Source organism: Mytilus edulis, chromosome 13, assembly GCF_963676685.1.
Source record: "Mytilus edulis chromosome 13, xbMytEdul2.2, whole genome shotgun sequence".
Lineage (NCBI taxonomy): Eukaryota > Metazoa > Mollusca > Bivalvia > Mytilida > Mytilidae > Mytilus > Mytilus edulis.
The window spans coordinates 22,177,602-22,242,968 of NC_092356.1; the positions used below are offsets into that span (position 1 = coordinate 22,177,602).

The window sequence follows — 65,367 nt, forward strand, 5'->3', positions numbered from 1 at the left end:
AAACGCACCTCTCCCCTTGAATCCACCAACGACAACTGTCACTACGCAAGACGCTGGAATATCACGACGGATGGTGCATGTAATCATCAGAAGCTCGAGACGGTGGGTTTGTAGTGCTCAGTTGCAATCAAATGACAAAGAATGATAAATGTTTGTGTCTAGGATTTTTCTTGATACAAAATCATTTTCACCTTTTTCTTATATATATAGCAATATATGTTTCGTGACAGAGTTTTAAACGTTTTAGTGGCACCAGAGACATATAATACTAGTATATGTCTCTGGTGGCACTAATATAAAAAAAACTCATCATTAATCAGCCAATAAATAAATAAATTAGTCCGAATTTCAACAGCAATTTGCCGGCAAACCATTTTATTTGTGCTTTTGTGTTTTATTTCATAATTGCATGTTTCAGTTTGTGTTTTTACTTGTAAGATACTTTAAAGAACTTTTGTACTGCACATTAAAAGCTCATAAAGTTTCTAAAATTAGCACAAAGCAACAGAAGCACTATAGTAAATATAACAAAATAAATTTGCCATGCTAAAAATAAAGCAACAAACCAAAAAAAAATTAACAGAAATTAATTGGTTTTGCAGGCAAAGCATTGTCAGGAGCTGCCAGACCAATAATTTTTAAAGTTCCGGAATTGATGTAAAGATGATTGCTTACGAACCTCATCTGGCAGGTCATTCCAAAGCCTAGCGCCCGCATATCTGTAAAATTGTAGGCCATATGTAGTTGTTCTTACATGTGTTAGATCTGCTGTATTCTGGTATCTGAAAGAGTAAGTGTTTCCCTTTAAGTATATCAAATCATAGAGATGTATACAGGACAATCTTTATTAATAATTTTGAAAACTTCAATCCCCAAATGATCGCATTCTTCTTCATGTTCTTATTTTTAAAGATTGTCATTTTGATTTGCAGAGTAGATCTTCATAACTTGCTGAATGGTCTTCATAGATAAATCTTGGTGCTCTCTCTTGAATTTTCTCTATCTTTTTTGTATTTACCTCCCAACAAAAGTGCCAAACTAGTGGGCAGTACCCACTAAACACATAACGTTCGTTGAAGGTTATGGATTGGTTCCTGTAAGGTTATTTCGGACCTTAACGTTACACGAACGTTGTGAGAACGTTAAAATGAAACGTTACAATTCAACGTTCTAGGAACGTTTTGTTTTAACGTTGTGTGGAAGTTTCACTTTGGTTATGTTACAAACAAAATGTTGTAGAAACGTTGAATATTAGTTACTTTTTAACGTTACATTTATAACAGTCTTAAAACGTTCGAACAATGTTCCTCATTTTTAGAAAATTTAATCTTTCCTAAAAAAACAATTAAAATTAATAGCAAAAAATGCAAGTAATATGTTTACATATTAAGCAAACCTTTATTTTGTTTAAAAGAGTCAATGCTGATAGTTTTTGAAACTTAACATAAACCAATACTATAATATTTTTTTTTATTAAAGATTGCCTGATTAAAAGTTTAAATTCTTTATTCTCATTATTTTATCATAACTTTTTTTATCAACTTTATTTTGTGAAACATAATTAGCAATCTAAACAGAATGATATTTGATACAGCCATTCTGTTAATCAAGCATATTTCGATAAGGTTGACCAGGGCTGCGTTTAATATCGTAGCGGCTACGTACATGTAGTGCTATGTAGATTTTGACTATTGAACGTGTAGCTATAGACTAGCTGTTACATAATTATTGATAGCAGCTACGTAGCCAGAACACTCTTGTGAATACAAACCATTTTATATTTCAGAACAAGGAAAATAACTGTATGAAAATGATGTAGTGAAATTAAAGAACAAGGAAAATAACTGTATGAACATGATGTAGTGAAATTACAGAACTAGGAAAATAAATGTATGAACATTATGAAATGAAATTACAGAATTAGGAAAATAACTATATGAACATATGATGAAGTGAAATTATAGAACTAGGAAAATAACTGTATGAACATGATGTAAAATTACAGAGCTAGGAAAATAACTGTATGAACATGATCATAAATGTATTTTATTTCGTTTGAAATAGGGTTTTTCCCGTTTGCTATTTGTAGTTAATATTTACAGATGGGAACTAGTATATAAACTAGTTTGGATACTGGTTTTGTAACAGTATGTACTATTTATAAGTTTGATGTTAGGTGCAGGAGGCACGAGGAAAGTTTTGGCGGTTTTTATGGGTGGGGTTTAAAGGTACTATATAAAGTTTGGGATTTAAATGTATTAGTATCGAAGGTGCTCGCAGTTACGTCGGATTGAAGTTGGTCACATAGGATGGACGTCAAGTTGGTTACCTATTCCCTATTCCCTATTCGTTACCTATTCCCTATTCCCTATTCGTTACCTATTCGTTACCTATTCCCTATTCCCTATTCGTTACCTATTCGTTACCTATTCCCTATTCCCTATTCGTTACCTATTCGTTACCTATTCCCTATTCAGTTCAGTTCAGTTTCTTGTATATTCCTCCATTAAATGTGGAGCACTACCCAAAGGGTATAGTTAAGAATAAGTTAAGAATAAGTTATTCCCTATTCGTTACCTATTCGTTACCTATTCCCTATTCCCTATTCGTTACCTATTCGTTACCTATTCCCTATTCCCTATTCGTTACCTATTCGTTACTTATTCGATTTTTAATATCCTTCCCCCTTTTTAATTAAGTCTCCCAAACGAAGTTTGGAGACTTATTGTTTTTGCTCAGTTCTTATTATGGCACCCTCAACGGAGTTGGGGTGACATACTGTTATTCTACGTTTCTTTTTATGTCACCCTGACGGAGGTCGGGTGACATATTGTTATTGTACGATTCTTTTTATGGCACCCTCAACGGAGTTGGGGTGACATATTGTTATTCTACGTTTCTTTTTTTTCTTATTATGGCACCCTCAACGGAGTTGGGGTGACATACTGTTATTCTACGTTTCTTTTTATGGCACCCTCAACGGAGTTGGGGTGACATATTGTTATTCTACGTTTCTTTTTTTTCTTATTTTTCTTATTCTTCTTCCACACATTTTGTCCGTCGTGTTTCTCGGAATCCTATGGACCAATGTTGGTGGAACTTTACTATAATGAGGACCCCCATGTAAAGTTGTGCACCTTGGTATGGAATGGTAAAAGATGGCCGCCGTTTCCATGGAAACAGCAAAAATTCGAAAAAAATCAAAGTGTTCCAAACTGGAAGAAACTCCACAGGAATGGTAACTGACATGTGCTGATTTCAAATTTGACTTTGGAATTTTCAAAATGGCTGCCGTTACCATGGAAACTGCTAAAATATCAAAAATTCTAACTCTTTCGTTATAACACTCAGCTGGATGAAACTTTATAAAAATGTTACCCGGTACGTTAAGATGTCAAAACAGTATTTTGATAATCCAAAATGGCCGCCGTTGTCATGGAAACTGGGGCCAAGTTTTGCATTGACCCTATGGAAAAATGCATAAAATCTCCATTTTCTCAGAGAGTAGTGCAACAAAGTAAATGAAACTGCATTGATATATAACATGACATGTGGCAATAAGATGTCTGCTTTTAGAATTTTGGAATTATCTACTGTAACCATGGTTGCAGGACAAATGTTCAAAATTTCCCAAAAAAATCAAAATGCTGCAAACTGGATTAAACTTTACAGGAAAAGTGACTGACATGTGCAGAGTTGCATTTTGAAGTTAGAATTTCCAAAATGGCCGCCGTAACCATGGAAACGGCAAAATTGTCCAAAATTTCAAAATGCTTCAAACTTAATGAAATTTTGCAAAAATGATGACTTGCATGTGTAGATGCACTCTTTGACATTGAAATTTTCAAAATGGCTGCCGCTCGCCTGGCAATGGGGGACGAGGGTGCCATCCGTTATTGCTAGCAATTACAAATCTAGTTTTTCTTATTATTTTTCTTGCACAAATTTTGTCCGCGCAAGTTCTTGGAATCCAATGGACCAATATTGATGGAACTCTTCTATAATGAGGACCCCCATGTGAAGTTGTGCACCTTGCTATGGAATGGTAAAAAATGGCCGCCGTTTCCATGGAAACAGCACAAATGCGAAAAAAATCAAAGTGTTCCAAACTGGAAGAAACTCCACAGGAATGTTCACTGGCATGTGCTGATTTCCAGTTTGACTTTGGAATTTTCAAAATGGCTGCCGTAACCATGGAAACAGCTAAAATATCAAAAATTCTAACTCTTTCGTTATAAGATGCAACTGGATGAAACTTTATGAAAATGTTCTCCAGTATGCCAAGATGTCAAGACAATATTTGGATAGTTCAAAATGGCCGCCGTTGTCATGGAAACTGGGGCCAAGTTTTGCATTGACCCCATGGAAAAATGCATAAAATCTGCATTTTCTCAGAGAGTAGAGCACCAAAGTTAATGAAACTGTATTGATATATAACATGACATGTGGCAATGAGATGTACGCTTTTAGAATTTTGGAATTATCTACTGTAACCATGGTTGCAGCACAAATGTTCAAAATTTCCAAAAAAAATAAAGTGCTGCAAACTGGATGAAACTTTACAGGAATAGTGACTGACATGTGCGGAGTTGTATTTTGAAGCTGGAATTTTCAAAATGGCCGCCGTAACCATGGAAACAGCAAAAATATCCAAATTTTCAAAATGCTTCAAACTTATTGAAACTTTGCAAAAATGTAACTAGACATCTGTAAATGCATTCTTCGACTTTGGAAATTTCAAAATGGCTGCCGCTCACCTGGCAATGAGGGGAAGGGTGCCATCCGTTATTGCTAGCAATTACAAATCTAGTTATGTCACCCTGACGGAGGTCGGGTGACATATTGTTATTGTTCGATTCTTTTTTATTATTCTTATTCCACACTTTTTGTCCAGCTTAGATCTCGGAACTGAATGGACCAATGTTGATGGAACTATAACATAATGTTGATCACCATGTCTAGTTGTGCACCTGACTTTGGAATTAAAAACATGGCTGCCATTGTCATGGAAACAGCAAAAATATGAAAAATTTCATGGAACATTCCAGAACATCAGGGTTAAATTAATTCTACAGCCATGAAATGTTATATGATGGTATAATATTATGGGGAGCACAATATGAAGCAGCAGTATGACTTTGAAATTTTCAAATGTTGCCATGCAAACTGTTCAAAAATAGCCAAATTTTGAAAATTCTTCAAAAATGTATGAAACGTTACAGAAATGTTAACTTGTAAATCTAGATGCGGCATTCAACTTTGGAATTTCCAAAATGGCTGCCGTTACCATGGCTGCTGTTAAGGGGCAATTGGTGGACCAGGGTGACATCCGCTATTGCTTGCAATGGCAATTCTAGTTATTTTTATTATTCTTCCACACATTTTGTCCATCGTGTTTCTAAGAATTGAGTGATCCGATATTGTTGGAAGTATAACATAATGAGGACCCCCACTTGAAGTTGTGCACCTTGCTATGGAATGGTAAAAGATGGCCGCCGTTTCCATGGAAACAGCACAAATGCGAAAAAAATCAAAGTGTTCCAAACTGGAAGAAACTCCACAGGAATGTTAACTGGCATGTGCTGATTTCCAGTTTGACTTTAGAATTTTCAAAATGGCTGCCGTTACCATGGAAACAGCTAAAATATCAAAAATTCTAACTCTTTCGTTATAAGATCCAACTGGATGAAACTTTATGGAAATGTTCTCCAGTATGCCAAGATGTCAAGACAATATATGGATAGTTCAAAATGGCCGCCGTTGTCATGGAAACTGGGGCCAAGTTTTGCATTGACCCTATGGAAAAATGCATAAAATCAGCATTTTCTCAGAGAGTAGTGCACCAAAGTCAATGAAACTGTATTGATATATAACATGACATGTATCAATGAGACGTACGCTTTTAGAATTTTGGAATTATCTACTGTAACCATGGTTGCAGCACAAATGTTCAAAATTTTCAAAAAAAATAAAGTTCTGCAAACTGGATGAAACTTTATAGGAATAGTGACTGGCATGTGCGGAGTTGCATTTTGAAGTTAGAATTTCCAAAATGGCCGCCGTAACCATGGAAACAGCAAAATTGTCCAAAATTTCAAAATGCTCGAAACTTAATGAAATTTTGCAAAAATGATAACTTGCAGGTGTAGATGCACTCTTTGACTTTGGAATTTCCAAAATGGCCACCGCTCGCCTGGCAATGGGGGGACGAGGGTGCCATCCGTTATTGCTAGCAATTACAAATCTAGTTTTTATTATTATTATTCCACACTTTTTTGTCCAGACTATTTCTCAGAATATGATGGACCAATTGTTATGGAACTATACCAAAATGTTAATGGCCATGTGCAGAAGTGCAGTCGAGTGTTGGCATATCCAACATGGCTGCCGTTGTCATGGAAACAGCAAGAATGTGAAAAATCGGAAAATCTCTAAAATTGAATGGAACTTTGTGAAAATGTTCTTTGGCATGTGAGGATCTGCCATCCATCTTTGGAATTTCCAAAATGGCCGCAGTTTCCATGGAAACTGCAAAAAAGTGAAAAATTTTCAAAATTCTAAATCTTTCATTATAAGACCTAGCTGGAGGAAACTTTATGGAAATGTTCCTTGGTATGCCAAGCTGTCAAGACAATATTTAGAAATTCCAAAATGGCCGCCATTGTCATGGAAACAGGGCAAATGTTTAACATTAAGCCTATGGAAAAATACATAAAAGCTGCATTTGCTTTAAAAATATTGCATAGAGATCAATGAAACTGTATTCATATATAACATGACATATGGCAATGAGATGCCTGCTTTTAGAATTTTGGAATTATGTACTGTAACCATGGAAACAGTAAAAACATCAAAATTTCAAAAAAATTCAAAATTCTGCAAACTGGATGAAACTTTACAGTAATGATAACTGGCATGGACAGAATTGCATTTTGGCTTCCACCTAATTTTGTCCGGCAGTTTTTTTGGAGCCAAAGGAACCAATCTGAATGATGGTGCACTATAACAAGGAACCCTGACTTTCCAGTTGCAGTGCAACTTTGGAACTAAAAAATGGCTGCCATCACCATGGAAACGGAAAAATGATGAAAAAATATAATTTTGGAGTTAGGTGAATTGTTTGAGAATGCTTAAGCTTAAAATCTTTAGATTTTAATACAATGTAGGTGCCCACTATATACTGCTTTGGGATGATTTTGGCAATCATTGGAACTGCTATGTTGCCATGGATACTACACCAAAAATTTCCAAAATATGGAAATGCTCCAAATTTAATGAAACTTCACAGTAACGATGAGCAACTTTGGTTGATGTGGAATTTGGCGTTAGAATTTCGAAAATGTCTGCCGTTACCATGGAAACAAGTCAAAAATGGTCAAAATGGTCCAAAAACACCTAAAAGTGGCATTTACTTTGTTAAAAGGGTAGGTCAAATCCATTGAAACTCTGATGGTATGTTCCCTACCATGTACCAATGTGGTATCTGCCATTAGAAATTTGGAATGGTCTGTGTAACCATAGAAACCAGCCAAAATGTCAAAAATTTCAAAAATTTCAAAATGCTCAAAAAGTGATGAAACTTACTATGATTGTTCACTGTCAAGTCTGCATGACACTTTTGAAGTTGGAATTTCCAAAATGGCTACCGTTGCCATGGAAACTGCAGAAATGTCAAATATTTTCAAAATGCTCCAAACTTAATGAAACTTTAAATTGTTGTAAACTGGCATGTGCAGATGAGACTTTTGACTTCGGAATTTTCAAAATGGCTGCCGTTGCCATGGAAACAGCAAAAATGTCATGTTTTTAAAAATGATCTTAATGTACTGAAAATTTACAGAAAAATGTATAGCCATGCAAATATGTGCATTCACTGTTAAAAGTTTTTGAAATGGCTGCCGCTTAGTGGCAATGGGGGGAAGGGTGACATCCGCTATTGCTTGCAATGGCAAATCTAGTTATTATTTTTCTTCCACCTAATTTTGTCCGCTCGCTTTCTCAGAGCCAAAGGAACCAATCTGAATGATGGTGCACTATAACTAGGAACCCTGACTTTCCTGTTGCTTTTTAATATTGGCACTAAAAAAATGGCTGCCATCACCATGGAAACGGAAAAATGGTGAAAAAATATAATTTTGGAGTTAGGTGAATTGTTTGAGAATGCTTAACCTTAAAATCTTTAGATTTTAATACAATGTAGGTGCCCACTTTATACTGCTTTGGGATGATTTTGGCAATCACTGGAACTGCTATGTTGCCATGGATACTACACCAAAAATTTCAAAAAAATGAAAATGCTCCAAATGTTTTGAAATTCTAGCATAACGATGAGCAACTTTGGTAGATGTGGAATTTGGCTTTGGAATTTCCAAAATGTCTGCCGTTTCCATGGAAACAATGCAAAAAGGTCAAAATGCTCCAAAAACTTCAGGGTTTGGTGAATAACTTTGGTATGCTTGAACTTCAAATCATCAAATTTTTATACAATATAGTTGTCCACTATATACAGGTTTTGAATGATTATGACAATCATTGGAACTACTCTGTTACCATGGATACAGGATCAAATATTTCAAAAATTTCAAAATGCTCCAAAATTGATGAAACTTAATATTATTGTTGACTGCCAACTCTGGATGAGACTTTTGACTTTGGAATTTCCAAAATGGCCACCGTTGCCATGGAAACTGCAAAAAAGTCAAAAAATTTCAAAATGCTTTAAACTTAATAAAACTTGATATTATTGTTAACTGAAAAGTAATGAAGAGGCTTTTGACTTTGAAATTTTCAAAATGGCTGCCGTTGCCATGGAAACGGCAAAAATGTGAAATTTTTAAAATGCTGTGAATGTACTGAAAATTTACAGAAAGATGTATTGCCATGCATATATGTGCATTCACTGTTAAACGATTCTGAAATGGCTGCAACTCAGTGGCAATTGGGGGAAGGGTGACATCCGCTATTGCTTGCAATGGCAATTCTAGTTTTTCTTATTATTTTTCTTGCACAAATTTTGTCCGCGCGAGTTCTTGGAATCCAATGGACCAATGTTGATGGAACTCTTCTATAATGAGGACCCCCATGTGAAGTTGTGCACCTTGCTATGGAATGGTAAAAAATGGCCGCCGTTTCCATGGAAACAGCACAAATGCGAAAAAAATCGAAGTGTTCCAAATTGGAAGAAACTCCACAAGAATGTTAACTGGCATGTGCTGATTTCCAGTTTGACTTTGGAATTTTCAAAATGGCTGCTGTTACCATGGAAACAGCTAAAATATCAAAAAATCTAACTCTTTCGTTATAAGATCTATCTGGATGAAACTTTATGAAAATGTTCTCCAGTATGCCAAGATGTCAAGACAATATTTGGATAGTTCAAAATGGCCGCCGTTGTCATGGAAACTGGGGCCAAGTTTTACATTGACCCTATGGAAAAATGCATAAAATCAGCATTTTCTCAGAGAGTAGTGAACCAAAGTAAATGAAACTGTATTGATACATAACATGACATGGGGCAATGAGATGTCTGCTTTTAGAATTTTGGAATTATCTACTGTAACCATGGTTGCAGCACAAATGTTCAAAATTTCCAAAAAAAATTAAGTGCTGCAAACTGGATGAAATTTTACAGGAATAGTGACTGACCTGTGCGGAGTTGCATTTTGAAGTTGGAATTTCCAAAATGGCCGCCGTAACCATGGAAACAGCAAAATTTTCCAAAATTTCCAAATGCTCCAAACTTAATGAAATTTTGCAAAAATGATAAGTTGCAGGTGTAGATGCACTCTTTGACTTTGGAATTTCCAAAATGGCTGCCGCTCGCCTGGCAATGGGGGGACGAGGGTGCCATCCGTTATTGCTAGCAATTACAAATCTAGTTATTTTTACTATTCTTCTTCTTCCTCTTCTTCCTCTTCTTCTTCCGCCACTTTAAAAATGAACTTGTCCGCAGCATTTCTCCAAAACTACTTGTCAGATTTACTTAGGGTTTCATAAAATGTTAGACTAATATGTCTAGGTGAGCAATCAATCGTTCCTTTGTGCATTGGGGTCTATTAAGGGGTATTTTGGGGGGGGGCAGAAAGAAGGGAGGGGTTTACTATAGAACCCTATGGGATTTTATTTTCTAAAATTTTCAAATGAATATAACTTGAAAACTGTAAGTGATAGTTACATGCAATCTTCAGAAATGATTAAAGGACAATAAAACAAATCACATGAAATATTGGGGAGTCCCTGGGGGTCATCCCTACCCCCTTCAATTCGAGAATATGCTTTTAACTTGTAAACGGTCCAGATCCCCACCCCTAAACCATATATATTCTTGTATGGGACAATAAAACTAATCAAATGAAATTAAATAAAAGTTCCTGGGGGTCACCCCCACCCCGTTCAATTTGAGAATGTACTATTATCTTGTAAACGGTCCAGATCCCCACCCCTAAACCATATATATTCTTGAATAGGACGATAAAACAAATCAAATGAAATTAAATGGAAGTCCCCGGGGGTCATCCCCACCCCGTTCAATTTTAGAATGTGCTATTATCTTGTAAACGGTCCAGATCCCCACCCCTAAACCATATATATTCTTGTAGGGGACAATAAAACTAATCAAATGAAATTAAATGGAAGTTCCTGGGGGTCACCCCACCCCGTTCAATTTGAGAATGTACTATTATCTTGTAAATGGTCCAGATCCCACCCCTAAACCATATATTTTCTTGTAGGGGACAATAAAACAAATGAAATAAAATAAAAGGAAAGTCCCTAGGGGGTCAGCCCACCCCCTCTTGTTTGAAAACTTGTAAACAATTACTCCTTGTTGTTTATACTCTTATATCTGGTAATAGTTCTAAATTTGTTGAGGTAAAATGATCTTTTTATGACCTATTTATATGTGTTTGTGCTCAACCGATCCTTTTACTTTATGTTCGATACTCATTTGTTCCTTATTTGATTTTTATACGTTCTACCTTTTAACTGCTTTATGTCCGTATGTTTGAAGATGGATCTTGGTTCGAAGGGATGAAATCACCGTGTTAGCGCTTGCATAAAAAAAAAGATGTGGTATGATTGCCAATGAGACATGTACAACAACCCACAATAGACCAAAATGACACAGAAACTATCAACTATAGGTCAATGTACGGCCTTCAACAATGAGCATAGCCCAAACCGTGTAGTCACCTATAAAAGGCCCAGATATGACAATTTCAAACAATTAAAACAACAAAACTAACGGCCGTATTTCATATACAAAAAAATAAACGGAAAACAAATATGTAACACAAAAACAAACGATAACTACTTAATTTCAGGCTCTTGTCTAGGGACAGTCACATACTAACATAATGTGGTGGGGTTAAACATGTTAGCAGGGTGTACATCGCTTCGGAGCATGCTATTACCTTGTTTAATTCGTTCCATCACTCGCTTATAATTCGCTTATAATACGTGTATCATACATTGCACCTTTTAAAACATGATTTTCAATTGTTTTGTTGTCTCTGGTGGTAGATTTGGGTTCTTAGAGGTGATATAACTCTATAAGCGCATGTACAATGTACCCGTGCCAGCGCTCGGATAATACCCTGTTAAATATTCGATACTTTTTCGCTTTTAATATGTTTGTTGTACGCTGCACCTTTTAGAAAAGGATTTTCAATTGTGTTCATATCTCTGGTGGTAATAATGTGTTCTTATAGATGAAATATCCCTATTAGCGCGTATGTACCCGTTCCAGCGCTCGGATAATACCCTGTTACTTATTCGTTCCTTATTCGCTTTTAATGTGCGGGGTAAGTATACGTTGCACCTTGAAATAAATAGTTTTTTAATTGTGTTCATGTCTCTGGTGGTAACAATGTGTTCTTAGAGAAGAAATGACCCTATTAGAGCGCATGTACCCGTTATGTACCCGTTCCAGCGCTCGGATAATACCCTGTTACTTATTCGTTCCTTATTCGCTTTTAATGTGCGGGGTAAGTATACGTTGCACCTTGAAATAAATAGTTTTTTAATTGTGTTCATGTCTCTGGTGGTAACAATGTGTTCTTAGAGAAGAAATGACCCTATTAGAGCGCATGTACCCGTTCCAGCGCTCGGTTAATACCCTGTTACCTATTCGTTACCTATTCCTTACTTATTCGCTTTAAATACGTTTGTTGTACGTTGCACCTTTTGGAAAAGGATTTTCACTTGTTTTCATGTCTCTGGTGGTAACAATGTGTTCTTAGAGATGAAATGACCCTATTAGCGCGCATGTACCCGTTCCAGCGCTCGGTTAATACCCTGTTACCTATTCGTTACCTATTCGTTACCTATTCGTTACCTATTCACTAATAATACGTTTGTTGTACGTTGCACCTTTTAGAAAAGGATTTTCAATTGTGTTCATGTCTCTGGTGGTAACAATGTGTTCTTATAGATGAAATATCCCTATTAGCGCGTATGTACCCGTTCCAGCGCTCGGATAATACCCTGTTACTTATTCGTTCCTTATTTGCTTTTAATGCCCGGGGTAAGTATACGTTGCACCTTGAAATAAATAGTTTTTTAATTGTGTTCATGTCTCTGGTGGTAACAATGTGTTCTTAGAGAAGAAATGACCCTATTAGAGCGCATGTACCCGTTCCAGCGCTCGGTTAATACCCTGTTACCTATTCGTTACCTATTCGTTACCTATTCACTTATAATACGTTTGTTGTACGTTGCATTTTTTAGAAAAGGATTTTCACTTGTGTTCATGTCTCTGGTGGTAACAATGTGTTCTTAGAGAAGAAATGACCCTATTAGAGCGCATGTACCCGTTCCAGCGCTCGGATAATACCCTGTTACTTATTCGTTCCTTATTTGCTTTTATTGCGCGCTAATAGGGTCATTTCATCTCTAGGAACACATTGTTACCACAAGAGACATGGACACAATTGAAAATCTAAAAGGTGCAACGTACAACAAACGTATTTAAAGCGAATAAGTAAGGAATAGGTAACGAATAGGTAACAGGGTATTAACCGAGCGCTGGAACGGGTACATATGCGCTAAGAGGGTCATTTCGTCGCTAAGAACACACTGTCACCACCAGAGACATGAACACAATTGAAAATCCTTTTCTAAAAGGTGCAACGTACAACAAACGTATTATAAGTGAATAGGTAACAAATAGGTAACAAATAGGTAACAGGGTATTAACCGAGCGCTGGAACGGGTACATGCGAGCTGATAGGGTCATTTCATCTCTAAGAACACATTGTTACCACCAGAGACATGGACACAATTGAAAATCCTTTTCTAAAAGGTGCAACGTAGAACAAACGTATTATAATTGAATAGGTAACAGGGTAATAACCGAGCGCTGGAACGGGTATATGCACGCTAATAGGGTCATTTCATCTCTAAGAACAGATTGTTACCACCAGAGACATGAAAACAAGTGAAAATCCTTTTCTAAAAGGTGCAACGTACAACAAACGTATTATAAGTGAATAGGTAACGAATAAGTAACAGGGTATTATCCGAGCGCTGGAACGGGTACATACGCGCTAATAGGGATATTTCATCTATAAGAACACATTATTACCACCAGAGATATGAACACAATTGAAAATCCTTTTCTAAAAGGTGCAGCGTACAACAAACGTATTAAAAGCGAAAAAGTAACGAATATTTAACAGGGTATTATCCGAGCGCTGGAACGGGTACATGCGCTTATAGAGTTATATCACCTCTAAGAACCCAAATCTACCACCAGAGACAACAAAACAATTGAAAATCATGTTTTAAAAAGGTGCAATGTATGATACACGTATTATAAGCGAATTATAAGCGAGTGATGGAACGAATTAAACAAGGTAATAGCATGCTCCGAAGCGATGTACACCCTGCTAACATGTTTAACCCCACCACATTATGTTAGTATGTGACTGTCCCTAGACAAGAGCCTGAAATTAAGTAGTTATCGTTTGTTTTTGTGTTACATATTTGTTTTCCGTTTATTTTTTTGTATATGAAATACGGCCGTTAGTTTTGTTGTTTTAATTGTTTGAAATTGTCACATCTGGGCCTTTTATAGGTGACTTCACGGTTTGGGCTATGCTCATTGTTGAAGGCCGTACATTGACCTATAGTTGATAGTTTCTGTGTCATTTTGGTCTATTGTGGGTTGTTGTCTCATTGGCAATCATACCACATCTTTTTTTTTATGCAAGCGCTAACACGGTGATTTCATCCCTTCGAACCAAGATCCATCTTCAAACATACGGACATAAAGCAGTTAAAAGGTAGAACGTATAAAAATCAAATAAGGAACAAATGAGTATCGAACATAAAGTAAAAGGATCGGTTGAGCACAAACACATATAAATAGGTCATAAAAAGATCATTTTACCTCAACAAATTTAGAACTATTACCAGATATAAGAGTATAAACAACAAGGAGTAATTGTAACAGGATGCTGTTACGAAGTCTCCCAAACAAAGCTCCCATAACTCGCAATTCATATGGTCACATGTTCATTTGATTTGATTTTTTGTCTCGTACAAGAATATATATGGCTTACTGGTGGGGATCTCCACCATTTACAAGTATTCAAACAGGAGGGGGTGGTGGTGACCCCCAGGGACTTTACCTACATTTCAATTTATTTGTTTTATTGTCCCCTACAAGAATATATATGGTTTAGGGGTGGGGATGTTGACCGTTTACAAGTTTTCAAACAAGAGGGGTTGGGACGACCCCCTCAGGACTTCCCTTTTATCTCATTTTATTTGTTTTATTGTCCCCTACAAGAACATATATGGTTTAGGGGTTGGAATCTGGACCATTTACAAGATAATAGTACATTCTCAAATTGAACGGGGTGGGGATGACCCCAAGGAACTTCCATTTAATTTCATTTGATTAGTTTTATTGTCCCTTACAAGAATATATATAGTTTAGGGGTGGGGATGTTGACCGTTTACAAGTTTTCAAACAAGAGGGGGTGGGCTGACCCCCTAGGGACTTTCCTTTTATTTTATTTCATTTGTTTTATTGTCCCCTACAAGAAAATATATGGTTTAGGGGTGGGATCTGGACCATTTACAAGATAATAGTACATTCTCAAATTGAACGGGGTGGGGATGACCCCCAGGAACTTCCATTTAATTTCATTTGATTAGTTTTATTGTCCCCTACAAGAATATATATGGTTTAGGGGTGGGGATCTGGACCGTTTACAAGATAATAGTACATTCTCAAATTGAACGGGGTGGGGGTGACCCCCAGGAACTTCCATTTAATTTCATTTGATTAGTTTTATTGTCCCCTACAAGAATATATATGGTTTAGGGGTGGGGATCTGGACCGTTTACAAGATAATAGCACATTCTAAAATTGAACGGGGTGGGGATGACCCCCGGGGACTTCCATTTAATTTCATTTGATTTGTTTTATCGTCCTATTCAAGAATATATATGGTTTAGGGGTGGGGATCTGGACCGTTTACAAGATAATAGTACATTCTCAAATTGAACGGGGTGGGGGTGACCCCCAGGAACTTTTATTTAATTTCATTTGATTAGTTTTATTGTCCCATACAAGAATATATATGGTTTAGGGGTGGGGATCTGGACCGTTTACAAGTTAAAAGCATATTCTCGAATTGAAGGGGGTAGGGATGACCCCCAGGGACTCCCCAATATTTCATGTGATTTGTTTTATTGTCCTTTAATCATTTCTGAAGATTGCATGTAACTATCACTTACAGTTTTCAAGTTATATTCATTTCAAAATTTTAGAAAATAAAAATCCATAGGGTTCTATAGTAAACCCCTCCCTTCTTTCTGCCCCCCAAAATACCCCTTAAAAGACCCCAATGCACAAAGAAACGATTGATGGCTCACCTAAACATATTAGTCTAACATTTTATGAAACCCTAAGTAAATCTGACAAGTAGTTTTGGAGAAATGCTGCGGACAAGTTCATTTTTAAAGTGGCGGAAGAAGAAGAGGAAGAAGAGGAAGAAGAAGAATAGTAAAAATAATAAGAACTGAGCAAAAACAATAAGTCTCCAAACTTTGTTTGGGAGACTTAATTAAAAAGGGGGAAGGATATTAAAAATCGAATAAGTAACGAATAGGTAACGAATAGGGAATAGGGAATAGGTAACGAATAGGTAACGAATAGGGAATAGGGAATAGGTAACGAATAGGTAACGAATATATATATAGGGAATAGGGAATAGGTAACGAATAGGTAACGAATAGGGAATAGGGAATAGGTAACGAATAGGTAACGAATAGGGAATAGGGAATAGGTAACGAATAGGGAATAGGGAATAGGTAACCAACTTGACGTCCATTCACATAGGTATATGTGCAGTTGCTGCTATGTTTATTGTACGTACAGGCGTTGGAGGCATTAGCCGGGGGAAAAGAAACGATGCGAAAGAGGAACAATGTTATATGTCATGTGTTTATATAATGTTTCGATTGAAGAAATATGTACAATTCAGTAAAATAAAATATTGTATCGCAAGAGAAAATAAGATGTTACTGCGAGCAACTAATCCTATATCTGTGTTTGTCTTGTTTATAGCCTATTGAATTAGAAATTAAATGCTTTAAATTCGGACGAGCAGGGCGAGGGAGAATTTAAAGTGAAATTATAGAACTAGGAAAATAACTAATGAACATGATGAAGTAAATAGAATTTACAGAAAAATGAATTGTCATGAATAGACTTTATATTTTTCATTCTAGATCTGATTTAGCAACGTGTAGATACATAAAATTAAACTTCAAACAATTTGCTTGTTGTCTAGCTTAAATAAATAATATATACTAGTATTCATATTTTTGTATTCATTATCAAAGAAAAATAGGTAACATGAGTGTGTGGACTTAATTCATTCAAATATGGCACGGTAAATTTCTAAAGTACAATTCCTGGAGAGAAAGATTGATTAATTGTTGGTTACTTAAACGCCCAGTGGCAAAATGTTCATGCATTTTTAGAAAGATAGAAAGAAAAACAATTTTGGGCCAATGAATGAAGATACGTCGGGCCATTGTTGTGCCAACATACAAATGTTGTCTGTGACAAGGTTAAATTTGGGTTCCAGATTGGCCCGTAACACACGGTTCTATATAGGTTCCAAGATTGGTTACACAAGGTTCTATTATAGTTCCTGATTGGTTATACAAGGTTCTATCAAGGTTCCACTTTGGTTACACAAGGTTTTATCAGGGTTCCCGAGATTGGATATACAAGGTTATATTAAGGTTCGGACTTCCAGATTTGTTTTTCATAAAGTTATATCATAACGTCCTTAAAACGTAACTGGTAGTCCACACTTTTACGTTCCAAAAGGGTATTCAAATTTCAGAAAAAAATCAAACATTTGTTTTTCATTACAAATTTTATTTATTTCCTTTTATTTGTAGTTGTTACTTTATCATATGGTACAAAAATCTTTCAAAACAATCAATTCGTGTTGGCCCCAGATGACTTTTAAAATGCACATCATTGAAAAAGTTCCAAATTACCTCGCTTTAAAATTTAAATATCTTTTTCAACTCATCGGTGACCTATCTTTTTTAATATAATTTCCATATAAGCTGTACTTAAACTAAATTATTGTAAAATTTGAGCGATTTCTGTAATAAATATCTTTTTTTATTTCGATATTACCGTTATTTCTCCTATAACCTCAACAGAAAAAAAACACCTTTACAAAAATGTATGCTTCTTTCGAAGGCAGATTGTGAGCGCAAATGAACGGTGACCCCACTTTTTTATTTTATTTTTCTATTAACTATTAGATAAAGTTCATTTATAGAAAATACAATCATGTATATTACGTTGTTGTATACTTCGTTTAATTTTATTTTGGTATTAGGTCGATATAACAAACAGAAAGTAGACTGGTTTCCCATTATAAAAGCCATAACAGGAAAGGTATTCACAAATTTAACCAGTTTAGGTAAACTTCGGGGAAATACCCCAAACAATAATGATCGGATCACTTCCAGGAAAAAAAGATTTTGAAAAGAATAAGAATCTGTTAATTTGACTGAAAGGTATGTTATTGATATCAACAATAAAGAACGATAACTAGTAAGGTTTGGTGCAAAATAATTTTAATAATTTAAACATGTTAATCTAAAGGCATCTCACCCAATTTGTCATTTGATCACGACTTTCAATTTGGCTGTTTAGTATAATAGATTCAGTGTTTGTTGACCTCTAGTTGTCATTTTGTGTGCGGTTGAATTGTTGTCACATTTTTAAACACCACATAATTTCTTCTATCATGTTTATTGACATACATGACATATACACAATGCATGGAGATTTATTTTTTTAAAACTAGAATTCAGTTTGAACACTCATCTCTAGCACTGGCTATATATAATTACCTGCAAAAGTAACAATATGGAATACAAATGTTACTTTAGAGACCAAATTTTATCCCTCTTGAGGTTGTACATGTTGTATCAGCCTTGTCAGTCGCAGCTTTTATAGCCTCAATGACAAAGCTTTTCTAATTAAAATGATTTTTTTGGGGAGGGGGGGCGGAGTGGGGGAGAGAAGGGGAGGGGTGGTTCTGTATGTGCACCAAACCTATGGCAGTAAAATAAGTTTGTTATTTGTGGCCATTATCTGGCAGAAGCAGAATTGATAAAATGTAATTATATCTGCATGATCTAAACACATTTAACAGTCAGGGGACTTACTGAAATAAGTGATTTTAAATCACTTATTTGAGTAGCAAATTCGAGGTTTTGTCACAAATTGAGATTTTGTAGTTTTTTCAAAATTTTAGTAAATTAGTAAAATTAAAAAATATAAACTTTTTGCTTCAAGGTTTATGCCTTTGATGCTATCATTTAGCTGAAAATTCTATTTTAGTTGAAAAAATGCTATAATAATGGCTTTACATAATGAACTGATACTTTCTTCAAAGATTTTTCACAGCAGTGGGAGTATTTTTCCTGTGAAGTTCAAGGTTTCATCTTTCAGATTATGTAATAAAATTCTACTGTTCGCGATAAAAATTTCACTGTTCGGGGGTGTTGAAATTAGTGGGGGTTATTAACAGAATGATACTTAAAGAAGTGATTTTTGGGAAGGAAATTGAGGTCTGATACTTAAACAAGTGATTTTTATGTCATTATCCTAGATTCAGTACAAGGTCATCACCTGAAATGACCTGGTCATCCTAGACAACACAGATGTTGGTTCTGATAAGTTTAGAAACATGATTAGTCCCTGGATCATTAGTATTCTATATTTAAAGCTACAATAAAATTAAATCACTTCTTTTAGTGATTAATTTGTACTACTTAAATAGGTGATTATTAAAGAAAGACAACTCTAACTTCCAACCTTTATGGAAATAATGTTACTTGAATCAGTGATTTAGAAAATCACTTGTTTAAGTAAGTCCCCTGACTGTTTAAGGTGGTAACCATGCACTCAGTTGTAATGGGGGTATACATTATTGATGAAGTGAAATTTTAAAGTAAAGAATATAAATATAACAGAGGATGCATGAACATGATGAAGGGCAAGAATTGCAGGCCTCTATAATTTGATGATTTTTTAATCAGACCAAAAAACTACTCATTTCACATCATGCACATAGAATTTTTTTTATACTTGTGATAACACTATATTAGAACAAAAATTCATTTTTGGGGGCATTTTGAAGAATGAACTTAAACCAATTACAATAAAACTTTATTTTTTTTATTTTGAAGTCATGTGTATGTGATAATTTACGTACATCATGTACATCAGACTATCATTGATTATTGCCGCCTTTAATTTTTTGTTTATCTTATTCATCTGTTATATAGGTATGCTTTTGTTAGGTTCTGTTTTATGAGGTTCTTGTCTGTTGAATGTGAGTTAGACATCTGTTCTGTCTGGTACTTTTGCATTTCCTGTATGTTTCATATCCTGTGAGAGTCAGTTTGGCATTTGTTCATTGTTGTTAAGCATTTGTTTTATTTGGCAGGGTTTATTAGCTAGGATTTTGAGGGTTTAAGTCATTTTTGCTCGCTATTAAATTCAACCTATTTTTGTGTAACAGCAAGGGACCAAGGATGTATATTACTAGCTAAATGTAGCTTCATCTTTTACTTTGTTTGGTGACAGTACACCAACAGTTTTATAACTCCCAACTGATAGAAATTTTGTCATCTGAAAAACTTTTTTTTCGCCTATACAGCATGTACTGTGTTACCCTTCCAGCTATCTGGTAAGAAAGCAAGTTGTAAAAAGAGTTAAAATTAAACCTTGTATAATTTTATACAAGTCTATACTACACTCTAGACAGTTCCATTCTGCAAAGTCCTGGTTGAGTGATATAATTATTTTTTTTGCATTTTCCAAGACTATCATTGTCAGACTATTGGAGAAATACTTTTTGATCTGATTGAAATTAATGTTTTCATTGAACAATTGCGTCATTGCGTAGGAGATTTCTCAAATGGAACAAATTAATCCTCTAAATCAGTGGCGGATCCAGGGGGGGGGGGGTTCCGGGGGTGCGCACCCCCCCTTTATTTTGGTCGATCAATGCATTTGAATCGGGACATATGTTTTGCACCTTTGCACCCCCCCTTTGCCCTGGGCTAGCACCCCCCCTTTCGAAAATTTCTGCATCCGCCACTGTAAATAAAAACGAGTTTGAAGTAAATCAATGGCCCCTCAGTATGGCAACTTGCATATTGATTGATTTAAGAAATATTTCTTTCATGCCATGCTCTATGCTCATTTTAACATGGGTAGGCATTATATTTGTTAATATCTTAATACCGAGCGTTAGCGAGGTATTAAATGTTTACAAATATAATGCCTACCCATGTTAAAATGAGCATAGAGCATGGCATGATAGAATTATTTCTATTCTAATAGGAATATTTTAAACTTTTGTACTTCGAAGCGGACCAATAGTAGACGCTCGAAATGTCGCCATTTTGATTTGATGAACAAAAACGTTATAGAAAAATCAACAGTTTATCAATAAAAAAAGAACAGAATCGTTTAAACTTACTTTTACAATGTTTTATTTAATTTCCTAGCAAAGAACACCAACAAAAATGTCCATTTTGATCTCTGGCGTTGTTCAAAATTCATCTGACGTTGCAATTTCAATTGTGACGTCAATCACGTGAAGCCCATGTTCTATTCAAATTAGAACATGGCTTTGTACGCAAAGCTAAAGCAGAACGTCATATTAGAAACATCTGTTTAACATGTTTAACATGTTTAACATGTTTAACATGTTTAATCATACATTTTGTCTTATGTTAATGTTTTTATATCATAAGTTGAATGTTTGAATTTATTTTAGATTGGTAGCTTTTGTAGATCAGTTTCTGCATGTTCCGTCTGAATATATTTTGCAGATATCAATAACTACAGGTGACAATAAAAAATGATGATATTGTTATCTGCAATTTCCATATATGAAATTAGGTTCAGCGCGAAGCACATTTTGGCAATTAGTATTGGAAGTAGTAATCAATTCTTATTGTTACGTTTATCAATGTTTATGTCATGTACATGATGTATGTAGGTAGTTGATATTGTAGCCAATTATGCCTTATCTGTAATAGTCTGAGCTTCAATATTGAAGTTTATTGAATTCTGCCTTCCTTTATATCATATAGCATAGAGAAATTAGTAACTTAATATCTAAGTCAGTTTTAAACAATGCTCAAAATCCCTACTACATAAGAAAACTACAATGTATAAAAGACCTTGACAAGAAAATATTATCAAATGAGCAAACTTTATAGCCTAATTAATTATGTACTAAATTATTATTGAAAAACAAATACAGTATATACAACAAAAACCGCCCACTGAACATGCTGAATTACAGGTTCCTGGCTTGGGTCAGGCACATACAGATTGGGTTGTCTAAGTACAATTGTTAAGAAATTGTTTGGAGACACCCATGCACCTTCTACCATTTATCTGGCTTATTTTGTTGGTGATATCCCATTACATGTATATCATGTTCTTGTCCTGAATATATGCATTTAATTTGCCACTGGATGTAAAGCCGCCAGATGCCATAATTTCCTTGTTTATAATAATAATACATAATTTAATGTATTGTAATGTATAGTTAAATCTATGTTTTTCTATTGATTTAAGACTTGAATACTGGCATGACTCACTGGATGGAGGAAAAAATGAAGAAAAGAAATTACAATTAAACATTGTTAAATGTTGTAACACTAATATCTTTGTCTTACAGAATTACATCATGGAACAGAAACACAGAAATGTTCTTCAAACTAGTTTTGCCTACCTTATAAAAAATCTGCATAATGTGGAAGATATATGTGATCATTTGGTTAGCGATGATATACTAACATCAGGGATGATGGATACAATTAAGGTTTGTCGGTCTGAGATTGTTTTTTTGAAAAAATACCCCCTCTCCCATTTTAAAAAACATTAATTACATGACATGACACAGACAACAATTAAACATTAATTACATGACATGACACAGACAACAATTAAACATTAATTACATGACATGACACAGACAACAATTAAACATTAATTACATGACATGACACAGACAACAATTTAGAAATCTTAAATTACGTCCAAGATAATTGGCAGTCATACCTTTTCTTTTTGATATTTACAAATTTTGAAATCTTTCATGTAACAAATTTGAATAAAAAAACTTAGAATGCATTTTTATGATCAACAAATAGCATGAATAGAATGAAAACAGCAAATTTGTGTTTTAAATTTTCTTGTATATATATTCTCCTGATTGGACTTAATATTATGGCACACAACATTAAGCTTTTATATTGAAACTCAGGTTAGAATTCTGAGGTAAGACATTTTATGTTATTTTGTATGTACATGTATAACATTTTCGTTAAGAAACACATACAAAATAAGTTCAACTTAAGGTGGTACCTATCACTACAGGGAGATAACTCTGTAAAATCAGCTAAACGTTTTAATCACGTTGTGTTGTTTATGGAATATTAAGCTACTCAATGATCAAAACTAGTGTTGGTCAAACTGCTATGTAACCAGTATAATTTTTCTGATAAAATGGTTGGTTCAAATTTTTTTTAAAATTTTATATTTTTGTCAAAGGGTCAAAGTAAATGCTTTGTAAAAATTTTATGAAAATTAAACGAACCAAATTAATTTTAGTGAAGGTGTTGGGTACCACCTTAACTTTCAAGTTTTTGCAAAATTAGATCAACAAGTCCAATTTCAAAGTTTAAAGACCAGGCACACAATGTTTCATCAGTTTGAAAAAACCCAGAATGAATTAAATGTCTGCAAGAAATTTATATACATTGATTTGAAAAGTTGTCAGACCTGAAATATGCTGAACTTGGGCTTTGACTTAGCTTAAATGAGAAATAAAAGTAAGATTATAGTCATGACGTTTGATTTGATTTATGGTGTTTTAACACCACTGTTAAGCACCGCATTTAGGCTATTTTGTTGCAGCCAGTTTTTATTGGTGGAGGAAGCCAGAGTGCCTGGAGAAAACCACTGACCTTTGATAGGAAAACTGACAATCCTAGTCAATTAAGATTGGAGTCGAGTGCACCTGCACGAGTGAGATTTGAACTCACAACCTCAGTGTTGACTTGCTATATATAGCAAGTGATTACAATAGTAACTACTTAGACCACTCTGCCACCAAGGCCCCTATAGTCATGAGATAAAACACAATAAATAAGAGATTTTAAAGGACATTCATAATTGAAACTTAAAATGTGTCTTACTCTTTTATAGCATAAAAAACCGAGACCTTCTGGACAGACCAGGGAACTGTTATCCATCCTACCACGTAGAGGAAGGAAAGCTTATGACAGTTTTCTTAAGGCACTGGATGCATCAACAAATGAAGAAGTTGCTGATTACTTGAGAGGGAAGGATGGGTCCAAAGGTTCAGGCAAACCAGATGCTGAGTCAAAAAAACCTAAAGGTCATGGTGATGATGACGACTTAAAAAAGGCATCAACAGAACATTCCGAAAATCCAGATAAAAAGAACAAACTAGAATCTGCAAATTCTAATCAAGGTCATGAAGGTATGAGAAGAAGATTAGATGTATTTATTGTTTACAGATTTCAGTTAGATTAAAAAACTACTAACAGCTGATGAGATCTATGCATTTACATGGACTATCATCTGTGATGTGATATTGCTATAATCATGATAATAGTATCCATGATTATGAATTTAGGCAAATATTATTATTTTGAAGAGACTGGTTTTTTTTAACACAACCTTTATGACCTCTTCATGATTTGCTCATCAACTTCCTGTTTCCAAATACTCATAAATCCTAACACATAATGACAACATATGAAATTTCCTTCACATTGTTCTAGGGAACTACAAATAAAATTATTATAAGAGCTTTCTGAAAGAAGTAAGTTCACAAAGGGTTATCATTGGTTCTAAGATTTTGATTTTTTTAATGGCCATAACTTCGTCATTTATAATGGGATGGGCCAAAAAAATATAATTTTGTACTTTCATAAACATGATAAACATCACTACTTTTACTATGTGGAAATTTGCAGTATTTAAAAATACCATTAAAACATCACAATCTTCAAACATTAATTCAAACATTAGTATTCAAATACTCAGGTTTTGAAAGGTCAAAACATAATGAATAGTGTTTTCCTGGTTTGCTTATATTTTCTTATATTTAGAGCTCATCCATTGATATCTCTAACTAAAACATGTAAAATAAACAAAGAAATCAGGGGTCGAACCGGTGGGCAGGTCATCAGGGAATTCGCCTTCCAATCAGTGTCCTTTCATTAAAATGTAAAACACTTTGAAGAAATTTTATCAAATTTAGATATGTTGTTTCCTGTGACTAAATGAAGGTCAAGTTTAATTTTCATGAATTTAACTTTTCTAATTGTTGAGTTGTCGATCTTTTGGTAGCCAAAAGTTATAATTGTTATATGATTGAGTTATTTCCCTTTTAACAGAAATTGTGATTTTCAAATATCATTTTCATTACCAGATAATAATATATTTTATCAAAGGATATATTTTTTTTTACATTACACTGATTAGCTAAGATTGTTGATATTGATATTTAAGTCGCAGATCTGCGTTTTATTAGTTTGTAACAAATGAAGGAAAATTTTTTGGGAACTATTAATTATATCATGTATATATATAACTCATGAGCATGATGAGAGCAGAATAAAAAAGAAAAAAAACAATTTTCCTCTTTTTTCACTCTAATTTCTGACAAGTGCAATTAGAGGCCTGCAAATTCGAACCAGAACGTAATAAATTTATTCCATAACCCATGTATTTGAGAAAAAACCATGAAAAACAAAGATAATTCTGTTATATTAGTATTTATTTGTTACATCTAAAAATAAATTTATACTGTATATTATTCAACATTTTAGATAATTAGAGTTTCTGAATGCTATATATGTATATATATTAGTGTTGTCAACGGTTAACCGTTCAAACGATCGAATAACAAATACCAAAAACGCTAACCGGTTAACCAGACTTTTTAAATTTTTTTTAATAGATTTGATATAAATTTGTATTGAAATCATTAAATAGTTGTGTTTTCTTTAAAAATTGTCGTCGTGGTAATCAATTTGACGGATAAATTGTCCAGTATATCGATTAGTATTGTTAATCCAAAAATATAAAATAAATTAGAACTTGTCTCTCAGCTCGGGACAAGATCTTAAGGAAACATAATTACTTTCCAGTTTTTTTAAAAACAGTAATTTTTAGCTCACCTGGCCCGAAGGGCCAAGTGAGCTATTCCCATCACTTTGCGTCCGTCGTCCGTCGTCCGTCGTCCGTCGTCCGTCGTCGTCGTCCGTCGTCGTTAACTTTTACAAAAATCTTCTCCTCTGAAACTACTGGGCCAAATTTAACCAAACTTGACCAAAATCATCATTGGGGTATCTAGTTTAAAAAATGTGTGGCGTGACCCGGTCAACCAACCAAGATGGCCGCCACGGCTAAAAATAGAACATAGGGGTAAAATGCAGTTTTTGGCTTATAACTCAAAAACCAAAGCATTTAGAGCAAATCTGACATGGGGTAAATATGTTTATCAGGTCAAGATCTATCTGCCCTGAAATTTTCAGATGAATCGGTCAACCCGTTGTTGGGTTGCTGCCCCTGAATTGGTCATTTTGAGGAAATTTTGCTGTTTTTGGTTATTATCTTGAATATTATTATAGATAGAGATAAGCTGTAAACAGCAATAATGTTTGGCAAAGTTAGATTTACAAGTAAGTCAACATGACCGAAATGGTCAGTTGACCCCTTTAGGAGTTATTGCCCTTTATAGTCAATTTTTAACCATTTTTCATAAATCTAAGTAATCTTTTACAAAAATCTTCTCCTCTGAAACTACTGGGCCAAATTAATCCAAACTTGGCCACAATCATCTTTGGGGTATCTAGTTTAAAAAATGTGTGGCGTGACCCGGTCAACCAACCAAGATGGCCGCCACGGCTAAAAATAGAACATAGGGGTAAAATGCAGTTTTTGGCTTATAACTCAAAAACCAAAGCATTTAGAGCAAATCTGATGTGGGGTAAAAATGTTTATCAGGTCAAGATCTATCTGCCCTGAAATTTTCAGATGAATCGGTCAACCTGTTGTTGGGTTGCTGCCCCTGAATTGGTAATTTTGAGGAAATTTTGCCGTTTTTGGTTATTATCTTGAATATTATTATAGATAGAGATAAACTGTAAACAGCAATAATGTTCAGCAAAGTAAGATTTACAAATAAGTCAACATGACGGAAATGGTCAGTTGACCCCTTTAGGAGTTATTGCCCTTTATAGTCAATTTTTAACCATTTTTCGTAAATCTTAGTTATCTTTTACAAAAATCTTCTCCTCTGAAACTACTGGGCCAAATTAATTCAAACTTGGCCACAATCATCTTTGAGGTACCTTGTTTGAAAAATGTGTCCGATGACCTGGCCATCCAACCAAGATGGCCACCACGGCTAAAAATAGAACAGGGGTAAAATGTAGTTTTTTGCTTACAACTCTGAAACCAAATCATTTAGAGGAAATCTGACAAGGAGTTTAATTGTTAATCAAGTCAATATATATCTGCCCTGAAATATTCAAATGAATTGGACAACCTGTTGTTGGGTTGCTGCCCTCCAATTGGTAATTTTTAAAGAAATTTTGCTGTTTTTGGTTATTATCTTGAATACTATTATAGATAGCGATAAACTGTAAACAGCGATAATGTTCATCAAAGTAAGATCTACAAATAAGTCCACATGACCTAAATGGTCAATTGACCCCTTAAGGAGTTATTGCCCTTTATAGTCAATTTTTAACAATTTTCATTAATTTGGTAAATTTATGTAAATTTTTACCAAATATTTTTCTCTGTTACTAATGGGCAAAGTTCATTATAGATATAATTGTAAGAAGCAAGAATGTTCAGTAAAGTAAGAACTTCAAACACATCACCATCACCAAAATACAATTTTGTCATGAATCCATTTGTGTCCTTTGTTAAATATGCACATAGACCAAGGTGAGCGACACAGGCTCTTTAGAGCCTCTAGTTTTTAAACATCATTGGTCAAATAGCTAAAGTATTATTCGTTGTGAGAAGAAGATTATTTTAATATAAGGACGCTCCCGATTATGAATAAATTTGGTTGACGTTTTTCACACTTGAAAAGAATTTCTATTCGTAATTTTTCGATTCCATTCCAAGAGGATCCTTAAATTTCCTGTCAATTTTTAAAAAACATCTTTTTTTTCAAATAGCTGAAGTATTCATGCATGCGTTGTGAGATTTAAAATATTTTGATGAGAACATTGATTCCTAAATAGGTAAATAAAGATCGCTTTGGATGGACTAAATTATATAATTGCAATCTGTTTGAAATATTAAAGGTTGGCGATTTTAATTTAAAAAAGTACAATTTTTAGTTCATACACTCGTGTTTATAGAAGGCTATTTTTATTTATAAATTTATTCAATTAAAATAATTCAGTATTTTATCGTTACAAAACTAATCAGAAGTCATAATTCATTTTAAAGTGAGCTTATGCAAAATATATAAAAATATACAACAGCTATCCAGTTATTGTGCGACCTTATTTCTCCCGTAAATTCATTTTAATTCTTTTTCTTACATTTCTGTGTCTATAACTATAACTGACTCCCTTATATCATTCATACGAAATGTTGTTCAGACCTGAAATGCCGAACCGTGACGCCTAGGTGTCACTGAATGAAGATCAAAAGATTAGAATTACATAATGCTAATCTTTTAATTACCTTGAGTTTAACTATGCATTCAACATTCACTAAGTGTCACAAATTAATACACATTTAATTTCCACAGTACAAGCAATTGAAAATGTTTTCTGGAATGAAGCAAAAAGTTCAGAATACAAACATGTATTTTTAGCTCACCTGACCTGAAAGGTCAAGTGAGCTTTTCTCATCACTTAGCGTCCGTCGTCCGTCGTCCTGTGTCCGTCGTCCTGCGTCCGTCGTCCGTCGTCCGTAAACTTTTACAAAAATCTTCTCCTCTGAAACTACTTGGGCAAATTCTACCAAACTTGGCCACAATCATCCTTGGGGTATCTAGTTTAAAAAATGTGTGGCGTGACCCGTCAAACCTACCAAGATGGCCGCCATGGCTAAAAATAGAACATAGGGGTAAAATGCAGTTTTTGGCTTATAACTCAAAAACCAAAGCATTTAGAGCAAATCTGACGGGGTAAAATTGTTGATCAGGTCAAGATCTATCTGCCCTGAAATTTTCAGACTAATCGGACAACCTGTTGTTGGGTTGCTGCCTGTGAAATGGTTATTTTAAGGAAATTTTGCAGTTTTTGGTTATTATCTTGAATACTATTATAGATAGAGATAAACTGTAACAGCAATAATGTTCAGCAAAGTAAGACCTACAAATAAGTCAGCATGACCAAAATGGTCAGTCGACCCCTTAAGGAGTTATTGCCCTTTATAGTAAATTTTTAACAACTTTTCGTCATTTTTTGTTACTTTTCTAAAAATCTTCTTTTCTGAAACTACTTTGCCAAATTTAACCAAACTTGGCCACAATTATCATTGTGGTTTACAGTTTATAAAATGTGTCCGATGACCCAGCCTACCAAACAAAATGGCCGACATGGCTAAAATTAGAACATAGTGGTAAAATGCAGTTTTTGCTTTATATCTTTGAAACTAAGACATTTAGGGCAAATCTTTCAAGATTTTAATGTCCATCAGAATAAGATATATCCCCTCACAAATTTTCAATTGAATCGGACAACCTGTTGTCGGGTTGCTGCCCTAAAATTGGTGATTTTAAGGAAATTTTGCAGTTTTTGGTTATTATCTTGAATACTATTATAGATAGAGATAAACTGTAAACAGCAATAATGTTCAGCAAAGTAAGATCTACAAATAAGTCAGCATGATCAAAATTGTTAGAGGACCCCTTAAGGAGTTATTGCCCTTTATAGTCAATATTGAACAACTTTTCGTCATTTTTGTAAAAATCATTTCTAAAACTACTTGGCCAAATTTAACCAAACTTGGCCACAATCATAATACTAGGGTATCTTTTTAAAAAAAAAGTGTCTAATGACCCCGCCTACCAATGAAGATGGCCAACATCTGTAAACACATTAACAGGTGAGCGACACAGGCTCTTGAGAGCCTCTAGTTAATCAGTAATACGATTAAATTTTACGATTTACTTCATTATTTTATTTATGATCTTATATTATGTAGAATATGCAATCTCCGTTGTGCAAGTTTTTGTCATACTTTAAACTAAATGCTAACTCAAAAACTGTACAAAAGCAAACCAACGTCAATTTAATCAATGTATACTTGATGATACGAATATCAGGATTAATCAATTTTAATTGAAACACCTCACATCATTTTCAGACAAAATGGAAGAATCATCGGTTTTAGACATATTCAATTCTACGAGATCAAAACATTAGGTTTTTTTATTTTTCAATTTGAAGTAAGTACAAACGCCATAGTTGATACGGTGTATTTGATTATTAAAAGTAAAACTTCGACAGGAATCTTCACAGACAAGCCTTATAAAACCAAAGGCCAAACTTCAATTCATCGTATTATAAAACGTAAATGTATGACTTGGATGTAATGTAGTCAGATTGACACTCATACCACATCTTCTTATATTGATGTGTAGGGAACTATTGATAAGGCCTTCAAACATTAGATTAAACTACCAGTTAACCGGTTAATCGGTCGAACGATTATACGAGTAACCGGTTATGCAAAAGTGTACGATTTGACAACACTAATATATATATTTTGATAAAGCAAACTCCTTCAAAACTAAGCTTAGCTTGTCTATTAATAAACATGTATTTAGATTTCTGATTTTAGGCCTTGTTTTCAAGTTGGTCCAAATCAGTGTTCAAAATTATACCATGTATACTGTGTTTGATTTTAAAATAAATTGAAAATATGTAGGGTTCTTTGAAGGTATAGAACCACTAATTCAGGCCTGGATGGAAAGAATATATACAAGAAAGTAGTACATATTTTAAACAAAGTAGTTCCAATTTGAGCTTGAATTCAGTGATATAGTGTTTTGACAAAAGCTTTATGTGTTTTTCTATGCTAGAAATAGATCATAGAAGGAAACTAAGCCAAGCAGAAGTCAATATAACAAGTTTGGTGCTGTTATTAAGGTATAGAACCACTAATTCAGGCCCGGTCGGAAAAAACATACAAGAAAGTAGTACATATTTTAAACAAAGTAGTTCCTACGCATAGCTGGATCTTTGTCAATAGTGGGTATATTTGGTTAATTGTGGTATCAAATGAAAGCTTGGGGACTTGGGATCACTGTACAAACCTTGTTGAAAGATTTATTTGAATAATAAAGAAGTATATGAAATTTTGATAGAAGGGCACATTTGACCGGTTGTTCAGATCAGACATTCCTGTTTTTGTACTATCAAACTTCAGGCAACCAGTAAGCTCTAAATATGCAATTAAAGGTATACCTGTAAGATCTTTGTGGGGCTCATATGGAAGGATCCTATCCTTTTTAGCCCACCATATTTTGGTAAAGTTTCAAAACTGATACAATCATCAATTCTGCATGATTTGGTGCAATATTTCACACAATTAAAAAGTTATATAGAAAACTATTTGTGTCCTCGTCAATTTCTTAACTGATACATGACTGACTCCCAATGACGGTCTATACTAATTTTAAAGGCTTCCACAGTTTTTGATGAAATAACTTCAACTGGTAGGTTATTCCAATCATTTATTATTCGTTGTGATAAATGTCTTAATCGAAAAGAAGTGTTACATCTAGGTTTTGCTAATTTCCAATTATGCCCACGGGTATTTGTACTGATGACAGAAAAAAATCTTTCATAAGATATATCTTCGATTCCTTTTAATATTTTGAAAGCTTGTATCATATCACCTCTTTGCCTTCTGTGAGTTAGGGAAAGTAGTTTAAGTACTTTTAATCTGTTTTCACAGCTGAAATGTCGTATATCAGGAATTAATTTAGTTGCTCTCATCTGCACTTTTTCTACAGCATTAATATCTTTCTTTAAATGCGGATACCATATTGTATTTCCATATTCCACGTGTGGTCGTACCAACGCATATGTTGATTTTTGCCACACAAGTCAGGATAACGTACAGTTTTGACATGAAATAACTGCCATTTAATTTTAACTTAAGACAAAGTAGCCATAAATTCTTGAAATTGCAGAATTTAACATAGAAAGCAATGGGGCTATGAATTAGTGGTTTTATGTATACCTATTACTGACAGGCATGTGGAATTCTATTTTTAGAAATCATACCCTTTACACTGAGAATTGGTCATATTAGTTGTCAGAAATCATATTAACTATTTATTATATTCAACAATTATGTTAGTGTCAAATTACAGCCTTCAAATTGCTACAATAAGGTATTTTAACCTTTTTTTTTGACATTTGGCATGCACACAGTTAAGATTTTAGCTGAAATTTTATTGTTTGCATTATTTAACCCTTAAACCAATGAAACTTGTATATCTTGACTAGTTTATAGTATAAATATTGCTTCTGGTCAAATTATGTAGTGAGTGTTCATGTTTTTTTGTTTTTCTTAATGAATTTTTTATTTCAAGGAAAATTGGTGTATACTTATATAGGAATTCCAAAATCTCACTGGAAATGCATTAAATAACCATTTTAGCAAGTTGTCTAGCTTGGAGATATATAAATTACTCTTGTTCATCCATGTTTATACATAAAAGTATGTTTTTTTACCAAATCACTCTCCTTTTTCAACATGTAAAAAAAAGGGGGGACAAAATTATCAATTATATTTTATAATTGGACCACTTTATTTAAATTTAAGTAAGAATCTCTAATAAAAATAAGACATATAGGCCAGAACAGTGTTTTTTGAATAGATATTAACAAATCAAAACTAGTGAAAATTGGAAAAGTGTCATATCTGTCAATATTTAATAGTACCCATATTTAGTTTTCTTTGTTTGAAGCATATGTTACTACCAGTCCAATTTGAGCTTGAATTCAGTGATATAGTGTTTTGACAAAAGCTTTATATGTTTTTATATGCTAGAAATAGATCATAGAAGGAAACTAAGCCAAGCAGAAGTCAATATAACAAGTTTGGTGCTGTTATTAAGGTATAGAACCACTAATTCAGGCCCGGTCGGAAAAAACATACAAGAAAGTAGTACATATTTTAAACAAAGTAGTTCCTACGCATAGCTGTATCTTTGTCAATAGCGGGTATATTTGGTTAATTCAAATGAAAGCTTGGGGACTAATGGGAACACTGTACAAACCTTGTTGAAAGATTTATTTGAATAATAAAGAAGTATATGAAATTTTGATAGAAGGGCACATTTGACCAGTTAATCAGATCAGACATTCCTGTTTTTGTACTATCAAACTTCAGGGAACCAGTACGCTCTAATATGCAATTAAAGGTATGTTGATTTTTGCAGCACAAGTCAGGATACGGTACAGTTTTGACATGAAATAACTGCAATTTTATTTGAACTTGAGACAAAGTAGCCATAAATTCATGAAATTGCAGAGTATTTATTGTCATATAGGGTCCAAAGGGTCCTAAATTAAACTTTTGTTTGACTTCATCAAAAATTGTATTTTTTGGTGATTTGATGTTCTGATTTTAACAAAGTACTTAGATTTTGGATAATGGACCATGATAGGTAAATGTCTGATTTTCAAATTTTTCAGTTCTTTGAACACATCCATTTTGTGTCACAAACGTATGCTGTGTGATATATTCAATCACAATCGAAATACAGAGCTGTTTTAAGCTTAAATGTTGTGTCCATACCTGCTCAATAGGGTTAGATTTCTGCAGGAAAATCCCCCTTGCCCCCTCTGACAGCCTCTTGTTATTAATAACAAATAATATAAATGGCACCAACTTTTCTGCACCAAATGCGCATTTCATCAATCAATGTCTATTCAGGGATGCTCCAGGCCAAAATATTTTAAAATTGTTTTATTTTTTAGTTGTAAATTGGCCAGATTTAAAGTCAAGATTGAAAATGGTAAAGAAAAGTGATTTGACAACATGTACTAAAGAATCGTTTATAAAGATTTGTGAGACCAAACAGGTAATTTGTAATGGTCAAATTAGCTTAAAAAGAGTTGTTATTATTGTCGAGCCTGCGACTTTAGTTGCAGAAAGCTCAACATAGGGATAGTAAAGTGGAGGCGGCAGTGTTAACTTACTTCTTAAAAGCTTTATATTTTAGAAGGTGGAAGACTTGGATGCTTCATACTTTGTATAAAGATGCCTCATGTTACGAAGTTTCCGTCTGTCACATGTCCATTGTCCTTAACTTCATTTTCATGGTTCATTCAACTTCATTGCCTACTTCAAAAAAAGTTGAGATTCTCTGTTATGTTAATTTCTCTCTTATTATGAGTAGTAGGATAACTATATTTGGTATGTGCGTACCTTGCAAGGTCCTCATTCCTGTCTGACAGTTTTCACTTGACCTCAAACTAATTTCATGGATCAGTGAACAATGATAAGTTTTGGTGGTCAAGTCCATATCTCAGATACTATAAGCAATAGGTCTAGTATGGGAGGGTTGTAAGGTGTGCATGTCCAACTGACAGGTGTCATCTGACCTTGACCTCATTTTCATGGTTCAGTGGTTAAAGTTAAGTGTTTGTGTTTTGGTCTGTTTTTCTTATATTGTATACAATAGGTATACTATATTTGGTGAATTGAATGATTGTAAGGTGTACATGTCCAACTGACAGGTGTCATCTGACTTTGACTTCATTTTCATGGTTCAGTTAACAAATATGCAATAGGTCAACTATATTTAGTGTATGGAAATATTTTATGATGTAATGGTCAGTCTCACAGGTTTTATTTGATCAACTTGACCTTTATATTTAGGACTATCAACATAATATCAATGGTTAGTAAAGAAGGCGAGACATTTCAGTGTGTACACTCTTGTTTTTGTATTAAACTAAATGTGACATACTATGTTTTGGGGGTATTACACCAGTGTCTGTAATTGGATACATTGGTCACCTGTCAGGATGGAAAAATTCTCCAATAGTTGATCAGTGCAAGAAAATGACTAAATTTTGCCACACAAATATATCATGTATATTATTTGGACGAATACAGAATTTTAGACTAAAAATGTGAAGCTTAATATACATCATGTACATTAAAGATAGATGGGTCTAAACTCAAATCGACAGAAGTTTGGGATAATTTGCCAAAATGTAGTTTATATCATATTTTTTCAAAATATTATGTACTTGTGAAAAGTCATAATTATAATGAATGAACACAGTTTTCGTTTAAGTTAGAAATAAAGTCATACAGATGAATTGCATTCCTCTCTCTTAATTTGCATATTTCTTAAAAATCAATACCGATCCTTTTCTGCTATTTTATAATCCAAGATGAAAGCTAGATAACACCCTGTCTATCATTGTCTATCTGGAATCATGCTCCTAATTGTAAACTTAGTTCACTGGTCCTGTTTTTATGCTTATTCATACAAGGTGCTAATGTAACTTTATTATGTTTTCCATTTATATTCAAGCATAACATTGCAGGTTTATTAATCAGTGAATGTATGTTATCTGTTTTGTTTTTTAGGTATACCATATGACAGGCAACAAAAAAGGAAAATGTTTAATTATATCAAATGTTCCATGTAACAAACCAAGCACGGATACTAAAGCACCAGATGATACCAATTCAAAAGTAACACTTGATTCCCAGTCAGAGAAAACAAATGATCCCCAGTCACAGGAAACACATGCTCAGCAGCCAAATGGAATAGCTGATTCCCAGTCAAAAGAAAAAGATAATCTCCAGTCAAATAGAACACAAAATGCCCAGCCAGTGGCAAATGATTGTAGTACCAAGTGTAGAAGCTATGTAGATTTTGATAAAACTTCTGTATTACAACTTTTCAAGCATATGCAGTATGAATCAAAGGGAGCTGATGCAGTTATGGATGTTTGTGGGGATGTATGTTAATGCTAAAAATATTGATTAAGAGTCTACTAAGATTTTAATTAATTTTTCAAAATGATTGAAATGATCTTTTCTTGCATTTATTCATCTCAATGTCCCAGAATATTTAGGCCTTGAGAATGGATCAGAAGCTCAAAACTCAGGGCTAGTTTTTGGTGGGGTTCGTGTTGCTGAGTCTTTAGTTTTCTATGTTGTGTCATGTGTACTATTATTTGTCTGTTTGTCTCTTTCATTTTTATACGACCGTCAAAATTTTGACGGGACGTAATATGGTATACAAATGTGTGGTGTCCGTCCGTCTGTCTGTCCGTCCGTCTGTCTGTCTGTCTGTCTGTCTGTCTGTCCGTCTGTCCAGCGTAAACATGTCGCACCGTAACTTGAGAACGACTTATCCAAATTTAGTTGTTTCTTATGATGGTCAAATGATCAGTATACTTTTTGGTGAAAATAAGATTTAAACTTTTTGAGTTACGGCACTTTGTAACTAAAACAGGGGTGTGTTTTTTTTCACATGTCGCACCGTATCTCAAAAACGTTTCTTGATTATTGCTTAAAACTTTACACACTTCTTAGTTATATTAATCTTAATATCTGTATACTTTTTGGTGATGATTCAAAATTTCATTTTTGAGTTTTTGAGTATTTTGTAAAAAAGGGGGAGGTTTTTTTTACATGTCGCGCCGTATGTCAAAAACAATTTATGATTATTGCTTAAAACTTTACACACTTCTTTGTTATATTAATCTAAAGATCTGTATACTTTTGTTGATGATTTAAATTTCATTTTTTAGTTATTGAGTATTTTGTAAAAAAGGGGGAGGTTTTTTTTACATGTCGTGCCGTATCTCAAAAACGATTTATGATTATTGCTTAAAACTTTACACACTTCTTTGTTATATTAATCTAAAGATCTGTATACTTTTTGGTGATGACTCAAAATTTTATTTTTGAGTTATTGAGTATTTTGTAAAAAAGGGGAGGTTTTTTTTTACATGTCGCGCCGTATCCCAAAAACAATTTATGATTATTGCTTGAAACTGTACACACTTCTTTGTTATACTAATTTAAAGATCTGTATACTTTTTGGTTTGATTCAAAATTTTATTTTAGTGATATTTGTAAAAAAAAAACAGAGTGGGGGGGGGGGGGGGTTTCACATGTCCCGTTGTGTCTCAAAAACAATAAATGGTTATTGCTTAAAACTTCCTCAGAAACTATTGATGATTATTGCATAAAACTTCCACACAAGACATCGGGCGTATCATGCGCTCATGGCGCAGCTGTTCATTAACCATGGCATTGTCAATTTGTTTTCGATCTATGAGTTTGACTGTCCCTCTGGTATCCTTCTCCCCTCTTTTAAGATGACATCAGACACAGTTCAAAGTGAAAATCAAATTGCTAGATGTCTTTGCATAGAAGAACTATATATGTTGGGTAATATCAACAAGTTACTAACTGTTCCGGACATAAAATGTACAAAGTATTGTGAAACTTTGTTAAGCCTCATCTGAATTCTTTATTTAAATTATAACAAAATCAACTTATTTTAGTAACTATTTGATATATTATATGTTTGAATATATACAAAATTAATGTCCAGCTGTTCTTCAAATTTTAAGGATACTTCTAGCTTTGAACAATCAGCCCAATTGAAATTTGAATACATTATTACAATCTAATTGAAATACAGATCCTATTTCCCGTTTCTGACAAGATGTCAAAAATGGAAATGAAATTAACAGAGGAAAGATGCAAATACAGATGCCTCTTTTTTCTTCTTCTATGAATCATTGGGTCAAAACAAACAAACAAGGCAGCCAAGTAATGTCAATAGCTCAAAGGGAACAACTGGATATAACATTTGAGCTTAAAACCCATATCAACACATTCTGACATTTTGCTTACATTAAATTTTTCTAGGCTCTTGTTTGCATGGTCTTTTTACCTATATCTTTAAATAAGACAGATTTCATATTGGAGATAAAAAAAAATGTTTCACATTTATTTAAAATTGTTCCTGAAAGTTTGATTCCTTAATTGTAGAGTCATATTTTTGAGGGAAATTCACATTCACCTTGTCAACCTACATGAATCAAAATAAATATTCAAAATGGAACATACGGGGAAAATGCAAATATTAGTAGCATATAATGATACTTTTAGTGTTTTGGATATTATCTTGAAGGCAATAAAGGATAGAAGGTAGACAACATAATCAAATCTACAAATATGTTTACTCTTTTTTAAGTTATGAAAAACGCATTAGGCAGACAATTCAAGATTTTGTAGCTTATTTCTTATTATTTTTCTGGTTGAAGGGCATATTAATTGCATTATTTTATAGAAGATTTTTCTATTGTTTTATTTTTTATATATAGAAAATGAAGACTTTCCTAGGAGAACATTTAAGCAACAAAGAAAATTCAGTTTTTGACAGCTTAGTTATAGTTATCTTCTCTGGTGGAAAAAACTATAAACCAGGGAAAATATATGACAACGAGGGCAATGAAATTGATACAACAGAAATTTGTTCAATGATTCAAGATTCCACAGTTTTTGCAGGAAAACCCAAAATTGTCATCTTGAGGACATACAATTTTGAAGGTATACATGTAAATATTAGAAAGAAGATGTTGTATGATTGCCTGTGAGACAACTTTACCCAAGAAATGGTATATAACTAAACATTTTTGTAAAGATGAAGGGGTGTTGTCATCAACTTCTTTATTCTGTTAGGATGGGGCCTGTCATTTTCCAGTTCCAGTCAGATTTGAATTTTGTCTCCCCTAAGAAAATTCACAGAATGCCAGACATACGGACTACAATCCAGAAATAGCAGCATAAACCATTTTAATTCACTATACTGTGTATTCATTATATTCATTGGGTACCAGTTTTTGTGGATTGTGTGGTTACATATGAACCACAAATTTTTCAAATTAAATGTTCAATGAGGACAACTTGATTAAAGGCTTGTATGGAGACTTGAACATCCACAAACATGTAAGTTTTTCTAAATCCACGAAAATTAGTACCCACAAAAATAAATGAATCCACAGTATGAGCATAGAGAACATGGAGACTTTGTTATGAAGTTTGCCATATGTTATTTGTCCTTGACCTTATTTTCATGGTTAAATAACTGATTAAAAAAGTTTTTTTTTTATTATGTGAATTTCTAACTTATTATGAGTAATAGAATAACTATATTTGGTATACATGTACATATGAGTTCCTTGCCATATCTACATTTCCATCAAACAGGGTTCATCTGACCTCAACCTCATTTCATGGATCATTGATCAAGGTTTAAGTTAATGATAAGGTTTGTTTTTCAGATACTGTAAGCAGGAGGTCAGCTTTATTTGATTTATGGAATGACTAGTACTATAAGGTCTACATGTCAGTCTGGTATAGTTTCATCTGAACTTGACTTCATTTTCACAGTTCAATTTGGTCTTGTTCAATGTTTGTGTTTTGGTCTGTTTTTCTAATACTATAAGCAATGTCAACTATAATTGGTGTATGAAATAATTGTACCCTGTACATGTCTGTCTCAGGTAGGGTCTTTATATCTAGCATTGACCTCATTTTCATGGTTCTTTGGTTAATGTTAAGCTTAAAGTTTCATGGTGAAATCTGTTCCTCAGATACTATATAAGCAATAACGTCAACTGGCAGGTTTCATATGACCTTGACCTCAGTTTAGTGGATCTTTGATAATGTTATACTAATTTGATACTTGTGGGAAAACTGTATCAGCATAAAATAATTCATGAATAGTAAATATTTTCTTTAAAATAATGGACACAAAGCACAAAGCACAGTATAAGAGTTCTTGCTTACTGAAAGGTAGTTTTAAGCCAATTACTAGCAGCCATAAACAGAGATAGGAGTATGGCATTGTGATATATGCTAAAATAAATGCCAAGTTAACTGCATTGATAGGATGTAGGATGTTACATATAAAGAAGCATGGGTTCTCATATAGCTGTACACAGTTTATAATATTTGTTTGGTATTAAAATAATATAAAGATCCATTTTGTTACATCTTGACAATTTATTTGACAATCGTCAATGGCAGTCAGCAGGGTTTTAGAACATCATTTGTTCAACCTGTATTAGTCAAATGCAATTTGTTATATATACCTTTTCACTTTTTAGGTCTAATGGAATATGTTGCTTGGGCTATATTAAGACCCCTCTACAACGAAATTTGTTTTACATGCAAACCTATAAAAAATGTGTTTTTTATCCAGCACAATCATAGGTTTGAACTTTGTTATCAATTTAGACTTGTTCATAGTCATGATAGTATATAATATATACTTTATAATGAATTTTAATTTTCGAAATACAAAACCAATTTAGTACTGAATGAGATATAACAATTTTTAAAGATTGTACTACTGTGTTTAATTGATTACCTTTATGAATAAAGTTTTTTTCAAAATTTCAGTGAGTTTACATGTATTTTATTTAATTTTACCTACACTGTCATGTCTGTAAACAACATCTCTGTCAATATAAGTATAAGGATGTTGATTTTATTGTAATTCAGTCATGCATAATGAAGTATTTTAACAAGAATTTATTGTAAACATACTATGCTTCTTTTGTCTTTTTATTTGAAGAAGAAACAGAAACATATGATGTTTTGGATGCTGCAAAACAGGAGCTGCATTTTTATGACACAGATAATAATAAAGATCTATTTGTGGTGTCATCTCAACCACGGACAAGTATAGATATTTTTTAGTTTATATAAGTTTTAATGTTTTTTAGTTTATGATAGACATGCATATGAATGACAGAATACATTTTGTTAAATCTCTGTCCGTCAGTACATCCCACCACACTTTGTAAATTATTTTCGAGATTACAAATTTACTTACTCTAAAATGCTTTGATTAGTTTTCTACACATAAAGCATATAAATATTATTGTTGGAATTGCCTAAAATATAAAAGCTCTCTTTCGATTTTGACAAAAAGATTCAATTTTCCACATTAAATAGACTTGAATTATCAAATTTTAGGCAATTTTTAAATGCCTGCATATTTTCTTTGAGGCTGTGTTACTTTTTTCTATTAAATGTCTTCTACATTCATATATCTTGTGTCTCTGGTGCAAATGTTTAATACCTTTCAAATGACACAGCATTATATGGAAACAAACAAATAGATACATGTACTACATATATGCAGGACTGTTTGTCTGTCTAAATTAGTCTAAATTGCAATTGAATTATTTGAGAAATAGATTATTAGGCACATATTTGTATCATAATTCTACCTGTGTTCATTTATAAAATTTATGTTATAGTGTTTAATTTTAAACATTTGCCTGTATACTGCAGTTTAAATTGAGTTAATAACCCCCCATTAGCAGACCAGTTATATCTATGACGGGCCATTTTGTTAGTAATATGCTTTACCATGTGCTCATGAAGTTCCTTTTTTACTGCTTACTTATATAGAAAAACAGGTAATGGTTATGTATGACATTTTTGGCTCACTAACATCTTGATTACCGGTCACAGCTATATTTGAACATGTAATATGGTCAGTCATGTATGAAATATTGGTCACACTTTTTTAGGGAACTTAAATAAGAGCTTTTTGATGTTTTCTGAGGCTTTGTTTGAACATGTTTTATCATGTGATGTTTTCAGATTAATTGCTCTTCAATTTCCTGTTTACCAAATTTTTAAACACATAATTATGATATCATTACAGTTGCCTTGTTTTCCATGCGAATCAGTTTACATAAAGGAAAAGAAGCAGGTACCTTATACCTGAATTTTATTTTATTTTAGAAAAAGGCCCATGGATCATTGGAGAAGGAATGAATGGATCATACTTTATACAAGCATTTATTCATGTTTTCAAAAAAATGGCACATGAAAAATCATTTCTGGAAATGATGAAAGAGGTAACGATTCAGTAAGAATTAAAAAAAAATGTACAAAATGGCGTCCTCCATCTGTTCTTTACCCATGCAGAAAATATTTAAACGCTCACCAAGCCGACCATGTGAGGGATGTATATCCAGTCAAGGTCGTTTAAAAACTTCCATTTGTTGTATGTAGGCTGGCCTGAAGAGACACAATTAAGATGATGTACGATGACTTCACCTGGAAAATTTAAATCTCCAGTTGTGGCTTGACAACTCTATCAGAATAAGCCCAGAGGTGTTGAAAAAAGCAAAAAAAAAAACCAACAACACACCATGTATAGGATATAACCATGATTGAAGAAATAAAGTATATTTGTTGTTTTGTTAAGATGAATAAATAAACAGGTCATATATTTCACTTGAAGATGTTGTTCGGTCAAAATCCCCCCTCAGCTGTCACTCATACCATATCTTCTTGTATCTATAGCGTTATCCTTAAGCTTCTTTACTGCAACTATATATATATGATGCCTTATGAGGAATTAATTTGTATACTCTCATAGGAACTTACTTTTTTCTTTTAGGTAAATGATTGTCTCCTTAAGGCTATGGTACCTGTTGATGGAACATCAGTTGTGAAAGAACCTGTAGCAGAAGTAATGATACTTAAACATTGTATAAAGAAAGAATTGTTTTTCTTTCCAGGATTAATAGATGTTCCAGGTATTGCAATTGTTTATACTTGAAACTTAGTACACATGTTCCCTGATATGATCGTTCTAATTTTAATGCCAAAATAGAGATTATACTCTTTTTTCACGGTCCACTGAACATAGAAAATGATAATGCGGATGGGGCATCTGTGTTCTAGAAACACATTCTTGTTTTTAATCAATGGGTTAAATTGCCAAAGAATTAGAGAAAGAGTGAAGCAAAGAGATTATTATAGAATAAATCATATAGAATGATACATATATATTTTGTATCACAAGTAGGTTGATTTCTGGGGCCATGATGTATGTTATACTCACATATATAATTATAAACTAAGACACATTATAACTTAATCATGCATTTGTATCATATGTATGTGTAATCTCACAAAATATAGATTACACAACTGCAACAAGTGTATTACGATATTTCTCCACTTGAGACAGTTAAATTTTAATATTTAAAGCGTGAGGCTTGACGAGCATTTTTAATGATTAAGATTTAACTGTTGCGAGTGGAGAAATATCATTATACACGAGTTACAGTGTTGGAATCTGTTTCTCTTATGATTTTTATCCGTCCTTTTCAAAGATTTGAGGATTGATTGATTGTTGGTTGCTTAATGTCCAGTGGCAAATATTCCATGCATGTTTAGGACGATTTGAGGAAAGTTGTGTACTTTTGATGTGATGTCATCAGGCATTGTCGCCTTTTTTCATGACGTCACAATAAGAAAATGTAGAAGAAAACAAGAAAATTTAAAGCCACAATTAAATTTCAACCAATCATTTGCCGAGAACAGATTTTTCACTGGTGAAGAGAACCACAAAAATTAGAGAAAATTAATTTTCAATTACAATGTTAGGTTTATCAAATGTTTTGTATTCTAAACAATAATATTAAATACTGTGTGCTCAAATTTATTCTTTCCTTTAGTTCCTATTGTAAAAATAGATGGATGGCCAGATTTGACAGCTGGTGGAAATTCAGTGAAGAAAAATGATTTCAAAACATGTACATGGGATTTCTATAATATGATGCAAAAGGAAAAGCAAGGGAAGGTATTTATTTAATCTAAAATGAATTCAACAAGTCATATACTGTGGATTCATTAATATTCGTTGGATACCAATTTTCGTGGATTTCGTGGCTACAGGGAAACCACGAATTTAAATGTTTAACGAAATACAAATGTTCTAAAGGATTGTATGCAGACTTTGCCAAAACCACGAATTTAAATATCCACGAACATGCAAGTTTCCCTCAATCCACGAAAATTGATACCCACGAAAATAAATGAATCCACAGTATAACTTTTTCGGTAATCTTGATATGTTTTCAGGTTGAGATATGTTTGACAATGTGTCTATCTGAAAGTTTTGACCTTGACATTATTGATTATCATATGCGTTAGTGGTCAAGTTTGATTTATAGGACTTCTACATGTTGTATTATGAGTGTAATTAAGGTAAACAAAATTTGGATTTTTGAATAGAATATATATGTCTGCCAAAGAAATGCCTCATTTTAAGTTATTTTTAATGTACAAGTATTACATACCTTCTTTTTGACCTTCCATGGCTTTAAAACAGTAAATCCCTGGAATGTGTTTGAATATATAGGGAGTACTCTCAAATCATACTTTGAATGTCCAGCATCCATCAGTCTGTCTGAAGTGCACATGTGGAACTGTAATTTGAGAACAACTAACCAAAATTTAATAAAACTTAGAATAGTTTTTTCTTATGATGGTCAACGATTTGTATACTTTTTGTTTTCACATGTAGCGACGTATCTCAAAATGGATTTATAATTATTGCTTAAACTTTTACACACTTCTTAATTGTATTAATCTGAAGATCTATATACTTTTAGGTGATTCAAAATTGTATTTGAGTGTTATCAAGTTTTTGGTAAAAAGAGGGAGGGGGGGGGAGGGGTCACTTGTTGCACTGTATCTCAGGAACTATTTTTTAATAGTGCATAAAACTTCACACACTTTTTAGTTATGTTGATCTGAAGATCTGTATACTTTTCATGTATATTCTCTGTTTTAATTTAGAGTTAATGAGTTTTTTGTTAAAAGAAAAGGTGGGGTGTGGTGGGGGTGGGGGGAGAGTTAACATTTTGCGCCATATCTTAAAAACTATTTATAATCATTGCAAACAAACTTCACACACTTGTAACTTATATTAATCTGAACATCTGTATACTTTTTCGTAATTATTCTTTGTTTTATTTTTGAGTAATTGAATTTTTATTGAGCTGTTTGGTAAAAAACATAAAACATGCTGTGAGCAATTTTTTTTCTGTCTCTTATATAAACTTCCTATTGAGCAGGAATAAGAGATGATTCAGGATATACTTCCTGTACAACCCCCTTGTTATTCCAAAAACATTTAGTATGAATTTTTCAGGAGACGACAGGCGTATCATGTGCTTGTGGCGCAGCTGTTTATTTTATTATATATTGTTACTTGGATGGAGAGTTGTCTCAATGGCACTCATACCACAACATATTATTTATCTTGTAATGTATATAGATACATGATATATGAACTCAGAAAATATACATAAGATGAAGGTATTCTACTTGTGAAGAAATATTTGTGCCATTTTTTCAATCACAATTTACACACAGTAAAACAACAATGATTATTATAAGCCATGTATATTATGGTTTGCTATAGTTACACTCCCTTTTTAGAAACATCAACACGGAGACCAAGTACATATATAGCTAATCAAAATATAACTGAATCTATATATATTTTTTTTTTAAAGATTTACCCAATGACAAGTGTAAAGAGAGGAAAGTTTATTTTAATATCTAATGCTAAGTGCATTCCACAATGTACACCAGACTCAAGTGAAGAAGACAAAAAGAAAGCAGAAAGATGTTCAAAATGTATTTCGAATTCAGACTTTGATAAAACCAATATGGGTCAACTATTTAAATACATGGGATATGATTCAACTGGTGGTACCATACATATGAAAACAAGTCAGGTATAGTAACATTTAAATCTAAATGAAGTGTATTATAACCACCATGCACTATACAAAAATCTATAGAATATTGTAACATGAATGGTAAATTTTCCTTTGATCTTCTGGTGAGATAACTTGATTATTTTTAGCAGAGTGCGTTAACTGAATGATTTTTAGCTCACCTGGCCCGAAGGGCCAAGTGAGCTTTTCCCATCACTTTGCGTCCGGCGTCAAGCGTCCGGCGTCGTCCGTCATTGTTGTTAACTTTTACAAAAATCTTTTCCTCTGAAACTGCTGGGCCAAATTAAACCAAACTTGTCCACAATCATCATTGGGGTATGTAGTTTAAAACATGTGTCCGGTGACCCGGCAAACTAACCAAGATGGCCGCCATGGCTAAAAATAGAACAGGGGGGTAAAATGCAGTTTTTGGCTTATAACTCAAAAACCAAAACATTTAGAGCAAATCTGACAGAGTAATATTGTTCATCAGGTCAAGATCTATCTGCCCTGAAATTTTTAAATGAATCGGACATTCCGTGTTGGGTTGCTGCCCCTGAAATTGTAATTTTAAGGAAATTTTGCTGTTTTTGGTTATTATCTTGAATATTATTGTAGATAGAGATAAACTGTAACAGCAATGATGTTCAGCAAAGTAAGATCTACAAATAAGTCAACATGACCAAAATGGTCAGTTGACCACTTTAGGAGTTATTGCCCTTTATAGTCAATTTTTAACCATTTTTCGTAAATCTTAGTAATCTTTTAGAAAAATCATCTCCTCTGAAACTGCTTGGCCAAATTAAACCAAACTTGTCCACAATCATCATTGGGGTATATAGTTTAAAAAATGTGTCCGGTGACCCGGCCAACCAACCAAGATGGCTATGGCTAAAAATAGAACATAGGGGTAAAATGCAGTTTTTGGCTTATAACTCAAAAACCAAAGCATTTAGAGCAAATCTGACATGGGGGGTAAATTGTTCATCAGGTCAAGATCTATCTGCCCTGAAATTTTCAGATGAATCGGACATTCCGTTGTTTGGATGTTGCCCCTGAAATGGTAATTTTAAGGACATTTTGCTGTTTTTGGTTATTATCTTGAATATTATTGTAGATAGAGATAAACTGTAAACAGCAATAATGTTCAGCAAAGTAAGATCTACAAATAAGGCAACATGACCAAAATGGTCAGTTGACCACTTTAGGAGTTATTGCCCTTTATAGTCAATTTTTAACCATTTTTCGTAAATCTTAGTAATCTTTTAGAAAAATCTTCTCCTCTGAAACTACTGGACCAAATTTAACCAAACTTGGCCATAATCATCATTGGGGTATCTAAATTTAAAAAATGTGTCTGGTGACCCGCCCAATCAACCAAGATGGCCGCCATGGCTAAAAATAGAACATAGGGCTAAAATGCAGTTTTTGGCTTATAACTCAAAACCCAAAGCATTTAGAGCAAATCTGACTGGTGTAAAATTGTTCATCAGGTCAAGATCTATCTGCCCTGAAATTTTCAGATGAATCGGACATTCCGTTGTTGGGTTGCTGCCCCTGAAATTGTAATTTTAAGGACGTTTTGCTGTTTTTGGTTATTATCTTGAATATTATTATAGATAGAGATAAACTGTAAACAGCAATAATGTACAGCAAAGTAAGAACTAAAACTAAGTCAGTATGACCAAAAAAGTCAATTGACCCCCTAAGGAGTTATTGCCCTTCATAGTCAATTTTAAACAATTTTCTTAAAATTTGAAGATTTTCATTAACATTTCCCACAGAAAGTACTGTTATAGATAGAGATAATTGTAAGCAGCAAGAATGTTTAGTAAAGTAAGATCTACAAACACATCACCATCACCAAAACACAATTTTGTCATGAATCCATCTGTGTCCATTGTTTAATATTCACGTAGACCAAGGTGAGCGACACAGGCTCTTTAGAGCCTTTAGTTTAGTTATTTTACTCTCCAATTCCGCTGTAGAGATCTTTTTCGTTTGAAAAGCAAAGAATGGAAGGGCTTAAACCAGTGCATTAACTTTTTTCAATATTTAACACTTATAAGGTATGGGGAAAATCTTGATTCAGAATTTTTTTTTTGTCATCTGCTTGACCAGAACAAAAAAAAAATGCTCATCTAATTGGGGATCAGAATATCTTTTCAGAAGAATAGAAAACATACCCCCCACATCCTTCAAACATTTGTCCCTGGACCTTACATGAATTCAAAACACAATCAATTAACCGATCTTCCCCAGTTTTGGGAAACGGAAAACATTTTGATTTACCTTCATAATTGGTATTAGGGATGTTTCCTTTTTATCACTTAATTATCCTATAATTAAACATTTGATAAAACTACAAGTCTTTTTTTTATGTTTTGATGGCAAATAATCATAGAATAAATTATTGCATTACCCCGACCCCCCTTTTTTTTCTCTCCCAACCACACACCCTTTTACAAGAATTTTTAGGAAGAAAACTTAATGACTATCAAGTATGAATCAAACGGCAACATTTCTTTGAATTTTAAACGTACCAACAAACAAATCCAACTGACATTAATTTTCTGAAATCAGATATATATATATATCAAACCACTATTTGATTAACATATTTAAAAGTGCAGAAATGTTTTATTGGCATTAATGTTACAAATCATATATAGACACGCCTTACTAATTAACATATTTAATCCACTCAAAGCTACGCTTTTCATGAATTAAATAAGTTAATTCGTAAAAGGCGTGCTTAATATATAACTTATAACGCCCCCACTGTAGTGGAGGGATATTAAATAAAACAATATTGGTATACTGCTGTTTAAAAGTCATAAATCAATTGAGAGAAAACTAAACTGGGTTACAAACTAAAACAGAAGGAAACACATCAACTATAAGATGAAAACAACAGAAACACTGAGTGTTATTCATGTACGTCTATACTGAATGTTTGCCTCAACCAAATAGTCTGAAACTATATTCAATGCTAGTTACTACAAAGCACAGATCAAGTTCAAAATTGGAAAGTGTCACATTTACTTTGCATCAATTACGCTCGTTATAAACATAAAATTTGCTGAATCTGTTGTTAATAAAAAAAAAAATACATTACCTAAATGCTTCAACCAAATGTTATGAAACTTATACTATTAAAATGCTGATTTCTACAAAACACAGATCAAGTTTGAAAATTACTTCATCCTAATGTTATGAAACTTATACACAAATTGCTTATTACCAAAAAACAAAAAAGCAATCAATTTAAAAACTGGGTGGAGTCATTTTTACAGTCCATGAGTTATTGAAAAATTGTTAAATCTGTCTAATAATAGTTTGCCCCATCTGTGGCTCATAGACATATTCTCCATTTATTTTTACGACAGTTAATGATTTATTACAATGAATTTCTCACATGTAGGATCAGTAGCAATTTAAGTATGCTGCAAAAAAAGTTGTCACAGTAAAACCCTGTCTATACAATGCAGTTGTATACTGTTTTATGTATTTACATATTTATTTGAAGAATGTAAAGTATTCAAAGCTAAGTCTTTAAAAGCAATATGGAATTAAGGATTTTTTTCTCAGGAAATTAAAGAGTCCTTGGTAAATAAGTTAAGAGACATAGACATGGACAAGTCTTCCCATTATGACAGTCTAGTGGTGTTGTTCATGTCTGGAAAGTTTGAAGCTGCAGCAGGAAAGATTTATGACTGTAATGGAGAAATGATTCCAAAGAAAGACATTTTAGACATCATTAAAGGCTGCCAACATTTTAAAGGGAAACCAAAAGTGATTTTTGTTCAAACCTACAATTTTCAAGGTATTTTTCTCATTACTTATAACTTGATATAGCAATGTTTAGATTGATGCTTTAAATTAAAAAAAAATTGAATAAATTGAAATAGTAATTACAGATGTGATCTGACAGCCCCCAAATTAGATTTAATGTGAAGTGAAAGATACTAGTTAATGGTATCATAGTTTTCTGAAATAAAACAGTTGGAGCTACTGCATAAATGGATCATAGATTTTCATAGCAATTCTTGATTTATTTGTAAGCCCCACCTAGGGGAATATTTTTTTTTTTGGCCTGTGTGTATGTTTTGTCCACCTGTCCCACTTCAGGTTAATGTTTTTGATCAAGTTGAAGTCCAATCAACTTGAAACTTAATACACATATTCCCTATCATATGATCTTCCTAATGGTAATGGCAAATTATAGTTTTGACATCCATTTCACAGTCCACTGAACATAGAAAATGATACTGTCCCACTTCAGTTAAAAGTTTTTGGGTCAAGGTACTTTTTGATGAAGTTGAAGTCAAATCAACTGATAATATGTTTTCAATTTTCATGATCAGATTCGGAAAGGGAGAGTGTCGTAGACAGGATGTCAAATTAGCAGTTATGTCTTATTGTCTTTCCTAATTTATGAAATATCTAAGGTATACAATTTGAGTAGATCTCTATGAAATTGTAGAATCTTTTTTAGGGAAACAATATAGCATTTAATTTTTTAGGTTTAAATGGTACATGTTTTATATCTTGTTTGCCTATCTGAATTAAATAAAAGAGATTTAAAAAAAACGTGGCCTGGGTTTTATAAAATTGTTTGACCCACATCCCCCAACAACAACAAAATATTCAATATTGCTGTGCAATTGTCAATTTGGTCACTAATTGTATTAGTATGGCATTTTTTGTCCTTCAAGATATTTGGTTTTGTTTACAATGCTGTTAATACATAACAATACTAAGGTAGACTAGAAGCTATTTAGTTTGAAATGTGCTAAATAAATATTCACTTCTCTAATTTTGAGGAGCATTTCATAAACTCTAAATATCATTGTTTTCAATTTGTTGTTAGGTTGTTGTCTCAAATGTTATAATAATTTACAGTTAGTGTATTAATTATAATAACAAGCTTCTTATTCAATACTAAGTAATAAAAGTAACTATAAACCATGTATTGTACTTATATTTAAAAGTTTTTATAAATACAAAATGTATATGTTTTATTTATAAGCTAATATTTTAATTTCAGAAGAACAGAAACCGTTTGATTCAACAGATTCTGCAGATTTTGACATTATTAAACAGGAGGGTGCTTTATCAAACACAGATGACATATTTGTAGTATCAAGTTACCCACGAATAGGTAATGAAGATGTTTATTGCCAGTAATTTTATTCCCCCACAACTAAAAGTTGTTTCACCCCTGTCAGCCTGTACATCCCTCCTACTGTCCTTCCATCCATATGTCCATCATTCGTCCTTCCTTCCCATAATGGGTATATAGTTATTTCACATAATTCCTCGTACAGTTTGAATCTGAGAAAGGTTTTTACTGTGCTGGCTGTTTGAACATAAGTTGAAAGTGTGAATGGGGTCAGGGTTTTGATTTTTTTATTAATATTTGCTCTTTTGGGAGATAGTGAAATTTGTCAATTTTGGGGTAGGTATAAGTGGTTAAATGTTATAGTTATTTTTATACGATCGCAAAATTTGAAAAAAATTTCGTCGTATATTGCTATCACGTTGGCGTCGTCGTCGTCGTCCGAATACTTTTAGTTTTCGCACTCTAACTTTAGTAAAAGTGAATAGAAATCAATGAAATTTTAACACAAGGTTTATGACCACAAAAGGAAGGTTGGGATTGATTTTGGGAGTTTTGGTCCCAACATTTTAGGAATTAGGGGCCAAAAAGGGCCCAAAAAGCATTTTCTTGGTTTTCGCACTATAACTTTAGTTTAAGTGAATAGAAATCTATGAAATTTTGACACAAGGTTTATGACCACAAAAGGAAGGTTGGGATTGATTTTGGGAGTTTTGGTTCCAACAGTTTAGGAATTAAGGGCCAAAAAAGGGCCCAAATAAGCATTATTCTTGGTTTTCGCACAATAACTTTAGTATAAGTAAATAGAAATTGATGAAATTTTAACACAAGGTTTATGACCACAAAAGGAAGGTTGGGATTGATTTTTGGAGTTTAGGTCACAACAGTTTATGAATTAGGGGCCAAAAAGGGGCCCAAATAAGCATTATTTTTGGTTTTTGCACCATAACTTTAGTATAAGTAAATAGAAATCTATGAAATTTAAACACAAGGTTTATGACCATAAAAGGAAGGTTGGGTTTGATTTTGGGAGTTTTGGTCCTAACAGTTTAGGAATAAGGGGCCCAAAGTGTACAAAATTGAACTTTGTGTGATTTCATCAAAAATTGAATAATTGGGGTTCTTTGATATGCCGAATCTAACTATGTATGTAGATTCTTAATTTTTGGTCCCGTTTTCAAATTGGTCTACATTAAGGTCCATAGGGTCCAAAATTAAACTTAGTTTGATTTAAAAAAAAATTGAATCCTTGGGGTTCTTTGATATGCTGAATTTAAAAATGTACTTAGATTTTTAATTATTGGCCTAGTTTTCAAGTTGGTCCAAATGGGGGTCCAAAATTAAACTTTGTTTGATTTCATCAAAAATTGAATAAATGGGTTCTTTGATATGCCAAATCTAACTGTGTATGTAGATTCTTAATTTTTGGTCCAGTTTTCAAATTGATCTACATTAAGGTCCAAAGGGTCCAAAATTAAACTAAGTGTGATTTTAACAAAAATTAAATTCTTGGGCTTATTTGATATGCTTTATCTAAATATGTACTTTGATTTTTGATTATGGGCCCAGTTTTCAAGTTGGTCCAAATCAGGATTCCATATCAAGTATTGTGCAATAGCAAGAAATTTTCAATTGCACAGTATTGCACAATAGCAAGAAATATCTAATTGCACAATATTGTGCAATAGCAATTAATTTTCAATTGGAGTTATCTTTCTTTGTATAGAATAGTAGTTGATAATATATATGGGAAATTTGCCAGACATGACTATGATGTCATTTTCTATTTTTATTTGCCAATAACTTTATGTAAATAACTTCATTGGAAATTTGCCAATATAAAATGTTGCTGATGAAGCTTTTTTTCCTTATCTTATCTGAAATGTTTTTAGATAATGTATGTTGGACATTTGCCAGACATGACTATGATGTCATTTTCTATTTTTATTTGCCAATAACTTTATGTAAATAACTTCATTGGAAATTTGCCAATATAAAATGTTGCTGATGAAGTTTTTTTTATTGTTTTATACAATAAACAATGTATATTCACTTTTACTACCAACCAATCTTTACCATTCAGTGATAACAAGCACTTTATTTTACAATTTAATATTTTATGATGTATTTAAAAGAGTAGTTATTGTTGCAAACTCCATTAGAAATTTGAATTGATATCAGTTTTGGAAAAAGGGAAACGGGAATGTGAAAAAAAGGGGGGGGGGTTTAAATTTTTCTCATTTCAGATTTCATAAATAAAAAGAAAATTTCTTCAAACATTTTTTTGAGAGGATTAATATTCAACAGCATAGTGAATTGCTCAAAGGCAAAAAAAAACTTTTTAAGTTCATTAGACCACATTCATTCTGTGTCAGAAACCTATGCTGTGTCAACTATTTAATTTTAGATTTAAAAAGTTTGAAGAAATCTTTAATTGATTTGTAAAATCTTGACATTTGTTTTGTGTAAAAAAAAAACATGTAATGTCAAAAATTTTATCACAATCCAAATTCAGAGCTGTATCACGCTTGAATGTTTTGTCCATACTTGCCCCAACTGTTCAGGGTTCGACCTCTGCGGTCGTATAAAGCTGCGCCCTGCGGAGCACCTGGTTAAGATCATAACACTTTGCATCTATCTGCAGTGGTATCAATTGTGTCTCCCAGACACAATAATATCTCAAAGAAAGTCCTACCATGACTTTGTTATAATACAATAACTTCAGAGTGGAGTGCGGGGGCATCACTTTATTCTACTTTATTAGGAAATTTAAAGAACTTATTTCAAGTATATATACAATTGGAAGTAACCTGAATATTTCTAACACATTGTAATTCATATTTCTCATATCTTTACAAAAAAATTGCTGTTTGTTTAAAAAAAAAATGCAAATGATATAAAGATTAGGTATGGTTTGATAAGATAGAATGAAGAGGATGTAATCAACTATAGGGTCATGGTAAATCCTTGAACAATGAGCAAAAGCAATACAATGTATGCTATAAAAGGCCCTAGCATTACAAAATATATATAATAACACAAAGGAGTAAAACCAACAACCAGATTTAGGATAAAACAAAATCAAATAGCAATCTTCAACAACAACAACTGTAGTACAGGCACCTGCAATATTGCTGCCTGTCCATCAGAATCAGTTTTGTTGTTATTGGTGAAGTAATTTTAAAACTTCTGAAATCTATGGCCAATGAGATAACCATGAACCAGAGAAGTAGTAGTAAGCAAATATAGGACACTGTACTATAGTATTGTAATATCTTGAGGAAATTCTCTATATCCATACCATGATTTTCTGTAGCAATACAAGAAAATAAAAAGTCTGTTATACTATTTTAGACTACCTTGAACATTCCTGCAAAAATCTTCATTTCACTGTCATCTTAAAAACATGGGAAAATTCCTTGCAACAATGTTTTATTTCATGCAGGAGTAGTGAGTAATGTGTTTTTTTCAAACTGCCTTGGATATTTCTGAAAATTGCTTTCTAAAGTTAACCAAACTCCATTAATCATAAAAGTTATTTTCTTTAAGCAGTAATATTTTTGAAAGCATTACAATTGATACAATTTGAAATATTTGCTACTTCTTTATGTTTTTCAGTTTAAAAAGTTAAAGGCATATTATTTACTGAGATAGCAGTAGTATCTTATTAGCACAAAATTTATTTTACTTGGATTATCATTTATCAATGTTTATGATTTTTATTTCAGAGCAAGGTCCATGGATAATTGGTGAAAACATGAGTGGATCATACTTTATTCAGGCACTCATACATATATTCAAGAAATTTGCCTGTGAAAAATCTTTAATTGAATTATTAAAAGAGGTAAATAATAAAAGTTATAAGTTAAAATCTTCAAAGTGTGGTTATATTTGTATTTTTTTTTATATTAAAATGCTTCACTGATTTGGTAACTCTTTCATTTTAAAAGTTGAATACTTTTTTGGATGCCTTAATAATTGTTCATGATAAGTATAAAAATATGTAGTTGTGAACAATTATAAATCAAAGTAGGGCCTTCAACATAGAGTCTTAGCTCACATCGAACAGCAAGCTATACAAGGCTTCAAAATGACGAGTGTAAAACAATTTTCGAAAAACAAATATAACAGACATAATGCAATTACAACTACAGACTCCTGAATTGGGATAGAACCATAAAACAAATGATTGTAAGGTGTATATTTTTCATGGAGGTTTCATGTGACCTTCAACTTATTTTCATGATCATGATTTATTTGGTCAAACTTAAGTTGTAATAGGTGTTGGTGTATGGAATGAGTGTAAATAATACTTTTCTGTCTTTGCAGGTATCAACTGACCTCTTTTCATGTTAATTGGTCAATGTATTTTTTTTTTGGTTTTAAGGATACGCCGTGTTTGCTTTATTAGTACTCTTGAAATGCATAAACAAATAATTTGGACAAATATAAACAAAAAATGTTGCCTTTCCTTTAACTGCTTTTAAATTTATCTTTGATCTTTACAGGCGAACAAATGTCTTGGTGAAGCTATTGTACCAAAGATGACAGCTGAAGGGAAAAACAGTGGAGAAATAGAGAAAAAAACAGTTGCACAAATAGTTTTATTAGAATATTGCGAAGAGCATGAACTTTACTTTTTTCCAGGACTGAAATTAAACACAGCCCTGCCAAAAGGGTTTGCAAATGTAAATTTATCTGCTTCAGTGAAAGGGGGCCCAGTTTGTGCACCATCAGAATAATCTCACCAATAGAGAGGACACCAAATGCTTGGAAAAAGTGTGTACAACATGTCATTACATGACTTAATGTAGTCTACCTTTTAAGGTTAAATGTAGTTTATAGGATGCATTAAGAAAATTATCGACAGTTGTATATACATCAACTTGTTTTTCTATTTTCTATTGATATTTGCAAGAGAAGCTTGATTGTGTTTACATATTACAGAATGAAATAATAAGATTTTATATAAAATATGAAAAAGAAGCCCTAAAAATCTGTCATAAAACAAATGTACAGTAACTGTAAATTGTATATATTTCTAGTATTGTCTAATTATAGCCTTTGAATGAGGTTATTATAATGTTTTTCAAGAGAGGCATATTGACTAAGGACAAGGTCGATATATGCTTTTTGTTAGGTCAATATAGCATCGTTTTGACCTCATGGAAAGGCTACAATTGTTATATTATTAATCCACAACTAATGCAATAACATCGTAAAATGTGATGATTTCTTGAATGTATGTACTACAGGGCTTGTTCAATATGACATTTTTTTCATCTATGAAGAGCTAAATACAACTGTATTGGTGTGCAAACTGAGTAAATACAAATGTACAAGTGATCAAGTTTTGATGAATAACAAATCCTTAAAAATATTCAATTAATATTTGATAAATAATTACATAAAAATTAAATCAATATTCTCAGAAACTTGTCTGCCCTTGCAAAACAATATTACTTATTTTTGTTCACTTCACACATTATTAAAAACACTAACTTATAAAACTGAATTGAATAGTCTCACAAATAAATGTTTACCTGCAAATTTGCTAATTTCAGTAAATGTCTGGGCTAATCATTTGCAAATTTCAATAAAATGCATCAATTAAATGTCTCAAGAAAGTTTACTCACTTGAGCATGTAGTCATTTTCTATAATAAAATACCATTCAAATACCCCAACTTACAGCTTAACCAACGAATATGCACACATCATTTGAATATGAAGACTTTATATAGACTGTTGTTAACCCAAGGTAAATTTATATTAAAATCCAAACTTCTTAATCTTAACTTTTCAATATGTAGTTATACAAATGTAAATTGTAGTATTAATCTGGTTAATATTTAGATAATTTTAACACATTTCATATATATTGATATATTTTAATTTCTCATTCTTAAATATATCAGCCTTGTTATTTATTGTATTTTATAGTTACATACGAGTGAGTTATTTTCACATCTGTTTTTGTACTTTCAATTTGTAAGTAAAACCCAAAATAAAAAAGAAAACATTTTTGTTTTAATATGAAAAAAGAAGATTTATGCCATTACACCAAAAAAAGAATGGTTATTGTACTGACAGTAGCTTTCTGTTATAAAATAGGACAATGAATAGTTTTTTTATAAACATTTACATGTGATAATAATAAAACATGAATGTTCCTCACTTCTCCCACCACGGGCGATATAGTATAATTTTTCGTCCATCTATCCCCTCAAAACATAATGGTATGATACTACACCCTGAACAGGAAGGATTGTGCCTGATTTTCAAATAATGAAGACATAGCCTTTTAATCGGTTAAATTGATGTCTAGAGCTGGCATGTAAGTAACTGCTTGTAGTTCTTTGTTATTTTGTGTATCATTGTCAGTTTCTTCTGTTACCTATTCTGACATTGGACTCTAACTTTAGTAAACTGATGTTTACTATTCCTATTTCTATTTGGAATGGTTTTAATAAATCAAATGTAAAAAAGTGGCTTCAAATTCAGTATCTGAATGTCCGAGAAACGTCCATGGTTTCCTTGATAGAAGGTTGCTTCTTATCTTCTTTATATTTCAGCACTCCATCAACATACTGATGATAATGTGCCAGTCGCTAGTTTTTCATTTTCTTGTTGCGTTTTAGAGATAGTGCACATTCTGCATAGACTTTATCATGGTCTGCATTTCCGATAGGAGGCATAGTCTCCACTTTGTTGACTATGTTTGGTATGTTGGTGAAAATGAGATCAACTGTTCTGTCGTTCCTTGGGGGCTTTTTTACAATCTGCTCAAGTGAATTTTCATTCATAATGTTTAGAAGTTGTTCATGTAGCTTGATGTCTGGTTTTCCCAGGATGGTGCACGGAATTTTCCAGTTTATGTGCCCAAGATTAACGGAAGCTATTAAACCAAAAGTGCCAAATGGTTAAGTTGAAATCATCCCTTCGTAAATCGTACCCAATCACGAGTTGGTTGACCCTTATAGAAGAACGGTTTCACAGATGATATCGGATATGTTCCTTACGTCGTAACTACAATCCCCATCCCTTTTCCCGAATGTGATCTACCGAATTCGACTATTTACCAGGTTTTTAATAACATGATCAAAACGACGGGAGTCACATGTGGAGCAGGATCTACTAACCTTCAGATCACCCTCAGTTTTGGTGTGGTTCGTGTTTTCCGTCTTTAGTTTTCTATGTTGTGTTTTGTGTACTATTAGTACTCAATTTATTGGTGGAAGAAGACTTCAAGTCTTCTGAAGGCCAATGGTGCCGACTTTAAATTCATTGAGCCTCCGTATGCCGCATTCGTTTCTGTGTATTACAATTTCATAACAACTTCTGATTCCTGACACCGATTTTTACACATGATTAAGCATCTGAATCATTTAATTTGTAAATTAGAATTGAAAAACAAGCACTATCGTAAATATGTACCCTTTTATGTTAATTATTTAAAGATTTCATCTCAACTACATGAACGTTATTTGTTTACTTGTAACCGGATGTTTTTACTGTAGATATTTGTAGTACGCATGCGTGAATTTGGTATCGGGACAACTCGATTCCGAACATTGTTTTATCCAACCAGTGGTCCACAGGGGCTTGTGTACAACCTTGCCAAAGATTTTTAACGTATTTTATGGACACCACGCATGGACATTTTTACCTCGCACATGTATATAGTCACCCAGTGTAATATATGCCAGCTTTTATGAATCATTGACACTTTTACAAGCTCTTTTTAACGTATATTGTGAATATAGATTAAATGAAAGAAAAGCATTGTTTAAAAAAGTGGAAGCAACTAAAAGACACTTTAACGTCGAAATTCAATTAAAACGAGGCCCACTTGTTATGACGTATAGTCCAGCTGCTTATGAAATATACAAACAAGCAATATATGAATATTATGATAGTAGTACAACAAAATCATATACTAGGATAAAACTAGCACTACAGATAGTAAAGCTCTGAAAAAAGCTATTGTTGAAGAATCTCTGTCTATAAAATGTAAAAATAGTGGAGACAGAAGACAGCAATATAGAATTAACATGTTCAACACCACAAGCAAGATGGACATTAATGGCCGATCTTACCAAGCATTTATAGAACATGATCTCCCACAAATTATCAAAACAATCAAAATGGATGGGGTAGATGAAATGAACTCTAAAATTATGGAGTTATGTGAGTCTGTCATTGAGAACATAGATACATGTAGATCTAAAGTAGAAATCTGCAGTAAGAATGAAACGCCCAATATGTCAATGAGTCCAACTAAGAAGACCAAAAAAGAGAGCCGAAAGGAAATCAATACTCCTCAGACAACAGATGGTTGCGTTGTAGCCATATATGATGAATCACCAAACAACATTATCAATGCAATTACATCGCATATTCTCTGTCCTATTTGTGAAAAGAATGTAATCGACGGTGACTCCATAGAATGTAGTACATGTGATATGTGGATCCATAAAGAATGCTCAAACCTATCAAATAAGCAATTTTTGAAACAAACAAGCAACGAAAACATGGTATACAAATGTGTATTATGTGACAATCTGGATCTGGATTGCAAAGAAAATAGTATGTTTATGCCTGATATGGATATGGACAGAGAAGGAACATATACACCACTAGATCTCTCAATTGACAATTATGAAGAGGATACCAACATAGAAACAAATCCTGTCAGTTTAGATAATATTCAAGAACAAGATGACGCAGATCATGCATGCGTAAAGGACTTAAAGACAACGCATGAGTGTCAGAAAGATATAAGCATATTGAATGATGAAACATTTGCAAAGTCAACTATTATTGAAACTCCAAAAGTAAATAGCAAGAAAAGTGATGAAAAATTGTTAAAACTGTTCTCGTGCAGCACACACCAACAGTACAAGAACCTAGAATTATAGGTGACTTACAACAAAGTCCAAACGCACAAGCTTCACGGAAAGTAAGAGCAAAAAAGGCCAAGAAAAAGGATGCCAATCAACAAGACGAACAGATTGCAGCATTTAAGGCAAGAATAATTATACTTGAAGAACAAAATAAAGACTTTTCAAATACTATAAATATACTCCATAAGAAAAGGTGCATCTCCACAGCTGAGGAAAGGACAAATCTGATTCAACCATACAACGACGAACAAATGCATAGCATGAACTATAGAATGCAAAAGCTGGAAGATACTGTCTCTAATAAATTAAATATCATGGACATAGAGATGCAACATAGACTTCACGTCAACGAGCTCAACATGAAACACCTTATAGAGATAAATGAACTTAAAACAAAAATTAGTACACTTTCTCAAGGATATGGACAACATCCTCCAATTCAACAAACACCGAACTATACAAATGCCCCCTGGGCACCTCCAGTACAACAAACACTGAACTATGCAAATGCACCACCTACTATGCAAAATATGCACGGCTACTGTCAAAATCTGAGGACACCAGGATATACCAACATACTACCACAAGCATTGTATAACCAAGTCATGAGGCCTCCACCATACGTACAGCCTGGATTCATCAGACCATCGGCTCCAGTAACAACACATCAGACAATCACACCTGTCTTACCCCAACACAATATAAACCGACTAATGCATGAGAAAAACAACGAACAACAATATGCCTACTATACCAGACAACAGGTACAAAATCCTGCATCCATAGCAAAGCATCATGTAAACCATTTAGGGCACCCCACCCAAATAGCAAGAAATAGCACCAATGACAAAATACTTCAACCATGCAAGAACATTCAACAAAATAAAAGTGATGACCACAATAGTCTGTCTAAAGAGATCAACCAGAAGGTTCCTAGAGAAAAAGCTAACAAAAATAGTAAACAGAGAGCACCAACTAGTGATGTACACAATGAAACAAGGCAAACACTCTCAGCTAGGATAGACAAAAACACAACTCAATATAAACATGAAGAGACCAAGGAATCTCCTGAAAACAGTAAATCAAATGCAGGAAAAAGTCAGAATAACAGGGAGCATTTTTTAGAACACGGCCGAGCCTCCACAAACAAAGGGACGAAAAGGAGATCGTTATAGGAACACTTAACGTACAAAATGCAATCTCAAATCAGCTTTACGTGAATCAAGTGTTAAAAATATGTGACATTTTATGCATACAGGAGCACTGGCTATATACTTTCGAAAAGGATAAATTAAACGATTTCTCATCTTTTCATAACGTAGAGGCAAAGTCTGTAGACGACAGAGCAGACACAGAAATTTTTATCAAAAATAGAGGTTATGGTGGAGTCGCAGTGTTTTGGAGAAATGATCTGGATCATGCTATTAAATTTATGCCAGATGGAAATGAAAGGACAACAGTGTTACTTTTTAATATTAAGGATAGACCCTTATGTATAATCAATAACTATATGCCGTCAGAGAATAAAAATAGTGATGAACAATATAAAGACAACTTATGTCAACTTGAAGAAATAATAGACAAATACCAGAAAGACTATGATATCTTAATATGTGGAGATATGAATGCTTCTCTTGTTAGGAATAACGGAGCAAGAGATTCAACCTTCAGAAAATTTAAAGATGAGAACCAATTGCTACTAGTAGAAAATTTTCCAAACAAAAACACTTTCTACCATCATAATGGCCTGTACAAATCACAGATAGACTATTTTTTGCACAAGAGCAACTTCCGAACGCTAGAATATAAAGTGGAAATCTTAGATATGGAACCGCTTAATGTCTCAGACCATACAATCGTATATGCAACTATACAAGCAGAAGTAGTAAGAACAAAGAGAAAAACAACTAAAGTGATTAAAAGGCCAAACTGGAAAAGGTGTGACAAAAACAGTTATCAGGCCTCTATTCTAAAAAACCTTGATGAAATTAACATTCAAAATCTTAGTTCATCAGCTGAAGAAATAGAAAAATTAACAAACATATTGCATATGGCAGGAAAAGATTCCATACCAAACTACAGGAAACAAGTAACATCAAAAGCGATCGGAAATGGTAATTGGAATGAAGAAATTAGTCAGGCTTCAAAACACTCCAAAAAAGTTTTTTATGAATGGAAGTTGGATGGACAAAACATCGAGAAAAAGCAGGAAATGATAAAAGCCAAACGTCTATTAAGAAGTGCACAACGAAGGGCTAATGCATCTAGGAAAAACACCTTCATAGAGCAGATTATGATGGCTTCCCAAAACGACAACAAGCTATTTCATCAGCTTATAAAAAATCAAAGGGGTGTCAAGAAAGTGAATACAGATGTTATGATTTTTAATGCAAAAGAACAGGCAGAACCTGAAGATATACTGGAAGGTTGGAAAAACTACTTTGAAGATCTGTACAGAAGCCACAACACTGACAACGAATCAGAATACAACACTGAGAGACTTATTCTTGCCACTATGCAAAATGAGATTATTGAACAATTAGAAACTAATAGGAATGAAGAGATAAAACAAGCAAACGAAGAGGAAGTTACATTATCTATCCAAAAGCTTAAAACTGGAAAGAGTCCAGGTGCAGATGGAATCTCAGCTGAACACCTTAAGAATATGCCAACTGAACTTCTACAATATATCATTAACATTATTAACCTTATATTCAAAGAAAAGGATGTACCGTCAAAAGTGAAAGAAGGGGTCGTTACGCCTGTACTGAAGAGTGGAAAAGATAAGATATATCCTGAAAACTACAGAGGCATAACGGTGACTAATTGCTTTTCCACATTGATCGAAAGTATACTTAAGGACAGAATAGAACCCAAGCTTCTACCACAACAAAGTAAACTTCAGCGTGGATTTACTGAAAAATCATCGTCACTCAATGCAGCCTTCATTGTTACCCAAAGTGCAGATTTTTACAAAGAAATTCTTGCACAACTTGTTCTCCTGACATTAGATGCTCAGAAAGCATTTGACAAATTAGACCATGAGATTCTCTTCAATAAACTCTACCATGATGGCATAACTGGCAACATTTGGATTTTGCTTAGAAATATGTACAAAAACGTAGCAGTTAAAGTGAAATGGGATAATACTCTGTCAGATCAATTTATTCAGAGACAAGGGGTAAGACAAGGAGCCAAACTTTCCACGATACTCTACAAAAGATACAACAACAACATATTAGATGCTTTGGATCGGGCTGATATAGGAGCAAAAATAGGCAACATAAGTGTCGTAGCACCAACTTGCGCAGACGATATAGCGCTGTTAGCTAGTAATCAACATGAGATTCAAGCACTATTAGATATTGTACATGATAGCACAAAGAGAGACCTTGTGACAATAAATCCAAATAAGTCTGATTTAGTGCCATTAACAACAAAATGTAAAAAATTCTCTGTTCAACTTGGAAATGACATTATAGATCAAAAGTCAGAAACAAAACATCTAGGACTAGTCAGAGACTCCAAAAATAAGCTGAATATCGAGGATAGGTTGAAAACCGCAAGGAAAACTGTATATGCAATGTTAGGTCCAGGCCTTCACGCACGAAAAGGAATGTCTCCTATAGTAGCACTTAAAGTATGGCAAACATATGCAATTCCAAGATGCTTGTATGGTATAGAGATCATGAATTATACAAAAACTGACATTTTAAAGCTTGAAAGACTCCAACAACAGGTCTGTAGACAAATTCAGGGATTGCCAAACAGAACAGCAAACGCCGCCACACATGTTATGCTTGGGGTGGAGCCAATACAGGCAACTGTCGATCGTCTTGTCCTTACTTTTTTCGGAGGCATTATTCACGATAGTGCTAGCATCGAATTTATGATCATAGAAAGGCAACTATGCATGTCACCACCAAATAGTAACAACTTTATAAATAGATTAAAAGAAATTTTGGATAAATATGGCCTACCAAATGCACAAGAAATAATGAACAATAAACCAACAAAAGAGATTTGGAAAAGGACTGTAAAAAAGGCAATAAACATGCATTGGGAAAAACAGTGGTTAGTAGAGAAAGAAAATAAAACCACTATGCAATATCTTGATATAAATCAACAGCCTATTGGAAAGCCTCATCAAATCTGGCAGCTAGTACCAAATACAACTATCGAAGTGAAAAAAGCCGAAATTAAAGCAAGGTTAATCACAAGAACTTACACATTACAATCAGACAGAGAAAAATTCACAAGAGGTCGAGAAAGTGACAAGTGCCTGCTATGTGAAACTAGTCGTGAAGATACCCACCACTTTCTGATAACATGTACTGCATTAAAGATGGAGAGAGATAAACATTTGTCGATTCTTAAATCCTACTTGAAGAACAACACACCAGTTGGAACATTCGACAGAGTAGAGGAGCAAGGATTGCTTGTGCTATTTATTCTTAATCCATCAGCAACAAAGTTTAAAGAACTATTCAAACTGGAGAAATCAATCTGTAAAGATATTGAAGCTATTACAAGAACATTATGTTACAGTCTTCATATAAAACGAACTTTATTAAATCAGACCAAGTCTTGATTGGATTAAAAATTTATCACATATACAAGAGCATTATACTTAACATCAGAATGACAATCTAAAGTGAAAGACATTGTATATACTGAGAATGTGTCGGTAGTAATCAGGACATAATAACTTGTGTATAGAGTGATGACTTTTATATATGGGTAATGGTGCTACTAACAGGTCCCTGTAAATATTCATATACATGTAAATATTCATATTCTTATCCTTCGGGAGTGCTCCTTAGATAGGAGGAACATACCAGTAACAGTAACAGTAACTCGCCCTGTTTACATGTTCGCCCTTGGTCTGTTCGTTCCGAGTTCTTTCGCCCGTTTAGTACGTTCGCCCTTTGCTCATTCTCTTTACACTTATCAAGGACGTTTTAAAATACGTCCTTGCATTTATTAAAAAAATATTAATATTAAGGGTATCGTTAAAAACTCTAAAACACGATTTAGTGAAATTCATCCGTTCCTTATTTTGTTCCCAAGTTTAGACAATCGTGTTCAGCCAATCAAATTCTGTGTTTCTCATGATCAATTAATAAGCCAATCAAAAACGTTTTCCCTGAAAATTATTCTAACATGCTAGATTTTGAACTTGTGTTGTTTTCATCTAGTTGTAAAATGGGAATTTTCATCTGCAATCGTTCTTACATAGCTTTTAGGATAAAAGCATGGCTAATTGACAAAATTCAATGATGCAGTACTACCAAAAGACCAACAGACAGGTTTGGACCCCCCTTCTTTATGAGTGGTGTCCCTAAAACAAGGGGTCATTTTACTGTTGAAAAAAAAGAACTCAAAAGTAGGAAAATTCATTATATTTGGAACAACTTTTCTAAATGAGGCTTAGGGGTCAAATTAATAAAGAAGATAGAAGTTAAGAAACATCACATAATTCTTTTGACATGTTTTGACCATTTTATACTTGATAGATGCATAGTTCTTGGGAAATTCATCAAATAATATGAATATAAAGGTGCTCATTTTTTACAGTGGGTTGTAATGTTCTTCCAATGAGGGTTACGGCTCATTTAGAGAGATGATCCCAACCTGTTAAAGGTCCATCTTTGCATAATTCAAAATTGAAAATTTCAACAAGCATCTAATATTCTTACACAAGAAAATCAACCCTGGTCTGCTAGCTACATGTTCATCTTTTCAACCAATTCAATAACTAGGATCATGCAATCAGACTTTAAAAAAAGGCATGCAAGTTCATTATACAAATATGACACTTTTTCGAAACAATCCAGATCGTGCAAAATACTTTGCTAAAAATTGTAACCTTTAAATTGTTGTCGCGCACTAAAAACCCCCATGGGAACTTTCAAAAGTTGGCGGGTATGTACCAAGTCTTACTATTTTTATGCCCCATTTATGGGCATTATGTTTTCTGGTCTGTCTGTCCGTCCTGCTTCAGGTTAAAGTTTATGGTCGAGGTAGTTTTTGATGTAGTTGAAATCCAATCAACTTGAAACTTAGTACACATGTGTTCCTTATGATATGATCTTTCTAATTTTACTGCCAAATTAAAGAT

At 33.3% G+C, this 65,367-nt stretch overlaps 1 protein-coding gene and 1 long non-coding RNA gene across 4 annotated transcripts; both read left to right on the forward strand.

Moving 5' to 3' along the window:
• The first annotated feature begins 2,051 nt into the window (after positions 1–2,051).
• Positions 2,052–16,555, forward strand: LOC139501198 (uncharacterized). Its single transcript, XR_011658486.1, has 2 exons — positions 2,052–2,299; positions 16,352–16,555. It is a non-coding gene; the product is annotated as an uncharacterized lncRNA (long non-coding RNA).
• A 1,338-nt stretch (positions 16,556–17,893) lies between these two features.
• On the forward strand, positions 17,894–55,213 carry LOC139500673 (uncharacterized). 3 transcript variants are annotated; one of them, XM_071289463.1, is made up of 15 exons: positions 17,894–18,063; positions 22,263–22,406; positions 23,795–24,092; positions 33,601–33,704; positions 35,228–35,605; positions 37,993–38,218; positions 40,251–40,358; positions 41,435–41,550; positions 42,099–42,237; positions 43,183–43,289; positions 45,013–45,237; positions 48,811–49,045; positions 50,270–50,383; positions 54,070–54,185; positions 54,850–55,213. In XM_071289463.1, exons 2-15 carry the CDS (start codon positions 22,272–22,274, stop codon positions 55,081–55,083), a joined length of 2,535 nt encoding a protein of 844 aa, XP_071145564.1. In that variant the 5' UTR covers positions 17,894–18,063; positions 22,263–22,271; the 3' UTR covers positions 55,084–55,213. The 3 variants fall into 3 exon arrangements, with proteins under 3 accessions (XP_071145564.1, XP_071145563.1, XP_071145565.1); XM_071289462.1 differs by having other exon boundaries at positions 17,950–18,063; positions 43,165–43,289; XM_071289464.1 differs by having other exon boundaries at positions 17,999–18,100.
• The last annotated feature ends 10,154 nt before the right edge of the window (positions 55,214–65,367 follow it).

What these genes read in the sequence shown, in the direction of transcription:
- LOC139500673 (XM_071289462.1), top strand. Translation starts at nt 22,272, where the DNA reads ATGGAACAGAAACACAGAAATGTTCTTCAAACTAGTTTTGCCTACCTT. An exon ending in TTATGGATGTTTGTGGGGAT is followed by an intron (nt 35,606 to 37,992) that starts GTATGTTAATGC and finishes TTTTATATATAG; the next exon opens with AAAATGAAGACTTTCCTAGG. An exon ending in TCAAACCTACAATTTTCAAG is followed by an intron (nt 49,046 to 50,269) that starts GTATTTTTCTCA and finishes TTTTAATTTCAG; the next exon opens with AAGAACAGAAACCGTTTGAT.